At 39.4% G+C, this 72,089-nt stretch overlaps 2 protein-coding genes across 2 annotated transcripts; one reads left to right on the top strand and one right to left on the bottom strand.

Annotated features, from left to right (window-relative positions):
• Nucleotides 1-7,504: 7,504 nt before the first annotated feature.
• Nucleotides 7,505-9,725, bottom strand: LOC128496932 (cAMP-responsive element modulator-like). Its single transcript, XM_053466766.1, has 3 exons — nucleotides 9,572-9,725; nucleotides 8,288-8,456; nucleotides 7,505-7,993 (listed from the first exon to the last, which is right to left on the bottom strand). The coding sequence occupies exons 1-3, from the start codon at nucleotides 9,723-9,725 to the stop codon at nucleotides 7,846-7,848; spliced, it is 471 nt and encodes a 156-aa protein (XP_053322741.1). The 3' UTR covers nucleotides 7,505-7,845.
• Nucleotides 9,726-16,306: 6,581 nt separating this feature from the next.
• CCNY (cyclin Y) lies at nucleotides 16,307-69,109 on the top strand. Its single transcript, XM_053466367.1, has 10 exons — nucleotides 16,307-16,765; nucleotides 61,762-61,836; nucleotides 62,187-62,221; nucleotides 62,752-62,852; nucleotides 63,771-63,806; nucleotides 64,123-64,180; nucleotides 64,686-64,805; nucleotides 67,077-67,243; nucleotides 68,041-68,203; nucleotides 68,403-69,109. Exons 1-10 carry the CDS (start codon nucleotides 16,612-16,614, stop codon nucleotides 68,517-68,519), a joined length of 1,026 nt encoding a protein of 341 aa, XP_053322342.1. The 5' UTR covers nucleotides 16,307-16,611; the 3' UTR covers nucleotides 68,520-69,109.
• The last annotated feature ends 2,980 nt before the right edge of the window (nucleotides 69,110-72,089 follow it).

Below are 72,089 nucleotides of genomic sequence, written 5' to 3'. Positions count from 1 at the left end.
TAATGGTCCCCGAACAAGTTCAGTTGACCAAAATACCACAAAAAAATATTAATGCAACTGTCTTGAATTTGGAAAACCCAACATGCGTTCTACTTAAAAAAATATATATATATTTTTTTGGAGGCACAAAATCTAACGTGCTCGTTCCTTTTTCCAAACTTAAGTCATATGCACATAGCTTTTATAATAAACTTGTACTGCCGTATCAGTCAATATATCACATGTGATATAAAAGTTGCTGAGCAAGTAGGCGCATGACAAAGTTATTCCTAGGTGTAATATTTATACAGCATGTACATGCATTGGAAATCTTTTCTTTAGCATTAGAAGATGATTCATGGTGTACACCACAGTATTATTTTAGCAGGAGCCCTAACTACAGTTTTATCATGTATTCTCCATATTACTTTGATAGTTTGGATTTATAGTGTATTTATTTAACTTATGATGAAAGTACCTAGTATTTTATCAAGGATGATAAAATGATAGCGGCAGCAGCTCTCCCTACAACTGCTCTGAAGTGGAAAGGTGTTCTGAACACGTAACTTAAAATAAATCCTTCGTTCTCATTTATGAAACCAAAAAAAAGTGTGGGGAGACGGAACTTTACATTAAAAGTTAGGATTAGATTGGCTTTAGGTTATAATGAAATGATTACCTTTCTGTCCGGATAAGCCTTCTCGCAATTGTGAAAAAGGATATTGAAGAGCAGTCCAAGGCTGGATGAGTAACTGGTGCACTGATTTAAACAGCCCGTAGTCGGCTTTATAGAAGTTACACAGTCTTGCATTGTCATAATTTTAAATTGATCCGCACTGCTGCCATGCTGCCATGGAATGATAATATAATATGGAGTTAGCTGAACATTCACACTGTGTACAGCTACACAGAATTTTAGCAACCTGTGTCTGGAAAGTTTAATAATCTAACATGAGAACTGCGAAAGACTAACAAAACACTGAGATGTGGTGAGAGTGTTATATAAAGTCAGCCTGTTAGGGAACAGACGTAATACTTATAGGATATTTGACTTATACACCTGGAAACTCTCCTGGTGAAGCACTGCTTACCTGGGTCACTCCTATTGTTCCCCTTGTTACACCCTCTCCACGCCCAATTCTCCACCCACTCCCAACTCATTAACGCTATCTGCGGCTGGGTCCACCCTTGCCCATCAGCTAGTCGTACTCCTCCTTTGGCAAGGTGTACGTACGCTCATATGTGGCCCCAAACGAAGGAGAGCTTTACAAGTAAGCTAGTTTATTTTACAGACATGACTCTGAATAGGCTGAAGGCACTTACAATGGAAACATCATAGTGTGTGTGTGCGCAGGCTGATGGGCCTTATATATGAGCTGGACCCTGAAAAACCTGCTTCATTTGGTATGAGTAACTCTGTATACCCCCCACTGACTTCATCATTCATTCATGTAACATCCATTTCAGTGCACTGCTGGGATCATGACTGATGACATCAGACGGCACGAATAGAACAACTTCTCGGGAACATTTTTCCAACTATTTTGGGAAGCTGAAGTCATCACTGCAGAGGTGGCAAGGTTTTTGTCACCAGTTAATTCTTAATGACTATGGCAGTGAGACTGCTAAACACTACGCATTGTAAAATAGATTGTGCTTTTTGTTAAATATGTATTGGTTGGTATGGTTATAAAACATTTAATCAGCAACATAATCAAGCCTAGGGTTACAGGTACAGGGGGCTGCGTTATATTATTTATGTATCCATCTAACCACATAGGGCGTAACTAGAAACCCTCAGCTTCACCAACTAATGTGTGCCACACTTGCCAGGGGTAAATTGGAGTGGCCAGATTCAAAGATGTCCAAAATAGAGCATAAGCATAGACTGACCCAAAATGAAAGAAAAGCACACTTCCCAAATATGGACTTTTAGCCCCCAAACAACCAGACAAACCCATGCATGGATAGTATCACTGTACTCGGGAGATGTTGCGAAACATATATTGGGGTGTTTGGCAGTGATATATACCAAGGGCTGTAAATACGTACCTAAAGTACGGTGTGTATGTTAAAAAAGAACACACAAACAGACTGGTGGTAGAATGAGTGCATGTAAAGAGTTAAAATGCCACTATTTTAAATACCATGAAGATGTCTAGTTTTCAAAATATACGGTGTGATGCGGTCAATGTTTTTGGTTGGCTTCAAAGATGTCGCAAACAGCCCATGGAGGCAGAATGACTAGATTTGGGGGAAAAAGCCCTTCGTATCCTGAAAAAACAATATATAACTTGTGTGGGTACACAAAATGGAAGAGAAGAAAACAGCCTTGGCCACGAACGGTACAAAAAATACAAAAACAGCCTGGTCCTTAAGGGGTTAAAGAGATACAGCACCCGTTTTTGGCACAGTGCTCCATAGCATAAATGGGCTAGTTGAGGAGATCAGAGCTGGCCAGAATGTTCCATTTTCTACTATGTTTTACAGTACAGAAACGTGTCCATATAAGTGGTAAGCTATACAACGTATACTGTCTTTCACAAAACACTCAGCACGGCTACTGTACATGTTTAAGGAGAATGTACACAAATTAGGAAATGCAGTTCAACCAGTAAGAAGAATGCGGTTATTCAGAGATAGTTACGTCAGAGCAAATCCCCAGTGCCATTAATGGTCTGGAAAATATGTTTTTTTTTATTAAAATAACACAATTATGCAAACACATAAATATCCGACGGGATCCCTTACTAAAAAAATACTGTATATATATATATATATATATATATATATATATATATATATATATATATGTGTGTATTATCTTACTAACTGCACAAGAATAGCTTTTAATAAGTATAACCCTTAGGTTTAGAGGGGGACATATAAAAATAACATAAAATGCAATGTGTAGGCAAATGCATGGGTCTTCCGTGCATATGGTTAACAGGGGAGGGCACACACACTCACTCTACAACACACACACGTTAACACACACTATAATACATACACAAACTTGCACACACACTCTAACACACACTTTAACACACACACGCTCTCTAAGACAACACTTTTATACATATATAAAACTTGCACACACACTCACTCAGTAACACACACATTCCCATACATACGCACTTAAAAACATACACATTCCCATACATACGCACTTAAAAACATACACATTCCCATACATACGCACATACACAAATTCACACATTCACTGTAATAAAAGCACCTCACTTGCTTACCTTGAGCTCTTCCTTATAGCTGCTCACACAAAGTGCAAATGGCCAAACTATCACTGCAACATTACACGAGCCACTTGTATTCCCACCTCCATGAGTGTTTCAAGACGTTTGGACAGGCCATGGGGACAATTGCCCGTCCGTGAGTGTTTGAAGTACCATATTTGCTCGAATATAAGAAGGAAGTGCCGGGCAGAAGCTGAGGTTCCCCACACTAGACACCACGGAGTCTGAAGCATGAGGGACACGTCTGGTGATGCACTGGTAAGTCTAGGGGGTATAAGGCATATCAGGGAGGCAGAGTGGCATATAAGGGGGTATAAGGCATATCTAGGGTGCAAAGTGGCATATAAGGGGGTATAAGGCATATCATGGAGGCAGAGTGGCATATAAGGGGTTTAAGGCATATCTAGGGTGCAAAGTGGCATATAAGGGGGTATAAAGCATTACATGGAGGCAGACTGGCATATAAGGTGTATAAGGCATATCTGGGGGCAGAGTGGCATACAGGCATGTATAAGGCATATCGGTGGCAGAGTGGCATATACAGGGGTATAAGGCATGTTTGGGAGGCACAGTGGCATATAGGGGGCATAAAGCATATCTGGGGGGCAGAGTTACAAGTCTGGGGCAGATATTCTTGCCGTAAAGAATCAGCTCTGCGTGGTGTTTGAGCAGGAAAGTCACCCTGTATTACTTGTGTACAGCGCGGGTGATTATTACTGTTATTACTCTGAAGGGGCAAAAATAATGCCCCAGAAACTCATCTCGTCAACTCCAAGCCTATGGCGGCAACATCACTGCTCTCTGGGACTCCACGCCACGATTGAGCGCTGTAACGGACTAGCTCCATATTTAAAGAAAATATATGTAAATTATAACTCTCGTCCACTGGTATAAGGCTGGTTTATTGTGATGAGAGTAGTAATCCTCAGAAGTTGTAGTGATGGGGTTACTGGTACTGGAAGTAAGGAGTGACACAAAAGCAGCCGCACTTAGTATTAGGACACAGCGGGCCGAGCATTACAGCGCTTTTTACTTTGTATCAAGGCTCAGCAGAGCATTGCAACACAACTGGTGTTTCATCTGTCCAAATCCTAGAAATGACTTTTACCCTTCGCCTTTTAATTCTACTGGAAAGCTGCCAGAGAGTATCGACGCCGCAAGAATGAGTATGTGAGAGGCCTGGAACATCACGTGGCCAGACTGGAAAGGGAGAACAAGATGCTGCTGGATAAGCTGGAGGAGCGCATTATGCCATATCTTCCAGCCGTTTAGACGATGAGTCCATGGACCAACTCTGACCGTCCAGCTGTCCAGCTGTCAGTCTCATGTTCCTTTATACACCGAACACCCTTCCCAACCTTACATTCCCTACACACAACATTACGTCCTGGCATTTATTGTTCGGAAATAAATTGATTATATATATATATATATATATATATATATGAGAAAAAAGTGTCAGATGTATGAATATATGAGGCTTTTATATGGTGTTTAATGTTGATCGTTGCAGCTCCATAGTCGGAGTATCACAATGTCACAATGTCGACAGCAGCGGGCGGTCAGGCACTGTACCTGCGGGTCCCGGTAATCCCGCACAGTCCCGCAAGCCTGCCTCCTCGCAGCTCCCTTACAGTGTCTCATGTCTTGCTCCGCCCAGGAACAAAACGGAGTCACGTGATGTGATGTCACTTCCTGTGACTCTGCCTTGTTGCTGGGCGGAGCAAGAGAAGAGACGCTGTGAGGGAGCAACTCGAGGGCAGCCTTGCGGGACTGCGCGGGAAATTCAGGTAAGGAGGCGGGCGTGATTGGCAACAAATGTGGTGGGAGTGAGCGGGATTGGCCACAAATGTGGCGGGAACGGGCAGGAGTGGAACACCCACATTGCGGGAGCGTGCGGGATTGGGCAAAAAAACAGCGGGAGAGGGATTGAAAAAGCAGTCCCGCGCATGGCTCTACTCCACTCCTTTTCACGCAGTTGAATCCTTTATTACTTATAGCGCTCAGATTATAGGTTGAACGTTCACTCCGTTAGCCTTACTCTGCACAATATTTTCCCCCCAATATGAAGGGGTTTTAAGCTGCTCTCCATGTTTCATGATCCAGTGAGATAGGATCTCATATAAAGCATTGAAATCAAATGCAGAATAATCGCATCTGAAGTTCTCTGCTGGGACAATTTGCTCAATCACAGCCGCTGTCCGGCCCCGTGGTGCTGAAACGCGGTACACTTTGAGAAAATCACCAAACGTCTCGCTGTCTTTCAGTCACTTATTTTGTTTTCTACAATCATACGATAAACAAGTGGTATCAAAAAAGAAAAAAAAAAAAAACTTAATTGGGAATAAAGTATATATTTTTAACCCCTTCACAACAAACTCCCTACAAGGACGGACTGCTTTGAAATTGCTGCAATTGCAACTTTCCTGGAAGTCTCACGCTAGTCAAAGACCAGTCCATATCAGAAAAAGACCTTGGAGACGTCAGGTGTCTTGAAGCCTTCCGGGGCGTTGATTTGGTAGCCCTTCCTGGCGGACCGCTGATCTTTCCCTGATCTGCTTTACTGAGCGGTCAATCAGGTCAATAACAATGGCATCACCCGTCTGACACCAAATCCCAAATCTCTTATAGGCAAGAAGGGACAGGAGACAACCATAGGGGACCAAGCAATGAGTGTAGTGCTTGGTTCCTTTTTATAGTGTGATTCATTTGCGCCAAATCGCTAACGGATTACGTTTTGCGCGTTCTGGTGTAATTTCTCCTACTCCCTGTAGAGGGAGTGGGTGTACATGTTTTGTTCCGTGCGCGCGTCTTACCACTAGTAGGCGGTACGGTACGCACGCGTGTCAGGCCTACGAGGACTGGACTCTGAAGCCTCGCGGGGAGCAGCGTGTGTGTCCCCGGCATCCGACAGGTAAGATGTGACGGTGGTCGCGACACTATTACGGAATTTTATACCTGCAAATACAGGATTTGTGTGTCTGATTCTGATTCAGTGTGGCAAATATTTTCTTTTTGTGATTGCACGTGAGGGAACGTGGAGCAGGCCCCAATTTTTTCAATATAAAATGAATTGGCAACAGGGTCTAACATTTATATATATTGGCAGCAGGGGCTAATAATTATATATATATATAGATATATAGTGTATACACCTGTGTCTGTAATCTCATGCGCTTCATAGTGTGTTCCTGAATGGCAGAAATAAAATGGGGTCACCCTAGTCCTCACCGCTATTACTTATATTATGGTTAATAGCTTTGTTTTTTCCATTAAAATGAGGAGTGTAAGGAATAGATTTAGAATATAGTGGACTCCATCCCAGCCAGCCAATATCTATATACCTTTTTCCGGCCTCGTCCCATTACTTTAGCAGGGAATGGTCCCACGGCCCATGATTTTGGCCTGGGGGAAAACAGCTGTAGGGCTGCAGGTGTTGTAACTCCGAGCTGTGGGAAGAATTTTACAATTGCCTCTGTCCTCCACAGATGGGAAGCAAGGTCCAGAACTCTTCCAGACCATGAGAACCCAAATGGCAACCACCAGTGATTGGGTTTGGGGGCTTTAAATACCCAATCAAGGTAAGACGACCTAGCTCCTATGTTTATGTAGATAAACCTCTGGCTCCATCAACTGGCCTCCTGGCCCGAGTTCCCGGAAGTATCGCAGTGACAGGAGATTGTGGAGGAACTGTGCACAGTACATGCAGATAATCCAACTGAGAATGAACGCTCTCTCCACGGACATAATCTGGTGGGAAATTACAACAAAAAGTGTTCAAAAATATTGGTGTTTTTCAAACCATTCTATCTGCGTATTACCCGTGCGTTATATGTGTTGTCGCTCTGTTATCTTAGTTCTGACTTATAGACAAACACCCTGCGGTAAAGATTTCTATTTCTAAGGGCCGGTCGCATCATTTTAATTACTTCATTGATTTTCCATTAATTTATTTATCATGCCCGCAAACCCAGGAACCGGCTGGGGTAACAAAAACATTCATTTAAAAGGGGCACGCAGTTGCTGGAGGGTCCCTTTACTTCTCTTTTAGGTTATTTCTATTCCCCAGCTCTGATATTACATGATCTGTCTCTAAAGGCACAACCAGGAACTTTCATGTAAATTTCACATTCATTCCCATGATCCCCCAGTGAGGAGGACATTGGACTCCTTCTGTCAACCCAGTTACAAAACTGTAACATTCTCATAAAAAATAAAATTTAAGAAATTGTGTACAAAAGAAGCCACACGCTACTTTTAGGGCATTAGTCTTATGATATTTAATATTTTACATTAAGTCCTGAGTTATGGTCGGGCGCAAAACATTTTTTATTACAAGATTCCTATAAATCCAATTTAAATATCTTACAAAAATATATTTGTTGCGTATAAAACAGTCCATGTTACATGATGTAGGAAACACTATAAAAAAAGGTGCAAAGTTACCAATTAAATAACAAAATATAAAAACTCCATATACTCATATGTAAATGTTTTTTCTCGTAAATGAACTATTTATTTATGAACAATTAAGGCCAATATCTATAGCGTAATCGCTAACAGCGTGACAGCTTGGATGGTGAAAGTCTGTCGTCTCAATGGTTGGCGGCCATCAGATTGAACGACGGGCACATATGCCGTTCTCGACTCTTTCTAGCCCCTCGAAAAGCTCCTTGTTCTCAATTTCCAGTAAGGCCACGAGACATTCCAGGTTCCTCACATACTCGTTCTTCCTGCGTCGATACTCCTTGGCGGCTTTTCTGCAGGAATTGAAATGCGAACGGCGAATAAGTACTTGTGGAAATCTTACAAACCAAGTCATCTTATAGAGAAATCAGATGATATAAATCACTCCCGGGAGCAAAGTCATGACTATTCCAGGGCTCATTGTCTACTTGGTCCCTCTTGGTACCAGACTTCATGGATAAAAGTTACTGAGTTACTGCATTTTATGACCATAGAGTAGAGAATAAAGAGTCACATAAAGAAAATATGGACAAAATGTGAGATTCTATGTGGCCCCTTCACCATTATATACCTTCATTTATTCTTACCGTTTTTTAATCAGCCGCATTTCCTTCTTTCGTGTGGCTTCTTCAGCCAGGTCTTTAGGGCCACGCATGCTGGCCGGTGATGTAGCCACTGGCTTATAATGGGCCAACTCCGATGGGATGCGGATCTTGTACGTTGGAATGTCTCCGCTGGCAGCTGCAATATTAGAATATGTATTGATTTACTAATGTACTGATCACGGCATATAATACCTGCTTAAAGGGACCGATTAAACAACACGTTGGGTGATTGCAGTGCAGGACACACACAAAACCCCCCCAGCACTACAGAGGGGCAGCGACTGCAGACATGTGACCCCAGGAAGGGGCAGACTCTGTACCAACCGTAATGGGCTTCTGATTAAGTCCGAAGGTGCGATCTGAGAGGTAACTCAGAGATGCTCAGGTCTGCTGTGTCGAAACACAAAATGAAGTGTTGATGTGTCTTTCAAAACAACAAGGTCTGCTGCTATGATCCTCTATGACATCATCAGCCGTGAGATAGGCTGCAATACTCTGCTCAGCACCAAAAGCCAGTAGTGTTGCAATGCTCTGCTGAGCCTTAATGCTCAGTAAAAACCGCTGCAATGCTCAGCCTGCTGTGTCCTAATACTAAGTGTCACTCCTTACTTCCAGTACCAGTAACCCCCGTCACTACAACTACTCTCATCACAATAAACCAGCCTACTACCAGCGGATGAGAGTTATAATTCACAGTTATTATCTTTAAAGAAGAAGCCAGCAAGTTGCAGCGCTCGCGTCAAACCCTCACTCACATCCGACATCACAGCCAAAATAAACAATAAATACATGAAAATCCAGTTCCAGCGAGCGGATCTGAAGCTTCTCCTGAAGCCTACAGGTCGTCGCCGAATAAACCCGGTTACTGAGTTTGCATATTAAGCGATAGGTGAAGCAATAGGTGCTTTTAGTTAAACCTACGCAGAATATATATATATATATACAATAGATTGCAAAAGAGCCGCTGCGCTGATTAACAGCAGAAACTGAATATCTGGCTCATTCAGGATAATGCAGGGAGGTCTTGTCTTCTTGAAGTGGTAGAGGCTAAAACAGTGAGGGAATGTAAACATACATGGGACGGCCATATGGCTCCTGAATGTAAGACGAGACCAAAGGCTGATTGATGTCTAAATGTTTACAGGAGGAAAATATTCCCCCAAACAAATAACCGTATACACCCCCGACCTCCGCTATCATCTCCTGTCCTATTAACAGCCCCAGCAGCACCCCTATTACCCCCAGCTGCCTCCTTTACCCACTTACCTCCAACATTCTCCCGGTTGCTGATGTGCTGCCGGTTGTGGCCCGTATCCTCCCTGCTGATGTCGTGCTCTGGTCGGTAGGACTCCAGCCTTGAGTGGGCATTTCTCCGCAGATTGAGGCTGGAGGACACGCAGCAGGATGCGGTGTTGCCCATCGTCACAATTCATCCTGAAATAGGATCCGGATAGCAGGTACTCAAGGCCGGCCCAAGACATAATGCCGCCTGGGGCGAAGTTTAAAATGCCGCCAAGGGTCATTATCTACCCTTCCTCTCCCTCCCTATAATATACCCTATCCCCCCTTTGCACTTACCTTTCAGCAGTCCAGCGGCGAGTCGCCCTGCTCTGCCACGGTGCGCACTGCTTTACTGCTGAGCGCCGGAAATGACGTAATTTACTGGCACTCAGCATTACAAGCCGGCACCGAGACCGAGCTAGAGGGCTCGCAGAGGAGAGAGAGGGGCGCCGAGCGGGTAAGCGAAAACCACTCGGCGCCCTCTCTCTCCTCCGCTTAAAAAAAAAATGTACAAAGTTAAAAAAAAGGCACTTGGGGCAGCAACGTGCTCCACTCTGCTTCATTGTAGGGCTGGCCAGTCCCTTTAACTTCATGAATGCCGGCCTCTACTCGCTGCCCTCACCGGACACTAGGGAGTCAGTGGTAAGTCGGGGGTGTTAAATGGGGGGCATAAGGCTTATCTGGAGGCAGAGTGCCCCATGATATGCCTTTTAACCCCCTATATGCCATTCTGCCTCGAGGAAATGCCTTATACTCCCTTATATGCTACTCTGTCCCATGATATGCCTTTTAACCCCCTATATGCCACTATGTCCCATGATATGTCCCTGGCATATAGGGGTATAAGGTATTTCTGGAGGCAGAGTGGCATATAGGGGTTAAAAGCATATCATGGGGCAGAGTGGCATATAGAGGGTTAAAAGGCATACCATGGGGCAGAGTGGCATATAAGAGGGTATAAGGCATATCAGGGAGGCAGAGTGGCATTTAGGGGGTTAAAAAGCATATCATAGGGCAGAGTGGCATATATGAGGGTATAAGGCATTTCTGGGGGCAGAGTGGCATATTGGGGGAGATGTTCATAACTGGGGGGCAGGTTGGCAAATAAAAGGAAATAAAAACAAAAAAATAGATTTTTCTCAATCATAGCTTTTATTAAATATGAAAAAATTGTTTACATGAATTAATAAAGCAATAAAAGTTTCTTACAAGAATATCGTGAAGAATAATGTGATCAGTGTTTTGTTCCACTGAATAAAACTGAACTTTTTTATCTAAAAATGTTTGCAGTAGCAAGTGTTTTGATTCCATTATGTGTAATGTATTTCATTTATTAGGGCCTTTTAACACTTTAGCTTTCTGGCATTTTAATATAAATAATGTGATAAAAAGAATGTTTTATAGTTAGTTGTATGGCAAATAGTGTGACTCGGGTATGTATAAGGGGTGCGTGTGGGTATAAGTGCTTGATGTGGTGCAGCAGGGGAGAGGGCAGCCAGTCTTTTTGGAGTAAGTTATGAACCATAACTTTCTGTATTAAAGCCAGTTTCTATAGAACATGTGGACATTTTTATAGAACACACATGCATTTCACTTGCAAGTGGGGTGCTGCCTTAGACAGTGACGTGCCTAGGGTGGCAGGTACAGGGGCAGCAGTCGCTCTGCCACAAACACGGGGGCCAGATTGCCCTCTTGGTCCCCAGTTTGCTGTTGCTCAGTTGGCTGGTTACAGGATAAATCTCCCCAACCAGTCCAATTACACCATGGAGGCCTGTGGCAAGCCAGTGGTCTTCTATGTGCTTCCTCTCCCTCAGATCTGGCGATCTAGGACAGCCAAGCTAAAATACGTCATTCCTACAAATGCTCTACAAAAACAACATTCACAGCAAGGCAATTCGAAAAAGTTCTAAAAACAGAATTTTGTGTTGCATCACTGGTTATAAGGTAGACCTATGATCTCCCCAATAAGTAATGTGGCATGCCTCCCTCAGCCTATAACTAATTGGCCTAAGCAGCTGGTTGCTGATCAGAATTGATACCCTGTAGTTTGGAGGATGCACATCGCACAATACATGTGAAATTAATACGCGTCTTAGAAGAAATGGCCAAATGAGACAGGATCCGCATTCTCCTACAATGTAGGAGACACAGAGACATATAATACAGGTAGCACGGACCCGTCTTGTGTCGTCGAACAGGTGACTTTTTCGCCTTAGAGTAGGACTAAAAACAGTATGAAACGTATTGTTTTCAGTTTGTATTACTAATTATTAGAGCTGACCCACTGTGCCATGTACTCTATTTTCATACTAATATTTTATTGTTGGCCTTATTTGCATGAGCCTACCCAGAATCCCTTGTGGTTGCTGCAGCACCATGAGATTTCTGAGGGGAAAACAAGCCTTCTGGCTTGTCTGATGTCTGTAGATGAGTGTTTAATAATGCTTCTACTACCTAGGGTTTTCCATCACCTTTACCCACCATAACTTATATAATGGTATTTCTTGGCTATCCCGAGCCTCAAGTATTAAGCCAGTATCACAACCTCATGCTGAGTCCCATTAAGGATGAAACAGCTGTCCGGCTACTGCATCTCTAACCCGAGTTTTTGTCTAAAGGTTGTCTTGTACAGCAGGCAATAACTCTCAAGGGATCCGTGTATAAAGTGGATATAGAGGCAAAGGGTGATCGTTGTTGACCTTATTTGCATGCGCCTACCCAGAATCCCTTGTGGTTGTGGCAGCACCATGAAATTTCTGAGGGGAAAAGCAAGCCGTCTGGTGTAGATGAGTGTTTAATAATACTTCTACTACCTCCTTAATCTTAAGTGGAAGGATTTTCCATCACCTTTACCCACCATAACGTATGTAATGGTATTACTTATATTTTACTAATGCAGTGGCTGTGCATTACTGCAAATAAACACTAGAGGGAGGCAAATAGATGGCGGTGAACAAAAAAAAAACAAGGCTCTGTGTCCTTTAGTGTTACAATTGTTAAACAGTTAAATGTCCCAGACAGCCTCGCCAAAGAATGAATATATTAAAGTAATTTGTTGTTCTTTAATATTTATATATAAAAAAATCAGTTATTTCAGGGTGTCTTTCAAGCCTTCTCAATAGTTCAATGAAACTGGCTGCATGAGTGGCGAGTTTCATGAAGCGATTAATAATTTCACTCATTTGTATGCGTTCTAGCTCTGTTATCTTAGCCTTATCATACTGCCGTGGTAAACACAAACCTGAGAACGTCCCAGGCTAGGATATCCAAGCTCTTCCTCATCTGCGGCAGAAGCTTTGTGACGTGGATAAGCATTTTATAATCTTCACTCAGTTGTTTAGCGAACCCAGCATGGTTGCCTTCTTTGGAAGAAATAAGTTCCTGGTTTTCTAAGGTTTGAGTTTAATTAAAACTTCAATCTCCTGTTCACAATTATAAGCATCAATGTACACACATAATCCAAAAATGTGTCATTAAAGTGCATATTTAACCATATTTTAAACCTACTATATCCCATGAATAGCAAAATATGGCCAATTAGTAATGATATATGAGATTTCTCTTTATTGTTATTGCTAGTTTGTCTTTGAGCATAAAATCCAGTCCTGTGTACAGGCTCAGCAACGTAGGTCGACTTTGACAAGAACCTGGTTTTATCTCTTTGTGTTCCAATAAATTGGAGGCTTCCATTGTTAACAGTTATGCTATATTTTGGGTCAGGGATATAGCTAGAAACCAAAATATCAAGGGACTGCTTGAGACAAATGTGGCACAGTGTTGCTTGGTACCACCTTTGCCCCCAAACAGCTTTTAAGTTCCACCTGTGCCTCAAACAGCTTATCTGTGCCACCTTTGACCCCAGACATGCACTCTGGCACACATACACATGCTAGCACACATACACATGCCAACACATACACTTACTCATCCTAACACACACACATATGCACATACGCATCCTTTCTAAAACACTCCATCTCATGCCATTTACAATACACATACTTATACATGTTCATACACGTATACATACACATTCATGCTTGCACACACTTATACATACACATACATGCACACACACATACAAACATACTTACACCCTCAGGATTCATCACAAGTTTGGAAAATTGTAGCTGAATGGGGATGTCATGTTAGTGGAGTGTATTGTTAAAATTACATTTTGTACAGAATAGTATGCAGTATATTTAAATATGTTATTTTCCAGATATTTGTCAACGAGCTATATTGGGAGATCTTACACATGGTTACTGTGTAAATACATAATAAATACTTTGCCTTCTTGCTAATACTAGTACAATACGGCATTCGACATTAGAACTGGAAAGGCACAATAACAGTAAGAATGATAAATGGGAAAGAGAACAGAAAAGGACAAATCATGTCTGGGAAAAATTGACAGAATTTATCAGCATGAAACATTGTGCAATATAATTCTAGCAAAGATGGATGATTTATACACGTGTATTAAAGCCTCCTCACATAAACTCTATACAGGCCTATTTATCAAAGTGTTATGAGTGGCATGGGGAAAGGTCACGCTGCTCTAGCAGCTGTATATCTTCTTTGTGACACCTGTAATAAAGATTTCTTTACATTTTGTTATATTTAATACTCAGGCTGTACCACTATGGGACAAAGAGCACCGCAATGTTTGCTAGTTCCACTGTCCCTTGTATGTTCAGCATTCCTGCATACAGAAGGAAAATGCTTGTCAATGTCGCTGCTTCCTCACTTAAGTCTGACATCAGCGGCAGGCATCTGCGCACGCAGGAGTGAAGTCATTAGGTACGGGCATTCAGATAATCCAAACACATGCTAGAAAATGGGTTCAGGATTGCACCCGTATAACTGGGGTCTTGTGAAAAAAAATATATAACACAGGTGAAATAGTCAACGCACAATAATAATCCAACGGAAGAATAACATGGATGGTATTTATTTCTGAAAAGGTGACCCTAAATGACGCAGTAAAAAATGATCTCTATCCTGTTCACACTAGAGCAACGCGTCTTTCTCCTAATGTGTCAGACGCCTGAAAAAGCTCTGATTGCGCTTCGCATTGTATGATCTAACCATGTCCATGATACCGTTTCTTTATGATTTTAGTTCTAGTTTCTATGTATATTTTCTGTTTGTTATTTATTTTCTCTTATGGTTTATGAACGCTATGCTTAGGAAAGCTACTATATAGCTGTAGTACGTACCGTATTTCTTTCTCCTTTTAAAATTTAGCGATGAGTTGCAACAATGCAGAACTAAATACCGTAACATATTATGTCTATATGGAACTTGTCTCTGATGCCGACATCAATAAAATAAAAATACAAACGGAGCCTGACTTTCATAGCTTTGACATACAGATCTGGACTTACAGAAAACATTTCTGATGTGTGCAAAAAAAAAAAATCTACAGAATTTACGGAACAAACTGGTACTTTGACAGCAGCAGCAATTCGCCAACCCAAGGCAAGTTCTCTCTGGTGCTGTTAAGAATAAGCGAGGTTTAGGTGTGTGATCTTGTGGTAGTAGCGCAGCAACTTGTCCCGCAAGCTGTGTTAAGGGCAGGCTGAGGCTTCACAATGGTATGCTAGTTTGGTGACATGTGTGTGGTTATGTTAGTTTGTGTTTTTTAGTGTGTCTGTGTGGTTTGGTTATAGTAGTGTGTGCCTGGATGTGTGAGTTTCTCGTTGTTTGTTAGCGTGTGTCTGGGAATCTTAGTTTGCGTGTTTGTTAGTGTGTGTCTGGGTATGTTATCTTGCCTGTTTGTTAGTGTGTGTCTGGGTATGTTATCTTGCGTGTTTGTTAGTGTGTGTCTGGGTATGTTATTGTGCGTGTTTGTTAGCGTGTCTGGGTATGTTAGTTTGCATGTTAGCGTGTGTCTGGGTATGTTAGTTTGCGTGTTTGTTAGCGTGAGTGTTGTGGCAGGTTGTGTTGGATGAGTGGGTTAGCGTGAGTTTCTGTGCGCATTAATGTGGGCGTCACATAATAGCTGTGGGCGTGTTTTGAGGGCGTGGTTATGTGCGAGGGAGGGGCAGCATTGTATTCTTGGGAACATGCAGTAGAAATAATATATAAATGGTTGAGTTTCATCATATTCTGTCTGACGGCAGCGACACCAGTATGAGCCTCATGGATTTTGCCTCTGAATAGATGGTTATTATTGATTGATATATATAGCACCACCATATTCCATAACGCTGTACAACTTGTGGACAGGACATAACAAGTCGGGCATGCAGGATAATTCCGATTTACAGAAGCTGACGAGGACCCGGCTCACATGAGTTTACAATCTCTGAGAGGTTTTCCTGGGGAGACGGAACCTTTTACTGGGTACACCGCAGACCCCCCGTCGTGTATTTGTGGCCCCTGGCTTTAGACACGTTGGGAATGTCTGTGTCCCTCCATATATACTGGGACCCCCGGGCTGTATGTGGACCCTCTCAATGGGCAAAAATAATGACCCGGAAACTCCTTCTGTTAAATCCAAGTCTATGGCGGCACCATCACTGCTCTCCGGAGCTCTGACAAAACCACCCAGCCGCCAACACAGGAAGGAGCGGAACTTCAAAGAACCTGAGCAGATACCTCCGACCGTCACAGTATTACTAACCGGTTCCCCGTCCAATCCAGGCAGTTGGGTGTCCCTCTTACATCCTTCCGCCTCTCTGTTTCCGCCCCCTTTGAACCGGAACCTTTTGCAGGGAGCAGCCCCGGGCTGTGTGCGGATGGTGCTGAGGAGGAGGCGGCTCTGCTGTGTGAGAGCGCAGAGAGGCTTCATTAATAAAGGGTCGGGAGACAAGATGCCCGAGTGCTATCCCCGGGGGAGAGGCTGCCATTCCCGGACAGCAGGATATAAAGGGGCTCCATCCCTCTAATACCTCACCTCTCCGTGTACCGCCCCATGGATCTGCCCCGTTAGCATTCCACTCAGCTCTTCCATCGCCCTTGCACCCTGACCGCTTGGAGCAGCACAGGCAGGTGGGTCTGGGGCACGGGGCAGCAGGATGGGCAACACCGCATCATGCTGCGTGTCCTCCAGCCCCAAGCTGCGGAGAAATGCCCACTCAAGGCTGGAGTCCTACCGACCCGAGCACGACATCAGCAGGGAGGATACGGGCCACAACCTGCAGCACATCAGCGACCGGGAGAACGTTGACGGTAAGTGGGTAAAGGAGGCAGCTGGGGGTAATAGATTGTAGTGGGCGGCAGGAGATGCTGCTGGGACTGTGCTCGGGCTCGTAGAGGGGGGTGTAGGGGTTTGTTGATGGGGGCAGGAGATGCCCAGCCCCCCCCCCCATTGCTTTGAAAGGTTGTAATTAGGAAGCGCTGCTTTACAGGGTGGATGCTGTGGCAGCCCGACTGCCTCCTTTTATTATTTAATAAATCCCCATTGATCGGTTCCCTGACTATATAGAAAGGGTTAAATCAGCACTGGGACCTAGAAGCTGATAGCTTTGATTGACTCTTCCAGGCTCTGTGGCAGTTAAAGGGTTATCCAGCTGTGTGCGGTTTCTTTTGTTACCCAGAGGCTGCTGGCTTAAAGATCTTCCATAAGAAGCCTCTCCATCCCTGTTTGCCTGCTGCTGGGATTAGGGTTAGCTGTATATAATAATATAATGCATTAATATACTGCTGGGCATTGTTCAGGGGACTGTTAGAAACCCTAGATTGCAAGCCTGCGAGCCGAGCCCTCTGTTAGAAGAGCTGTGGAAATTGAGGCTATATAGCATAGCATGTAATGGCAGGTTTTGCGGTATCTTTCTTCGTGTTTGCTTTCATGGATTGAGTTTTTGATCCCCTTATTGTTTATGGTTCTCGTTCCTGGCATCATGTATTCAGTTTCGCTGCCTGTAATGTGCATACAGTAATACAGGCACTAAGGCACCATTAACCCATATAATAATTGAGATGACCTGTAATCGATTTGAGTTTCTCGCCCTTTTTGTAACTTAGATCCTTGTTTTACAGCAGAGCATTGTTACCTTTTCTTTTTTTTTTTTTTTTACACGAAATCCAGAATTTGCAGAGACCAGGCGCTCTCTTGTGTGGCCAAATATTGCTGTGCTTTAGTGACCTAGAAAAATTGCCTTTCAGATTTATTAGAGCTTGGCAGGGATCCACTGTTTCTATAAAACTATAAATCCATAGTCCGCAGAATCCTACAGAGTCAGTGCAATAAAACAGATCTGTATATTACATCATACCTACTGATAATGCTGCAATATATATGCATTTACCGGTTAACCTGGGGACGCCGAATCAGAGCGGCTCGGTGGACTGTTCTCAAATAGATTCTTGAAACTTTGTTCAAAAAAAATAAACAATAAAACACAACCATTGACAAATTTTCCAACAAACTCTAAATATTTTAAAAATATTTATGTTGCGTGTCAATTTAGGTTTTCTTATTACTATTACTAGTGCTGCTTTAGGGTATTTTTTTAAAGGGTCAGTTTGCTGTCCCCCGACAGCTCCACTCTGGGGAAAGGGGCAAATCGTTTATGGGGGGATTTTGCAGACCCTTCTATACATTTTTGTAAAGGGATACCCCAAACATTTGAGGGGACCACACAGCTATCAAATGCATTCAAGTGCATACGTTGGCCAATGTGTGCCTTTTTTTTAATTCACAAAATGGCATCTAATTGGTTAAAAACAGGCTTGATTTTTACAACATAAGCTATGTTGTAAAGATGCCCATCATGTAGATTCGTTTCATTATTTTCTCCTGTTCATGTTCAGCGCATTCAATATAGGACATGTGCAGATGTGTGCCCCTCCAGTTGTTGGTAACCTATACACCTGTGGCTAAGCGCAATGGGAGTTGTTTTTTAAGCAACTTATGGATATCCAGTCCGACTATAGAAAATGTTACTGACATTATTGGATATACAATCAGCTTACTTATTTATCTTTTTTGTTATCATTTTCTGTGTTCTTATCATATGTGATTATATCTTTCTAATAAATCCTGCATCTTGTAGAACTGGATCTTGATAGTCAGAGCTGTATTTCAGCCGTGAACAGTAGAGATAAACTACAGAGGTACGCTTATTTAAGTCCAGTGGCCCATACAATCCGACAAGTACAAAGGTAAACCTGTAGGGAAAAACCCCAAACCAAAGGTACCTGCCTTAAGGAGAAGCTGCAGCTTCATCGCTACAGTGCATTGCCCCCCCCCAGCTTTTACACCAGCCTTGCATCTTTGGAGCAGCTGATCACTGGCAAGAAAGTTCTATTAAAGCCCGTTGGGACGCTTTCTCCATATGTGTTTGGGGGGAGTCTTGTTGGAACTCTTGTGGTAGTGCCTTAGCTGGCTGAAAGTGAGCAAGAAGGGGGTTTTCTGGAGCTGAGGTTGGGGAAAGCGACAAATGTTGGGGGGGGGGAAATGGCAAATGCATGATAGAGGAGGTGGGGGGCTATTCTCAAACAGTCCATGTATTTGCATGAGGACATACTCCGCTACCATATTTGTGATTGTTGGGCTGTCCCTTTAATGAGACGTGTCACGTTCTGTTTATGGCGTGTTCTGCCTGTAACCTGTTCTGTTCATCACAGAGAGAGCTCCATCTGTCCAGGAAGGAGGAAGTAAAATCACAGATGATGAGCGCAGATTTAGCTGCAGGAGCTATCAGAATTTAATTCCGAGTAATTTAAGATAAAATAATAGATATTTTTCCTCTTCTGCACATCATGGGTGATCCCTTCTCCAGATCTTCTGATTATGTTATAATATTCCGAGTTAAGTAGCCAACACTCCCCATCTTTTATACTGTTACGTGGGGACCAAGATATTAACACACATTTTTACAAGCCTTTGGTATGGGCTTCGGTCACTTTAATCTGAAAGGTCCCTCCAACTCTGATCTTCATCGCTGAGCCAACCCAGTTTATGTTCTTCATCTTGTTGACAGGGGGTAGGACAGGCGTGATCAAGATATACGCGGCTCTTTATCTTCTGAAAGGCGGTATATTCACCCCGGTTGTTCTGTTTGTGCCCAGGCAGCGTTGTTCTAAATTGCCTTCAATGTCTCCAAAATAACAAGGTTTTGTTTGCTTTCGAACAGGCCTATTCATGGTCTCCGAAGTACTGAGCCTAAATACTCTACGTTATTCTTGACAATGTTCCCGAGACACCATGGTACGACGGTTATATTAGAAGTTTTATTCTTTTAGTGCTTTTGTATTGTGTGTTTTCTTTTTTGTATTTGTTAAACGGAAAACTACATGTGTATACAGGAAACAAAATAAGTCTAGAAATCAAATCTGTGATTTCTGTCCTTGTTGTGTCAACCAGTAACCGAGCAACATTGTGACAAATGTTTACCGTGATTTGTTGAGGATGTTTGCCAACATCCATTACTTAAAGCCATATAAATAAGATGGAGCTTTAGGCCTTATTGAAAGAACCTCGTATTTTATAACGTTAATGAAGGTGTCTCCTGCTTGGCTTTTGGACTCTCGTGACCTTCTTATTGAGAACATTGTTTCTCGCCCTAGCTGGTCCTGGTCGTGTGGTGGAAGCTGATTATTGGGAATGGTCCGTCGGGAAGTTGCGATTTCCATTCTTGATATAGCACTTTTGCGTTGGCTGAGGGGGGAGGCATGGCTTTTATCAGATATCATTATTTTTTATTCTGGGAACTTCCACTTCTCGCAGCTGTACGGTTGTATCTGAAAGCTTTTAGCGCTGCACAGCTGCAGTTAGCATTGTTAAAAATTTCAATACGTGGAAATTTGAATAATAGCGTTGATTGCGATACCGTACATTCCACTAATAGCCGTCCCAACGAAAGCAACGTAGAGAATATCAACACACGTGATTAATCATTAGTTACGGTTGACCACGGTGTGTGCATTTAATACAAGTATTTTTTTTCTTTCCGCCAGCGTTGGATTTATATGCTGTTATTTTTGTGATTAATGAAATTTAGCATTTCATGTCCTTTTTAATTGTGGGCCATGATTTATGTGCTTGTGAGATATAATATTTTAGAATGTCTTCCTTCTTGATTGTTCCACCTAAGAAGATGAGAACAATGTTTTTTTCTCTCTTTTAGTACAATAACAGAACTGGGTTTTGCTCAGCATGTGACATCATTTTTTGCCCATGGTATGGCATGATGTCACACCTTCTCCACCTATTTCTGCATTTTCCATACTGCCCTGTGTGGGCACCGTATGTAATACAACGCCGTCTTTCAATGAATGTTACAGCTGAAGAATACATTTCTGTACTGGCTTTAAATTGCAAAGCGAAAAAAAAAAAATGAATTATTTTTTCCGGATAATGCTAAAGGGGATTCTATAAACCATTTCCTTTGTGAGACTTCATTGAACAAGCGATGAATCAGATGACATGGGACACAAATGAAGATGAAACTATTCTTTTCATGCTTGTCCGTTTGAACGTTTTTAATGTGTTCTGAATTCTGAGGACCAGCGTTACTCGTTCACAAATGGGTTGTCTTCTTGAAAAATAGAATCTTTTATCTGGTGAGATTGGCTGAATGACTGGTATATGTATGCTATATGCTCATAGAGTGATCAATCATGGAACCGAAGGTGTCTGTATTATGTTGCTGAGACACCAAGGGTTGAATACTAAACCAATCGGTAGGGTGTCGCAGAAAATTTTTGAGTTAAAGTAGTAATGTAACTTAGGTTACCATGCTTTTTGTAATATCCCAATATAGTACCGTTTAAAATACATCTACAGAATGTATGAATGTCAATCGAGCAGCACAGAAAGAATCCAGGCGTTGTGTAAAATGCTACCTAAACGGTTAGTTTTCCTGGACCCCCTTGTGGCTGTAAGTGGAATTGCAAGTAACGCATATGAAGAAGAGATCCATTTTTCTGAAAGCTTATGGGGGAAAAAAGAACAATCGTTTTTCCCACGTTGGCCCAACTTCAACCAAATGCTCCATTTTCTTTTGGGATAATATGGGAGTATTCATTTTTCTTTTTGAGTAAATGGAATGGCATACTATTTTTATTCTTACTGGTATGTATTTGTTCTCAAACCTTATTGGGTTCTTCATCCTGACTTATAGTCAGGATAGCCTTTTGCCTATATCGTTTTAACACCCATGGGATAGGCAGGAGAAATTAGTGCTTTATGATCAACCGGGCCTTTTCTGATTCAACAAGACCGCGGAATGCGAGTGGGATTTCATGCAGAGTCCGGTAAGAGTATAGCGCAGGCGCTACTGAAGGCTTTATCGATCCATGTACGTGATTGGAGACAAGACCCCACCGGGGATGAGAAGAATACCTTCTCTGATTCAGCGGATAAAACCTCTGAACGCCATACATTGAACGCTTGTGTCTTTGGATGTACCAGCAGCGTAGAAAATTACATAATGAATCAAAACAATATATGAACCCAAATCCTTGTATTAGAAGGATTATTGGAAGTCTAGTTTGTTTCATTCCCTGTGAGTCTTAATAAGGCCTTTTCTTCTAGCAATAAGGGCAACCTGTGAACTCAGACATTTTATTTTAATTAAAAAAGGCTGAAATATGATCCACGGAGAGAGGGATCCTGCTGTTCCGCAAGCTGTAGGGGGGCTTTAAGGCTTATGTTCAGGAACCTTTTCCCCCAAACCCTCATGTAGCTGGTTCTCTGTTGCTGAACCGTTTCATACGATCCCCATGGTGAACATTTGGCTACTAGAATAACCAAGGAAGGCATTAATTTGTGTGCAGTGAAATGTATTGTAGTCCGTTCATAATGGGCTCCAAACATTCTACAGAAATATGTACGACGTTCTCCGTTACACATGTTACAGGCGATCAAAATGGTTTCCAATTAGTCCGTAGTTGGAATTTTTTTCCAGATCATAAACGGCCCTGGGGCAATTATAAAGAAAGGGCCCTTTCTCTGGATTTCTTGCCTTCTTGAAAGCTTTTTTTACCCTCTCTATTTTTTTTTAATCTGCTTTCTGCCTCCTGTCATTTTTCATTCTATTCTTTCCTCCCTCTTTAGCAGTTTCCTTTTTCAGTATCATTTGCTGACATCTTTTTCTCACTTTTCTTGTTCTTTACCTTTTTTTTCTTGCTTGTCTGCCTTTTACATATTTTCATCTTCTTTTTTTAGGCATACGAGATCTCAGCAAAAATATAGGTGTAAATATTGCTGTGAAATTGCCATGTGGTGTACTAAAAATACTAACACAACATATATGCTCGGTTGATTTATGGCAAGGTTTTTTTCCTTAGGTGGTGGGTGCCTTCACCAATCTGTCTGTGGGTTAAAGGTAAAGCAGGTAGTCCTTTGCATATACACACATTTGTCTTTTTGTTGCCCCCCCCAGGTTACAGAATGTTTCTCTTGTGAAATGTATGCAGGATTGTTCTTCCAGTACAGCTGGCATGTTTAATTTCCTTCTTGAAATTGTACGTTGCTTAAAATTTAATTTCCTGTGCTAGAAAGTGACGATGAGGTGGCCAAGTAACGCTTTCCCTAATCTGCTTTAGAAATTAGATTCTTAAGTAGGATTTTTAATCATCCGTTGTGATGCAGAGGATTCCAGTATGGTTCATTACTGTATATTAATACCAGCAAGGAATACGCTATAAAATAGAATACTCTAGAAATAGAATTCTTTTTTTATTAATAATAAGAGAATCCAATATATAAACTTAAACTTGGTATGGAAAAAGCTTCCGGGGGATATTACATCTCCTAGCCTGCCATGGGCTGGTCACAGATATTAATCTCGCCTTTGCTCACCTTGGGCCTAAATTAACTTTAAAGAACACCAACCATTCCCCCCCCCCCAGTATGTGGCATATTTATATTTTCGGATGGGTACGTGGTAATGGGTGCCAAGCAGGTTATTGTTTTTAGAAGCTGAAGAGCATGAGAACTTTACACTGTTTCCCGGTGTGACTTAAGACACTTAGTCCAGAGTCTGCTACCGTTGGGTGTCTTTCCAGATTTTGGCCAGGCTTGTACTACCCTGAGCTCTGTACGTAAGGCCAGAATATTGTCCCGGATAAAGACTTGTTTGATATTTTTCTGACCCAATTAGTGCCGCGTTCTAAATTCCGAGAGGGTTCCAGGTTGTGAGAACTTGCAAACAGTGGAGAACCAGGAGTAGGTTGAACATAGAAATAAATTATAAAGGTTTGTGAAGATCTATAGAACATTGTCCACCGCAGACCCCAGTAACTGTCCACCATGAGCAATGTTGGTGCCAACCCCTTGTAACGGATGTCTTACCTGGAATGGCTTACTATTCATGTCTTGGCTCTTGTGTGGATTTTCTGGTGGTGTCCTCATAGCTAGTTTTTCATTTTATATTGCGTGTCTACGTTAATTTACGTTTTGGCTGCTTTCAAATTCTCCGGTGACTCTTCAAATTGTGGTTGATATGTAGGATTCAGTTGGTAACCGAAGATCTTCTAAGCTGCTCAAGCAAATTAAAGGAAAAAAGACGTTTTCTTGGTTAGTTTGCTCGTTCTAAACTTTGACATGCATAGAAAAAGATGTAACGTTACATATGCTTTTGGGACCTCAAAGGTCTCTTCTTCATATGGGTTGCATGATTTTTACATCTGTATCTTTTATTTCACTGAACACAAGGCATCTGGCACAGCAATTTCTCTTCGTTATCCTCAGTCTGGGTTATCTTGTTATAGTAATCTTGTTACACTAATGCTAGAAGCAGATGCCATTAATATTACCGAGATAAACACAATTTTCTTTTACTTCTGCTAGTAATCCGGTTAACATGAATGACCCTGTGGTGTTGCTTGTGGGGATGTTTCACTGTGTTTTAGCAAAAGAGGTATTTTCTTTAATTATTCCAGGTTGTTGTCTGTTTAGTTAAATCTTTCTTTTTTTCCCTAATCGTCGCTTGCGGAAAGGCTCCAGTTTTGCGTCTGTTCAATGCATGACGTTGACTTGGGGCCACTGTTCTAGCCCGAGGCTGACTAAAGCAACTTTCTCAGTTTTGGGTCAGGACAAGGGCCATCTATGCCATCTGTCATGCAGAATGCCTGTTCATCTTGGATGAGGAAGAAAAGAATTAGTTTTTCTTGGGTCACATCTTGCCATAACTGTTATCTGGAATCCTGGACAGACCCTCCATGAAGTTGGTTCCATGGTTGGGCATCTTCAGAGGATGCTGGATGTCCTGTCCCGGGTGCCTTAAAATCCTGTTGGGGACCAGGCACCGGGGTCACACGGGGGGTGCAGCACCGAGCATCTTCAGTTACGATTTGAGAAATATGTTAGTTTCCATAGTAGAATCATAACATGAAGATGTTCTGTGTGCCGACGGCGTGACCTCCAGGACGATAGGAAACATGGCAGGCAATAGCAATGGGTGACTAGCTGACAGGTAGGGGGTGTTTGGGGCCTGTACGCTTGTAATAACATGGGGGACATGATCACCCCAGAGTTATTAACGTACACGGTACCATAACAACGAAATATCAAGAAGTTTTTTTTTTTTGTTTACTACCAGCTCATTAGGAGTGACTTAAAGTGCCTGTCTACACGCTCCGCTCCTCACGTGACAGCGAATGGCCGTCTCGCAGAGACAAAGAATTTCTACAAAAGTGGGAACATATGAGAAAACTAATGAATTTCCTTTTTATTTTTGAGCCAGAGGTCTATAACATTGATAGGATTCTGTTCTGTATTTGTTTAAATGTCTTATCATTGTTTTTGTATAAGCACTGTGATTCTGTTCAGATTTAATATAAAATGAATAGGTTCTGGGTTTGTGCCTATTTTTGAACTCCTTTGTTGCCATTTTTACTAATTGGAAAGTTTTTTTTACTTTTTTTTTGTTTTTTTTTTACCGAATTTCGTTTTATTTTTTTTATTTCTTTAATAGTTTTGGGGATTACCAAGGCCTCCTTAAGTATTTATTTATGTTTAAAATCTTCAAAAAAGAACTTTGTGCTGGCAGCGAATAACCGTTTTGGGGTCACGGCATGAAGGGGTTTGCAGTTAGTGTAGTGGCTCTCGGCCCTGCAGGGAGAGCAGAAAGTGAGCCTTTGGGCTGGTTTTAACCCTTAACCCCTTCATGCCCAGGCCACCTTCTTACGTCCCAGTCGGCAAGTGGATGGCGTAAAGCTACGTGTTAAGAGATACATGTAGATGACTATGCTAACTCTTTGCTTTGGGGGCCCCAGTCGTCTCCACCTGTGCTGAGCCTCCATGGTGTAATTATGCTGGTTGGGGAGAGCAGAGATCTCCACTGTAGCCGGCCCATTATGCCTATGTTTGGGGATTGGGGTTAACACGTTCTTGTTGATGGTCATAACCAGCTTCTCCACTGACTAGGTACAGTGTATATATATAGAGAGAGAGACACGGAAGGGGTGGAGCCTATCCTCCTGGAGGCCAGGCCAGTAGCAGGTAGGCGGGTTTATTATAATTAAGTGGGAAGATGGGATGGGTATAAATAACAGAGTGGAGCAAACACTACCCCTAAATCATGCCAGTAGTATATGTTTTTGCACACGCAAATGATGAATACAGTTGAATGGGTAGGGAATATACATTTCACTGTGGATTTTTTTTTTTTAATTATTAGATGCTGATTTTTTTTTTCTTTTTTCGCTTATGCAAATACAATTCCCCCCCCCTTACTGACTTGGATGTGCTAATTGAAAGCAATGTATCTGGATAGCAATGAGTGTTACTAACAGGTTAATGTCACTTCAAGGATATTCATGCTGAGTCTGATGTTATGTTTTAGAAATACATTTTCTTTGTAAAGATCTCATTAAAACCTTTAAAGTCTCATTATTGGTGATAATTGCTACACTACAGAAATATGCCGTCTTACAATTTTAATAAGTTACGTGGGTTTCTGAATATTCCTGCTATATCTGTACAGCGAGTATTAAAGTGCTATTGGGCTTCTTACATTCTTTCATTTTCATACACATTGAGCAGAAGACAAATTACCAGTCGGGAAGACACTTCCAGCAATCTGCATTTCAATATTTTAATAACGTATTCTTTCATGTAAATTAAAAAAAAAAAAAAAAAGTTAAACACTTATTAGCTAATTTTGTGTCAATTCTGTATTCACAGTAAAAATATTAGTATACTTTACTTTACTGGCTTTATAATTAAATTGTAGTATATTTATTTTGCCTTGTTGATCAAGTACCAAAGTAAAAAGCTGCGCCAATAATTTTCATCTGAGTTATTTTTGCCCCATGGTGGTTTAAAAAAAAAAAAAACATCCGTTTCCCGTCCCTGGTTTATGTGTTGATTGTCATCTTTCGGCCCACATAAGCACCTGTTTTTTTTTTATATAATAAAATACTTATTACCTGAAAATCAAAAGAAATCTCGCAATATGTAATGAAGAAAATGTTTTAGATATTTTTTATGTTAAAGATATAAGGTATTTAATGCGCTTGGGTTTTATTATTTTTTAAATGTAAGCCTTGCTTTTTCCCTAATTTTTCTTCTAATCCGAATACTTTGAAGCATGTTAAAGTATCAAATGAAAGGGCAGTGTATCCAGTATATGGCAGAATATGATATCTTTTGGCTGTGGACCACATCCTCATCCCTTTTATCTCAAATTCCTATTCTGGCATTTTCTGTCATTACCCCGTACAATCCAAATCTAGATGAAGTGAGAACTTGATGAACGCAACAGGCATCCACCATACCTGGCTAAACCAAATGTAAGGGGTTCATTCACTAAGCCTCAAGTATGTATTGCAGTGTTTCTCATGCATGGCCTTATGGAGGACAGATCCCATCTTCTGTGAGAAGGGCTCATCTGGCCCTGCCTAATGTGCACCTAAATCAGGGAGATGACTTCTCTATATAAACATCTCTCCTCATATCAACCATGCATTATACGGGGCACCTCGCCTTCTTTTAGAGATATCCGCTGTTTTAGACCCTTCATAATGTTGAGTTAAAAAGTTTAACTTTTTAACTGAATTGGAGGTTTAATGATCCCTTTTTTTCCCCCTTATAGCACTTTGTGTCTCTTTTGAGAGTGTGGTAGAGACCTCTGAGGTCCCAAAAACTTATGAAACTTTAGTATTTCTTTTTTAAATGTTATATTCACAAGAAAACTATTTTTACTATATATTCTAAGCTTTATATTCTGTTAAATCCACCTTATGTTTGATGCTGAGATTAAGTAGCAGCCATGCATACCATATAAGAATTTCTCTTCTGTAGTTTTTCAATTTCATGTAATAAATTTAAAAGGCATGTATCCTGATTAACCCCTGACCGACGTAACTGCGTTTCCTTTATTGTAAATCAATTCAAAAATTAGATTTTCTAGTTAATTAAACACAATACATTGAGTAGAATGAGAAAAAATACTAAATATACAACATAGCGCACATTTTTTATTTTAAACCATGAAAAGTACAGGCTTCTGGCTTTGATATTTGCTGTGATCATCAGAACGGATTTCAATTGTAGTTTTGTTGTCTGAACATCCACTTGAGGTCTGTGCTGTGCACTTACACTTAATAAATAATTGATTTTGATGGCTGAAGAAGACACTTTTAAGTTGAAAGGAGTTATATCTACAAACATAGAGTGAAGCAATATAAATCATTTCAACTTTATGACCCGAGCTGGTTGTGTTCAGCCCTTCCATCTGTTCTTAGAGGTACAGAAAAAATGTTATGTTATTTTTGTTTCTTTTACACACATTGAAAGGTCCCATAGTGCAAAGATAAGAATTGTAAGCAGCATTTTATGGATATAAACACAGCAAGTCATGGTGACTGCTCTAGTGGTAAAGACGTAAGGTGGGTTTCTAATAAGAGGAACCAGGGATCTTCAATGGGATCCTTGGATGTCATGGCCGATGTCCTTTTGGGAATGATCCTATTAATCATCGTAGAAGTCTTCAGTAGTATAAAGAGCCACACAGGGGCGTAACTAGAAACCACAGGGCCCTGGTGCAAACATTGCCTCACCAAGCAACATGTGCCACCTTTGTCCTAAACAGCTTGTGACGGCTGCCTTTACCCCAAACATCTTATCCGTGCCATCCTAACCCCCAAACTGCTTGTATGGGCCATTGTTGCCCCCAAACAATTTCTGTGCCGCTTCTGCCCCTTCCAACACACTCTGACACACGTGTAAACACACTTACACACGCATACTAACACACGCGTACACATACTTCATCTCACCCCACTTATACATACATACTTACACATATACTGCACATGTACGCAGGGTCACATGATGTAACGTGACCCCGATAAGTTCCTGTCTCCCCGTGCCGGTTCGATATAGGGCCCTTTTCTAAGCAATTTTGAACCAGTACAAGGTTAGTTGTGCCACTAGAGTCATATTCTGTGAAGTGCCATCCATTTTTCCCACACAATAAAGCAAACTGCTACTTGTATTAATGTAGCGGAAAAAATATGATTTAAATTAAGCATCAGAACCAACCCACAAACTAATTGCACAAACACATAATGCCTCCTCTATTCTGCCTCCATTCCATGATAACCAAGAAACGAATACATTTGTTTTACTAAGTAACATTGAGTGTTCCTTGTGAACCCATAACCCTTATGTGTAGATTGGATCTTGGCACAATATATAATCACTCTGGGCATGTCATCTATCTGGTAACCGGATCACTGTATATATTTTCTGTTTTCCTTCTATCGTCGTCGCATTGTACATTGTTTGTTTTATTAGGGATGGAAGGCCGTTCGCCGTGGCGGATGATGAATTGCCCTCGGGGGAGAGTGGATGCTATTTCTGGCAGCTATGATCTGGATTCGCTTGCATGTGACACTTGTGTCTTATCTCTTACCCCTTTTACATGATTGCTGCTCAATCTGTTTTTGCATTTTCTATGGATCTGCTTCCATTATCTTGAATAATGAATGCGGAGTGCTTGTTCTTCCGACGGTTACCTCTCTTTAGCACGGCAGTGATTAGTATTCCTAATCCCGGTTTTGTGTTCCGTGCAGGTGAATACGTTCGTGTTGTGCAATGAGGCGACCGTTCTTCCCGTACCGTCCCCTCGTATCATTTGTTCCTCTCTCCATGTCGCCTGGAACATGCAGCTGACACTATTTTAATCTTTGCTCAAACTGATAACTTGATTCATTTGCATCTGCAGGCAGTGAAATCTGTCACTACCTCGGCACCTCATCTGCTATCTTCATGGAACAAAACAAACGAAGACATATGTGCCATCTGGCAGTTGGTATTTTTACTTGATTTTAAAGAAAAATGCCAGAAATGCTGTCTTGATCCTCCTTCAGGCGAAAGAAATCTTTGCTTGGCAAGACAGCTTTGGGTAGGAGAACATTGTGTTAATGTAAATAGAAACAGCGACGCTTGACAACAGAATGAATATTTAGTAAACTTAAAAGGGGTAGGATAAAAGCGCTAAAAGCAACAACAACAAAAAACGAGAGAAAAAAAAAAAAGTCCTTTTTAAAACAAAGTTATTATAGATGATGATGTAGCAGCAGAACCACTTGCCAAGGTTTCCTCTTCTTGGCTTAGACAGGTAGAGTAGTTCACAAGGGGGTTAGTGGCTGCGCTCTCACGGATGTGTATGAAGTATATAAAAGAAAGAAAAACACAATAGTGCAATATGTCTCAAAGCTTATTTTTGTTTGAAATGAAGGCCACAAAGGGCTACTCACATTTGGTAGGGGCTTCTTCAGTTAGCCCCAAAGTATACGCTTGGGCGATATAATCCTCGCCTTAAAGATTTCTTTGGCAGCACTATGTAATATGGGCTTCTTCAGTTAGCCCCAAGATGTGCATTTAGGTGGTATAATCCTTGCCTTGGAATTTCTTTAGCCTCAGCCTTTGGAGCAGTCTGGAGTGTCCACAGTTCCTTTTTGGTGAGCAATGATAGAGTTGCTCACTCCTCAGCGCATAGGTGGTAAAATCCCCACCAAGGATATAGTTGTGGCTGACAAGATATTTTGTCTTATAAATTAAAAAAGGTCCAGGAGCAAGATAAAAAAGTTTTTAAAAAAACTTATTTATTTTAAACTTTTGGTAATAAAAAGCAATAAAAACCAACAAAGGGTTAATATAAAATAATACACAAACGCGTTTCGCCTAGCACAGGCTTCCTCAGAGTGTATAGAAAAGCTCCTGATACATTGAATGTTTTTATGCAGTTTGAAATGTCTAAAATGGCGCCAAATGACGTCATCAACAAGGGGTGTGGCTTATCACAATTTTTTTTTTTTTTTTTTTTTTTTTTTTTTTTTTTTTTTTTAAATAAAACAAGCATAATTGGAACATTACAGAAAGAGGTGCATGTCAAAATCTATATTTAACCCTTCAGGGGTTAGGGTTTTTAAACAATATATCCAATACAATTCAGTCTTTCCTAAAATCTTCACAATATCCCCTCCTCTCCAGGGTATGGATATTTTTTTTATAGCAGTAAATTTTAATAACTTTGGATCTTTATTATGATTTAAAAAATGTTTAGAGACGCTATGGGTGACAATTCCATTTCTAATATTGCGACAATGTTCTGATATTCTAACTTTTAGACATCTTGTCGTCATACCTACATACTGTAAGCCACAAGGGCATTCTAGTAGATAGATTACATTTTTAGAATTACAGGTAATGCATTCTTGTATTTTATATTCTTTATTTGTGATATTTGATTTAAACATTATTTGTTTTCTTTGCGTGTCAATAGTTAATCTACATGCTAAACATGAATTGCATTTATAAAAACCTTTGTCATTATTAAAAAACATTCCTTTCGTATCCGTATGTTTGCGTGTAAAATTCTTTGTTAATAACATTTTTAAATTAGGTGCACCTCTAAAAACAATTTTTGGGTTATCTGGGAGTATTTTTCTTAAGATGTCATCCTCTTTTAGAATATTCCAATTTTTTTTAATAATTCTTTTAAAAATGTTATTCTTATTATTAAAATCGGTTACTATAGGTAGGATAAAGTTTGTATTTGTTTTATCTGGCTTTTCTTTATACTTTATTAAATCTTTTCTTTCCAGGTTTTCTATGCTAGCTATTGTGTGTTGAATTTTCTGTGCATTGTAGTTTTTTTCTAAAAATTTGTTTTTTAAAAAATCCGCTTGTGCTTTAAAAACAGGGGTCTCTGTGCAATTCCTTCTAATTCGTAGCATTTGGCTCTTGGGTATTCCTTCCAACCAAGGACCATAGTGGCAGCTAGATTGTTCAATATAAGTATTTGTGCATACTTTTTTAAAATGAGTTTTTGTTTTAATTTTATTATCCTCTATATAAATATCTAAATCTAAAAAATTAACACTGTCTTGACTAAAATTAGAGGTTAAGATTATTCCCCTATTATTGTTATTTAAAAATTTTAAGAAATCATTAAGATCTGGTACAGAGCCTCCCCAAATAAAAAACACATCGTCGATGTATCTGCTATAGGTGACCAAGTTTGCACTCCACTTGTTATTGGTCCAGATTACGTCATTTTCCCAGTCCGCCATGAACAAATTGGCGTAACTGGGCGCAAACTTGGTTCCCATAGCAGTACCTGTTAATTGAAGATAAAAAGAGTCATCGAACCAGAAATAATTATTTTCCAAAATTAACCTAATGGCTTCTATTAGAAAATCTATAAAAATAGGAGGAAAATTTCCATCTGATTCTAAAAGATTTTTTACTGCTTGACAGCCCAAATTATGATTAATTATCGTGTACAAAGACTGAACGTCACATGTCACCATCATATAATTGGGATTCCACTTAAAATCCTCTAAAATTTGCAATAAATTAATTGTATCTTTTAGATAAGCTTTTGTTTTTTTTACTACTGGTTGGAGGATAATATCAATATACTCAGATAAGTTGGACAGGATAGAGTTAACGCCTGACACAATAGGGCGTCCTGGAGGATTCTTTTCATTCTTATGGATTTTTGGTAAAAAATAGATCACTGGTGTTATTGGATTGGTGTTGTTTATGTAATTCAATTCTTCTTTTGAGATAAGTTGATTTAATAGTCCCTTTTCCAGCAAAACCTTAAGTTTGTCTTTTATTTGTTCAATAGGGTTATGGCTCAGTTTTCTATATACATTGTTATCGTTTAACTGCTTATATGCTTCGTCCTCATATTGTTTTTTACTTAAAATAACCAGACCTCCGCCTTTATCGGCAGGCTTTATAACGATTTCTTTGTCCTCATATAATTCTTTAAGTATTTTTCTTTCTTTATTAGTAAAATTATTAAAATCATATTTATTCTTTTTAATTTTTTCTAAATCTTTAAGGACCAGCCTCTCAAAGGTTTGTATTGCACTAGATTTATATTGGTATGGATAAAATTTTGATTTAACTTTTAAGTTTGTTTTTGAGATATTTTCACCGGTACTTCTATTTTTTGTCGTGCCTAAAGCTTCATCCTCTTTAATTTTATAAAATCTTTTTAATGTGACATTTCTCGTAAATTTATTAAGGTCAATAAAAGCTTTAAAATGATTAAAATTACGAGTGGGCGCATATTTGAGACCTTTACTTAAAACGGATATTTGTGTGGGGTTAAAAGATTTATCTGTCAAATTAAAAATACCTTGTTCTTTTTCTGTTTTGTTTTTTGTAATTATTTCTGTGGTGATGGGCCTATTCTTCCTTTTTTGTACTCTTCTTCCACCTCTATTTCCTCTAGCGTAGTATTGCACTTTTTCCTTTTTGTGTCTGTGCGTATCTCTAAAAAATGTTCCTCATAGTCTGATTCACAGTCAGAGGACAATGGATAAAATCTGTTATTTTTTAAAACTTCACTATAGGGGATTGTCAGTTTCTTCCTTAGTGGTGACCTACTCCTTAGTTTGTGGGTGATTGTATTCCGAGCTTTTGGTGATTGTTGAGGTGTGTCATAAATTGAAGGTGCTCTAGTGGGATATTTGTTTAGGAGCTGATGAGTTCTGTATTCTTTGTTGTGATGAGTTTTCCATAAAGGTGATTTATTTCTGTGTATTTGTGTTTTTGGTGATTCAGGTGAACGTGGGATTTTCATTCTGTATTGTGTCTGGTTTCTTGTGTTATATTGTTGTCTGTTGCTATAGTGTTTTGTGAAATCTTGTTGATCTTGGTTTTTCCTTGGTGTCCTCCGTGTGAGGGGTGGTGCATTTTTTCTATATCTTTGTGGTGAGGATGTGTCTCTGAAGTAGGGTTTTTTTACATAATTTGTTTGATATCTTATTGGTGTTCTTCCCCTAGGTTGATAGGATTTGGATTTTTGATTAAAAGTCCTAACTTCATTTTTAGCATAATCCTGTTTGTCTCTTATGTATTTTTTAATTTTAATGTGTTTTGTTTCCATCTCTACCTTCTCTACCTTACTTTGAATTAATACAGAGTTCTGCTTGAATTCCTGAGTGTCCTCAAATTCAATTAATTTATCTTTTAACTCATTGATTTTTTTATCAAGTAGTACTAGATGGTGTTTCTTTTTTTGAATTAACAGGTTCATGAGGCCAAAGGTACAACTTTCTAATTGGTTGTGCCAATCATTCATGAAGTCCCCATCTTCTCTGTAGGTAGTAGGTAATTTAAACAATCTTAGACCACGTGGGGTTATTTTTTCATCAGTGTATTTTTTCAAAGTGGCTATTTCCCATTTGATTTTAATTTCCTTACTGATGCATTTTTCTAATTGGAAAAATAGTTCTCTCTGGGATTCCCTCGTTTGTATGGGAGTTGGGAACCTGGTGTTTTCATTTGGTTCATTAAAAATTTCCATATCTATCTTATGTTTTGTTCTATTACAGTACCTTACAGGTACTGCTATGGGAACCAAGTTTGCGCCCAGTTACGCCAATTTGTTCATGGCGGACTGGGAAAATGACGTAATCTGGACCAATAACAAGTGGAGTGCAAACTTGGTCACCTATAGCAGATACATCGACGATGTGTTTTTTATTTGGGGAGGCTCTGTACCAGATCTTAATGATTTCTTAAAATTTTTAAATAACAATAATAGGGGAATAATCTTAACCTCTAATTTTAGTCAAGACAGTGTTAATTTTTTAGATTTAGATATTTATATAGAGGATAATAAAATTAAAACAAAAACTCATTTTAAAAAAGTATGCACAAATACTTATATTGAACAATCTAGCTGCCACTATGGTCCTTGGTTGGAAGGAATACCCAAGAGCCAAATGCTACGAATTAGAAGGAATTGCACAGAGACCCCTGTTTTTAAAGCACAAGCGGATTTTTTAAAAAACAAATTTTTAGAAAAAAACTACAATGCACAGAAAATTCAACACACAATAGCTAGCATAGAAAACCTGGAAAGAAAAGATTTAATAAAGTATAAAGAAAAGCCAGATAAAACAAATACAAACTTTATCCTACCTATAGTAACCGATTTTAATAATAAGAATAACATTTTTAAAAGAATTATTAAAAAAAATTGGAATATTCTAAAAGAGGATGACATCTTAAGAAAAATACTCCCAGATAACCCAAAAATTGTTTTTAGAGGTGCACCTAATTTAAAAATGTTATTAACAAAGAATTTTACACGCAAACATACGGATACGAAAGGAATGTTTTTTAATAATGACAAAGGTTTTTATAAATGCAATTCATGTTTAGCATGTAGATTAACTATTGACACGCAAAGAAAACAAATAATGTTTAAATCAAATATCACAAATAAAGAATATAAAATACAAGAATGCATTACCTGTAATTCTAAAAATGTAATCTATCTACTAGAATGCCCTTGTGGCTTACAGTATGTAGGTATGACGACAAGATGTCTAAAAGTTAGAATATCAGAACATTGTCGCAATATTAGAAATGGAATTGTCACCCATAGCGTCTCTAAACATTTTTTAAATCATAATAAAGATCCAAAGTTATTAAAATTTACTGCTATAAAAAAAATATCCATACCCTGGAGAGGAGGGGATATTGTGAAGATTTTAGGAAAGACTGAATTGTATTGGATATATTGTTTAAAAACCCTAACCCCTGAAGGGTTAAATATAGATTTTGACATGCACCTCTTTCTGTAATGTTCCAATTATGCTTGTTTTATTTAAAAAAAAAAAAAAAAAAAAAAAAAAAAAAAAAAAAAAAAAAAAAAAAATTGTGATAAGCCACACCCCTTGTTGATGACGTCATTTGGCGCCATTTTAGACATTTCAAACTGCATAAAAACATTCAATGTATCAGGAGCTTTTCTATACACTCTGAGGAAGCCTGTGCTAGGCGAAACGCGTTTGTGTATTATTTTATATTAACCCTTTGTTGGTTTTTATTGCTTTTTATTACCAAAAGTTTAAAATAAATAAGTTTTTTTAAAAACTTTTTTATCTTGCTCCTGGACCTTTTTTAATTTATAAGACAAAATATCTTGTCAGCCACAACTATATCCTTGGTGGGGATTTTACCACCTATGCGCTGAGGAGTGAGCAACTCTATCATTGCTCACCAAAAAGGAACTGTGGACACTCCAGACTGCTCCAAAGGCTGAGGCTAAAGAAATTCCAAGGCAAGGATTATACCACCTAAATGCACATCTTGGGGCTAACTGAAGAAGCCCATATTACATAGTGCTGCCAAAGAAATCTTTAAGGCGAGGATTATATCGCCCAAGCGTATACTTTGGGGCTAACTGAAGAAGCCCCTACCAAATGTGAGTAGCCCTTTGTGGCCTTCATTTCAAACAAAAATAAGCTTTGAGACATATTGCACTATTGTGTTTTTCTTTCTTTTATATACTTCATACACATCCGTGAGAGCGCAGCCACTAACCCCCTTGTGAACTACTCTACCTGTCTAAGCCAAGAAGAGGAAACCTTGGCAAGTGGTTCTGCTGCTACATCATCATCTATAATAACTTTGTTTTAAAAAGGACTTTTTTTTTTTTTTTTTTTTTTTTTTTTTCTCTCGTTTTTTGTTGTTGTTGCTTTTAGCGCTTTTATCCTACCCCTTTTAAGTTTACTCTTATCTCCGGTTTCCTCTGGTTAAAAGCTGCTCAAATTTTTTATATATAATGTCTATATTTGAATATAGAACAAAACATAAGATAGATATGGAAATTTTTAATGAACCAAATGAAAACACCAGGTTCCCAACTCCCATACAAACGAGGGAATCCCAGAGAGAACTATTTTTCCAATTAGAAAAATGCATCAGTAAGGAAATTAAAATCAAATGGGAAATAGCCACTTTGAAAAAATACACTGATGAAAAAATAACCCCACGTGGTCTAAGATTGTTTAAATTACCTACTACCTACAGAGAAGATGGGGACTTCATGAATGATTGGCACAACCAATTAGAAAGTTGTACCTTTGGCCTCATGAACCTGTTAATTCAAAAAAAGAAACACCATCTAGTACTACTTGATAAAAAAATCAATGAGTTAAAAGATAAATTAATTGAATTTGAGGACACTCAGGAATTCAAGCAGAACTCTGTATTAATTCAAAGTAAGGTAGAGAAGGTAGAGATGGAAACAAAACACACTAAAATTAAAAAATACATAAGAGACAAACAGGATTATGCTAAAAATGAAGTTAGGACTTTTAATCAAAAATCCAAATCCTATCAACCTAGGGGAAGAACACCAATAAGATATCAAACAAATTATGTAAAAAAACCCTACTTCAGAGACACATCCTCACCACAAAGATATAGAAAAAATGCACCACCCCTCACACGGAGGACACCAAGGAAAAACCAAGATCAACAAGATTTCACAAAACACTATAGCAACAGACAACAATATAACACAAGAAACCAGACACAATACAGAATGAAAATCCCACGTTCACCTGAATCACCAAAAACACAAATACACAGAAATAAATCACCTTTATGGAAAACTCATCACAACAAAGAATACAGAACTCATCAGCTCCTAAACAAATATCCCACTAGAGCACCTTCAATTTATGACACACCTCAACAATCACCAAAAGCTCGGAATACAATCACCCACAAACTAAGGAGTAGGTCACCACTAAGGAAGAAACTGACAATCCCCTATAGTGAAGTTTTAAAAAATAACAGATTTTATCCATTGTCCTCTGACTGTGAATCAGACTATGAGGAACATTTTTTAGAGATACGCACAGACACAAAAAGGAAAAAGTGCAATACTACGCTAGAGGAAATAGAGGTGGAAGAAGAGTACAAAAAAGGAAGAATAGGCCCATCACCACAGAAATAATTACAAAAAACAAAACAGAAAAAGAACAAGGTATTTTTAATTTGACAGATAAATCTTTTAACCCCACACAAATATCCGTTTTAAGTAAAGGTCTCAAATATGCGCCCACTCGTAATTTTAATCATTTTAAAGCTTTTATTGACCTTAATAAATTTACGAGAAATGTCACATTAAAAAGATTTTATAAAATTAAAGAGGATGAAGCTTTAGGCACGACAAAAAATAGAAGTACCGGTGAAAATATCTCAAAAACAAACTTAAAAGTTAAATCAAAATTTTATCCATACCAATATAAATCTAGTGCAATACAAACCTTTGAGAGGCTGGTCCTTAAAGATTTAGAAAAAATTAAAAAGAATAAATATGATTTTAATAATTTTACTAATAAAGAAAGAAAAATACTTAAAGAATTATATGAGGACAAAGAAATCGTTATAAAGCCTGCCGATAAAGGCGGAGGTCTGGTTATTTTAAGTAAAAAACAATATGAGGACGAAGCATATAAGCAGTTAAACGATAACAATGTATATAGAAAACTGAGCCATAACCCTATTGAACAAATAAAAGACAAACTTAAGGTTTTGCTGGAAAAGGGACTATTAAATCAACTTATCTCAAAAGAAGAATTGAATTACATAAACAACACCAATCCAATAACACCAGTGATCTATTTTTTACCAAAAATCCATAAGAATGAAAAGAATCCTCCAGGACGCCCTATTGTGTCAGGCGTTAACTCTATCCTGTCCAACTTATCTGAGTATATTGATATTATCCTCCAACCAGTAGTAAAAAAAACAAAAGCTTATCTAAAAGATACAATTAATTTATTGCAAATTTTAGAGGATTTTAAGTGGAATCCCAATTATATGATGGTGACATGTGACGTTCAGTCTTTGTACACGATAATTAATCATAATTTGGGCTGTCAAGCAGTAAAAAATCTTTTAGAATCAGATGGAAATTTTCCTCCTATTTTTATAGATTTTCTAATAGAAGCCATTAGGTTAATTTTGGAAAATAATTATTTCTGGTTCGATGACTCTTTTTATCTTCAATTAACAGGTACTGCTATGGGAACCAAGTTTGCGCCCAGTTACGCCAATTTGTTCATGGCGGACTGGGAAAATGACGTAATCTGGACCAATAACAAGTGGAGTGCAAACTTGGTCACCTATAGCAGATACATCGACGATGTGTTTTTTATTTGGGGAGGCTCTGTACCAGATCTTAATGATTTCTTAAAATTTTTAAATAACAATAATAGGGGAATAATCTTAACCTCTAATTTTAGTCAAGACAGTGTTAATTTTTTAGATTTAGATATTTATATAGAGGATAATAAAATTAAAACAAAAACTCATTTTAAAAAAGTATGCACAAATACTTATATTGAACAATCTAGCTGCCACTATGGTCCTTGGTTGGAAGGAATACCCAAGAGCCAAATGCTACGAATTAGAAGGAATTGCACAGAGACCCCTGTTTTTAAAGCACAAGCGGATTTTTTAAAAAACAAATTTTTAGAAAAAAACTACAATGCACAGAAAATTCAACACACAATAGCTAGCATAGAAAACCTGGAAAGAAAAGATTTAATAAAGTATAAAGAAAAGCCAGATAAAACAAATACAAACTTTATCCTACCTATAGTAACCGATTTTAATAATAAGAATAACATTTTTAAAAGAATTATTAAAAAAAATTGGAATATTCTAAAAGAGGATGACATCTTAAGAAAAATACTCCCAGATAACCCAAAAATTGTTTTTAGAGGTGCACCTAATTTAAAAATGTTATTAACAAAGAATTTTACACGCAAACATACGGATACGAAAGGAATGTTTTTTAATAATGACAAAGGTTTTTATAAATGCAATTCATGTTTAGCATGTAGATTAACTATTGACACGCAAAGAAAACAAATAATGTTTAAATCAAATATCACAAATAAAGAATATAAAATACAAGAATGCATTACCTGTAATTCTAAAAATGTAATCTATCTACTAGAATGCCCTTGTGGCTTACAGTATGTAGGTATGACGACAAGATGTCTAAAAGTTAGAATATCAGAACATTGTCGCAATATTAGAAATGGAATTGTCACCCATAGCGTCTCTAAACATTTTTTAAATCATAATAAAGATCCAAAGTTATTAAAATTTACTGCTATAAAAAAAATATCCATACCCTGGAGAGGAGGGGATATTGTGAAGATTTTAGGAAAGACTGAATTGTATTGGATATATTGTTTAAAAACCCTAACCCCTGAAGGGTTAAATATAGATTTTGACATGCACCTCTTTCTGTAATGTTCCAATTATGCTTGTTTTATTTAAAAAAAAAAAAAAAAAAAAAAAAAAAAATTGTGATAAGCCACACCCCTTGTTGATGACGTCATTTGGCGCCATTTTAGACATTTCAAACTGCATAAAAACATTCAATGTATCAGGAGCTTTTCTATACACTCTGAGGAAGCCTGTGCTAGGCGAAACGCGTTTGTGTATTATTTTATATTAACCCTTTGTTGGTTTTTATTGCTTTTTATTACCAAAAGTTTAAAATAAATAAGTTTTTTTAAAAACTTTTTTATCTTGCTCCTGGACCTTTTTTAATTTATAAGACAAAATATCTTGTCAGCCACAACTATATCCTTGGTGGGGATTTTACCACCTATGCGCTGAGGAGTGAGCAACTCTATCATTGCTCACCAAAAAGGAACTGTGGACACTCCAGACTGCTCCAAAGGCTGAGGCTAAAGAAATTCCAAGGCAAGGATTATACCACCTAAATGCACATCTTGGGGCTAACTGAAGAAGCCCATATTACATAGTGCTGCCAAAGAAATCTTTAAGGCGAGGATTATATCGCCCAAGCGTATACTTTGGGGCTAACTGAAGAAGCCCCTACCAAATGTGAGTAGCCCTTTGTGGCCTTCATTTCAAACAAAAATAAGCTTTGAGACATATTGCACTATTGTGTTTTTCTTTCTTTTATATACTTCATACACATCCGTGAGAGCGCAGCCACTAACCCCAGAATGAATATTTAACCCGCTGCTTACCAAGAGAGCAACATATGTGGTTTGGGGTAAGCCTTAATTTGGCTGAGGCTCACGGGGGCTCGTTTGGCAGCTCAGGGACACGTTCTAGACATGCTTTGCGGAGCTTCCAAGTCTGAAGTCTAGGTCTCATTCTGATTACCGATGGCCTGAACTTGAAATTTGCCCCAACCTGTCCGCCGGTGACAATTAGACTAAATCAGGGGTGTCCAACCTGCGGCCCTCCAGCTGCTGCAGGACTACATCTCCCATACTCCTCAGCCAGTCCCTTAGCTGAAAGAGCATTGTGGGAGATGTAGTCCTGCAGCAGCTGGAGGGCCGCAGGTTGGACGCCCCTGGACTGAATCATGAGCAGAAAATTCAGACTTTATACCTAACCTTGACTACAGTGTTTCACCTGCTTTGTCTGGGGTCTATTCAATAAAGTAGGAGTTGAACCATTCAACTACCCTGCGCTGTGCATTACCAAGGGGCAACACAGTGAGTCTCCCGCAAAAATGGCTACAATCCATATCTAAAAGGAATGAGGGACGTTTTGAGTTATGCATTGTACAGGACCTCTTCAGCTCTTCTTGCAGGAAAAGCTCACCGATGTTTGCTCTTGATTTGTTGCAAATTGAGCAACATTTTTGGATATCCCGGCTTGATCAGAGGCATCTCCAATAAAATTTGCACAAATGGTCTTTTGGCGTTCCTTGATGAGTTTTGCCCCTCCGCTCTTGATAATGATGTCAGGAAGTTGAAATGTCCTAGCTAGCTTCATCTTTAGTGTATAGAGACTCCTTTGTCTTCCTGATTTCTATACCACTTATAGCTTTAAAACCCTTATACGGGCTGATAAAGAACTGAGTCACAAGCACTAGAGACAGGCAATGTATATAGGAGTGTATTATTAAGTAATATTAATTGTGCTGGGTTGATACAATGTTTTGCCACCACATGGAGAGATTATATGATAGCGCTGATAACTTTCTGATCTTTTTTTCTGATTTCACTTCCATTATTCTGTATAAAGTGATTTTCTTGTATTTTTTTAATCTCAGAAAATAGCATTTTCATTTTTTCTTTTAATTAATCCCCAGAACTATGAAAATGATAATTCTGTGTAACTCGCAGTGACCCTTATTAACCTTGCCAAGAATGATCTGCTTGCACTCGTGGCCGGTATATTACTAGGTGCACTCGTGATTTGGGGTCTCTGAAGTCTAGCTCTTCTGATTTTTATGATTTATTTCTTTATTACATGTATTGACGTTGATTTTTGAACGGTTGGCATGCAGTTGGACGCACTCCAGTCCATGAAAAATCTGTTCTTTTTGCAAATATTGCAGGGGAGGGGAATAAACAATTTACTTTAGGAGTATGAACATTGACCCAGACTTCACAATGAATTCAGAAAAAAAAAATTAAATTCAGAAACCGGTTTAATTAATTCTGTAACCCTGATTAGTTACTACACATCTGTGTTAGCTTTCTAAATGGGAATTTCCTTTTTTTATTTATTTTTTTTTTATTTTTTTTTTAAGAATTAGGCTAAAACAAGTTTTCAATAATATTGGGCTATTTTAATTTTTTTTTTTTTAATTTCGTTTTTTTGCATAATGTTTTTAGACAGTTGCTTATTAACCATTTGTATGTGTTGCTGCTCTGTTATCTTAGTCCAATCTACTATTCAAACACTCTTACTCTTTATTGTACTGACTTGTTGCAAACAATAGAATGGCTCAGTCTAAATTACTCAGCGGGAAACTTTTAATAAAACTTTATGGTGGAACTCGTATTTTTGTTTTGATTGCTCATTGAATAAAGTAGCCAAATCTCAAATGGTTTTTTTTTTTTTTTTTTTTTTTTTTACTTTTTTTGCAAAGTCCAGGGATTCATTTTGAATTTGTGTGGTGTCTTGACAGATGGTGTAATATGTGGTAACTTCAGTAGTTTCCTGCAATTTGTTCTGATTAATTAAATGGTAACGCATAGGATGCCACATCTGCGAGTCGAGTCATTGTGAAAAAGGGACATTCTTTTAGCGGTTAGCTACAAAAAAATTCTATTTCTACTGGTCATTAATTACGGCGTAAATCGGGAAAAGCAAATCTTCAACGTGAAATATATTTTTACATTTTCTCTAACTGAACTTTGAAAGTGAAATGTTTTAGTTTATTTTTTTTAAGTTCATAGGCGTGATTCTATATGAACAATAATAAAATATGGGGGAAAAAATAGTTTTGCCGGCATACTGCTTAGAGGTGGAGTTTAGGGCCTGTTTAATCTCTAACCATGTGTATATACATTCGCTTCTATTAACACAACTTCAAGATGACCACTCTGGTGGATTTTTTGGTGAAATACCACATTCAATACTCTGCTTCATCCCTTGAAAGAGGTCAGCAAGACTCCCTGTCCCTGAAAGCTAAAAAATAATTGTCTTCAATAAGCTGCAATCCTTCTGCGGCCTGATGACGGTTGAAGGCGTTTAGGATATGTGTTGGGGGGGGGGGTCATCAGTGCCCTCCCGACTACAATATATACCCATTTCGATGAACGCTTTGACATTCAATGAAAGCAACATGCTCTACGTAGATTCATCTATAATTTTATGTCCTATGAGCAGTCCATGAGGGTGCTATAAAATAGAGTCCTCGATGGCCGGCTGTGTGATATGATAGGTAGATCAATGAACGGCGGAAATCCCGGGTTCTGGTTCTGTCCATTTTTTCCCCCCTTCTTAGTGTCTTGAAAATATATCTATTTTGGTTTGTGCCAGTAACCCTAGATCTGTCCAAACCAGTCCCTGTATCTCTAGATCTGTCCAAACCAGTCCCTGTATCTCTTAATCTGTCCAAACCAGTCCCTGTTAGGTTGACTCTCTACTTGCTTTTTATCTCCATCTGTCCATAGAGAGGATTTTAGAATAAACAATTTAATCTGTCCCAGTGAGAAGCTGCCGGGAAAGGGCTATGTGTGATGTAGAACCTCCATATTTTAGAATCTTCGTAACAATGTTGCTTTGGATCCCATATTAAACAAAACATTTTCTTCAGTTCCGTAAATTTAGGAGTTTTCACTCCTGAGAATAGATCTATTTTATTTATAAAAAAAAAAATCTGAGATCCATTAATTCATTCTGTGTTCCACTATTGTAGAGAATTAAACGCAATTCGAGTGGTTGAGAAGTTCCATTGCTCTCTGCTGGGGGCTGGTGTTGTAAGGAGGACCTGATGGCATTAACCAGTCCCTTCAGTTGTATATATTTTTTTAGTATACATTAGTGTTGTTTCACACAGGCGCATGGTGTAAGAAATTATGACCCTCTTACAGGGATATTCTTTTAGGGAATGTGTGACGAATAAAGCACAAATACAAGCGCATAGAAAAATGTATATTGATATTGAATTAGGTTACTGTTACAGGTTATAAAACATATAACATACACAAAACATTTATAATGATAATTATACAAAACAAAAGGGATACTTAAATTCGCTTCGTTCTGAGTCTCCTGACCCAGGACACTTCTGTGTACTGCTCTCTCCTTTCTCTGACTCTCCTCTTTCTCTGACTCTCCTCTTTCTCTGACTCTCCTCTTTCTCTGACTCTCCTCTTTCTCTGACTCTCCTCTTTCTCTGACTCTCCTCTTTCTCTGACTCTCCTCTTTCTCTGACTCTCCCCTTTCTCTGACTCTCCTCTTTCTCTGACTCTCTCCTTTCTCTGACTCTCTCCTTTCTCTGACTCTCCTCTTTCTCTGACTCTCTCCTTTCTCTGACTCTCTCCTTTCTCTGACTCTCTCTCTTTCTCTGACGCTCTCCCTTCTCTGACGCTCTCCCTTCTCTGACGCTCTCCCTTCTCTGACGCTCTCCCTTCTCTGACGCTCTCCCTTCTCTGACGCTCTCCCTTCTCTGACGCTCTCCCTTCTCTGACGCTCTCCCTTCTCTGACGCTCTCCCTTCTCTGACGCTCTCCTTTCTCTGACGCTCTCCTTTCTCTGACGCTCTCCTTTCTCTGACGCTCTCCTTTCTCTGACGCTCTCCTTTCTCTGACGCTCTCCTTTCTCTGACGCTCTCCTTTCTCTGACTCTCTCTTTCTCTGACGCTCTCCCTTCTCTGACGCTCTCCCTTCTCTGACGCTCTCCCTTCTCTGACGCTCTCCCTTCTCTGACGCTCTCCCTTCTCTGACGCTCTCCCTTCTCTGACGCTCTCCCTTCTCTGACGCTCTCCCTTCTCTGACGCTCTCCCTTCTCTGACGCTCTCCCTTCTCTGACGCTCTCCCTTCTCTGACGCTCTCCCTTCTCTGACGCTCTCCTTTCTCTGACGCTCTCCTTTCTCTGACGCTCTCCTTTCTCTGACTCCCTCCTTTCTCTGACTCCCTCCTTTCTCTGACTCCCTCCTTTCTCTGACTCCCTCCTTTCTCTGACTCCCTCCTTTCTCTGACTCTCTCCTTTCTCTGACTCTCTCCTTTCTCTGACTCTCTCCTTTCTCTGACTCTCTCCTTTCTCTGACTCTTCTGACTATTGCAGCCCCTAACTAGTCATCCCAGAATCCCTTGTACCTCTCAGAAACTGGTTCACCCAACCCCTCTTTTGAGAGATTTCCTGTATGACCCAACTATGGAGGAGACAAGTAGTGTATGCAAAAATACACAGTTATGTTAATATATGTTAAACCCTGTGGGGTACCCCACCTCTGGAGCCTTTTGTTCCAAACCCTTTGTAATGCATTACTATGCAACTGTCCTTACATTGTAAAACCAGATATCTCGCCTTATAGAAACCCAAATCTTCCCTAAAACATTATGCAATAAATGTAGTATCACATTTTAAAGGCACCCTTCATTTCTTACAATGGTTGCTTTTTAAAGGGTGTACATCATTGCAGGTATTGATTTTTATACACATACATTGCTTATTATAATGTGCAGACACTATTACATTGGACTTGCTGCGTAGGACCGAAAAATGTAGTCTTTGGGAAAAGTGACAGATTTTCTTTAAATCCAGGTTCAGCATTTTGGTTTTTGGAGCATGTCATTTGCTTTGCTGCTATCTAGATAAGCCGAATCCACTGTTCCTCATATAAATTTTATTTGCTCTGCAATCAATATGACTTGTCTGACACTATCTTGCTCTTGTAAATACATGCTGGCTTGGTCCTTGTAAATGATTAAACTTTGGATATGCACCAGGTAGAAGAACAATATCGCTTAACCCTTTGCATATGATAACCATTTATATACTTTGAATTTATATAGCTTAGGAACAGTGTGCTCGTTCACATGTATCGTTTTATAAGCTAGGTATTTTTCTCTTGTATTTGTGCACACGTATGTATGTAGGTTGTAGTGATGACGTGTTTTCCGGTTCTTTCCCTGTAATTTTTGGGGTAATGATTCTCTCTCGGTTCTAGAATGTCCCCGGCTAACATTCTCTGTTTCCGAAATGTTTTCAGCAGTGTCCGGATAATCCTCTTCTGTATTTTATTAGCAGCGCAACGTGTTCAAGAAGTGTTTGTGTTGATAAAGAAAACTGGCATATAGGGTCCTTCTGCACAGTAACGGAAAATGTGAATGTCTGTTAAATCCTGTCCTGTTTATTAAGATATTGAGGTCCCTGTCGCTTCCTCTGTAGTAATAGATGGTGTTTCTACGAGAAACTCCATGCTTTGTGTCTCCGTTCTCTTCCAAGTCCTTTGCTTACACCCTGTGCTATGCCGAAAGCATGGAGAGGTTCTCGTTAATAACCTCGATGCCCCTTCCCGATGCGTTTTGGAGAATTTTGTTGTTTGAAAGTTACAAAGCATCAGCTGCTTGCGATTTCTCGTATCCGCATGATTTGCTCTATCTTTAGATTGTAAGATTTCCTACGGAAATTCCTTTCTTGTAACTACTTCTCTTTTAAATGCGATGTTATGTGTAGTTCTCATTGTGAAGAACTGTAGAATATCAAATTTATATAAATAAGATGCCGATATCTGGTTAAAATAGGGATTTATTTATAAAAAGCGATTGATTGGTTTATATGAAAATGAATTGATGAAAATATCTTGCCCTAGCTATATAGACGAACAGAAAAGCATACGTTTCCGTCAGCGGAGGTCGGTATCTGATGCTTCGCGAAGCCTCCAGACGCTTCCTGGTTCTCCGAAGAATGAATCTCAGGAAAGGGTGTTGTCGGGGTCCCCGTTTAACAAAACTGCATAGCGTGTAAACATGGTATCTATACGTCAACAGGATGACAGAAACACCAACATCTAACATACAATGATTTCTTAACACGGATTAATCATATGGAGCAGATACTCTTAAAATATCCCGGATACAGAGGCAAAAAGTGCCAACGAACGGGACATTGTATAAGAATTCTCCTTTTGAATGGGCGCTAATCTGGTATAGTCTATGCGGTCCGATGTGTTTAGCGATGTTGAAAAATATTATAACATTATAACCCCCCCCCTTTAGGGAATGAAAGGTTTCCTAACCATATTGCAACAGCTCGTAAGATTTCACCAACGTCATCTATTATTTGATATTTTATACTGATCTCTAGCGTAACAAAAAAATAAAGTAAAGTTTATGCTCTACATTGTTTAACATGGCTACAAAATATATGATTGCAAGCTGAATATATATATATAACACTTATATTGAGTTCTTTTTCTCTAGAGTTTTTTTATCTACTGATATTTATTTCCAGCTGAACGGGTTACCTGGTAATGTTGTTACATTGTAATTCTGAAAGTCCTTTGCGTTTCTGGATTTTATCTCGTTTGTGGTGACGCGTTGCGACTTTGAACGCGGCCCCCGCTCTGCTCACCTGGCTTTTACTGATGTAACAGACCCCCGCTGCTGATGCACTTTAGTCACTCTGCATTTTCACTTTCTTTGTCGCGTACCCCAGTCGATCCCCTGAGAGATTGTAAGATTGTATACATTTTCCTGCGATGAGTCACTTGTTTGTTACTGAAGACGCAAAGCTTTCTTATTCCTGTCTAGATCCTCCATCTTGCTTTTTAAAAAAAGTTATTTCTTAAAAAGTGCATTCGTTATGGTGTCACCATGCTAATGACCAGAAGGACGGTTGACTTCACCATTTATTATGAAATGCTAACCCTAGTGAGCTTCTGCTGTAGGAGAAGATTAGCCCTGTATAATGTATAGCTAAATCGGGAAGATGTCTCCAGAGCCTCCTTGCCAGGGCTTGACAAACTCGAGGTGCCAGGTCGCCATGTTGACTACACCCCTGGTGCAAAGGAGTTAAAAACTCAGGGCTGCCATCATAAATATATACACAAAATTGAGCAACCCACAACCTAAAAGGTATAAAATGAATATATACAGATTCCTGTGCTGCTTCTAGAATAATAATGAGCAATACGTTAACCTGTGGTACCCACCTCGGCACCCACTGGAGCCAAGCTTCTTCCCAGGCGCTAGGTCGCCATGGCGACAATTACTTCCTGGTGCTCAGGATGCTGCAGGGGGTCCTGCGTAGGATGCACGGCATCTAAGGCCCGTGTTATGTGACCCCGCTGCGGTAGAGCGGCAGCAGCAGGTAGCAGACAGGTGTATATATAACACCAGCTAATCTATAAGATGATAACATATTTATAAGCACTCACGTGTTATGTTGCCCTAATAAACATAATTTAATTGTGAACATAAAAACATGTAGAAAAAAAAAAAGCTGGCTCCTAATTGGTGCCAAAATTGATCGCTTTAAAGAATTAAGGGTACTCCCTGTCCACCTTTTGGGGTACATCAAAAGTAGACTTCGGGTCCGGATGCTAGCTTGGGGTAATCCATTATACTCAAATTTCTATATGGATTGACGTTGACTCTCGGGTGTTTCCTTTTGTAACCGTTTTTATGTAAGCCGTAATGTGTTTTGTTGTGATGTTTGAAGCTGAAAAGATCAATAAGTGTTCATTTATTAAACATAAGTGGTTTTAACCGTATCCCAGAAGGAATTGGTGGGATTTGAAATGCCCTCCTCAGCAGTTAAAGCAATTTGGAAAATTAAGAGAGTAATGGAAAAAAAAATTTCTTTTCTTAATAGCTCTCCATCCATGCCCCCCCACTCCAAAAGAAGGTGACGTACAGGGCAATAGAGGGCTTTTTTTTTATTTATTTTTTATTTTTTTTGTGGCATGTAACCTAATCTCCAGGTTTTAACTCTGTATAAGAAATAAATTAATTGAATTTCCTTATTTTCTGTATTGGAAAACGTTGGTAGAAAATGCATAAAACTTTTATGAAATTGTGTGCTTTTCTTTAATGTGAATACTACTGCAGCTTCTACTTCTACATCAAACCTTTATGACTTTACAAATCTTAGTATTTTGCCTTTTAAAATATTTCTGAAAACTTTTCTCAAGCATTCTTCTAGGTTTAAATGAGGGTTTGCAACACTGGGGTTTAAAGGATCAGTCAACAAAGGTTAAAAGAAATTTATAAAATACATTTTGGGGAGAACCGTTCCTTTAAAATGTAGGATTTTAGAAAGCGATTAGCATCTCGCAAAGGTCCAGGTTCTTTGTATTCAGTAAATAAGTACTCGGGACCACGGAATTCTGCATAAAGTGTCCTTTTAGTGCTTTAGAATTCTTTTATAATTCCTGAACGTACCCAATATCTGTAACGCAAGTAATTCTGGTTACAATGCGCAGAAACGCACTTTGTGGCTTACAGTATGGAGCTTGGGTCGCCTGTCCTTATTATTGTGCAATACAGGGGTAATTACTATGTCGTAACTTGTAGTTATACACATGGGTCTTGGCAGAGCTAGGAATATGGCAGTGCTGTTTATTTGCTTGGGACTACTTAAATGGTAGCTTTAGCTTGTATAAAACGTTGTTCCCAATGTATAAAACCTCCATGCTGAGAATCCTTTTAATGTTCTACAATAATTACTAAATAAAGGACTCTAACTGTAACGTTTCGTCGTATTGGCTGTATAAGTTCGACCGAATTGTCCACAAATTCTCTTTTTGGCTAATAAAAGAGATGTTGGTATGGGAATATTTTTTATGTGTTCTCAATGTATGATTCACAACACGGCTGTGACCTTTCACTAGAATGTTAGCACGAAGAACAAAAAACATGGATTGTTTCACGTATAAACATAGTAAAAACTTTATGCACAGTGAACTACTGGATATATAAAAAAAAATTGGTGCGTGCGCCATTAAAAGTAACGTACCCTTTGGAAAAGGAAAGGTAACTTAAAAGGGTGAAATAATCATCTTGCTCCTGAGAACACGCATACAAAAGAGTTTGAGAACGTCTCAACCAAAGCCTGCTCTACCGCTCAGGGGTTTTAGGTAACTTGGGCCATTACAAAGAGGAAAATGTCCAGTAACATATCAGTCTGATCCTGCGCACACAGGTAGTCCGGAGGCAAAATTTCTCTACACAATGGAACCAATAACCAAGCCTTCATCAGCCTTGTCAGTGAGGTCCTGTTGGTATCCTTCTAGGCATAAGTGAGCAAGGAGGTCCGCGTCTGGACCTTGTGAGATCCCTGTAGGGTGAGATTGCATTCTTGTGGCTCCAGAGTGTTTAATGTGTGGTAGTGGGGTATTTACAAATACCCGTTTCTTCATGGGTTCCTTTTGCTGCTCGCTCATGGCTAGCCATGCTCCGATATGGGCGGTGAGGGGCAGTCTGCTGAGCTCTGAATGTAGAGAGTAACAAAATGACAGGCCTATTTAACAAAGCAAAATAAACATTAAAAACGCTGAGTTTGTGTTAATTAAGGCTAGATCTACAATAAAGAGTTACAAAAACTGTGGTTATTGAAAAATGTTTCATGTCCTATTTTAGTTATCGCTGACCTACGCCATGGCCAACGACAAGCTTTCTTTGGCATATTTAAAAATACAGGGGGCAATGTAAAAGAACGAATGCAACTTGGTCCATACAAACTTCCACCAATTTTAACTGCTTAGGTTCAAGTGCTATATGCCTATTCTATCCATATTTAAATTCCATCACTGTATTGGCCTCTACCACTTTTTCCGGCAGGCTGTTCCACTTATCTACCACCCTCTCAGTAAAGTAAAACTTCCTTACATCGTATGTAAGCCTCTGTATTATGGGTGTATTTTTACCCCATTGTAGACCCGGGATAAATACAGACTCTGCTACGACATTATATGTCAGAGGTGGAGAAGTAAACATATGGCATGTTAAGGAGATGTGACGTCCTGCCAAATTCTCTGGAGAGCCTCTAGAATCCGACGTACAGGGCCAGTATTTGGGTATCGTAAACAAAGCCTGTAATCTCTCATCTGCAGGCAGCTCACACGAGTGCAAACAATAGGTTTGGACAAATATCAAATCTGAATTGTCAAACAATTTTCTCCTGTCAAACAAATATATGAAAGGAATGAGAAGTTGCGTACATGCTGAATTATTCATCCTCCTACCAAAGTTCTGCTGGAATATTTGACTTCATGTCAAGAGCTGTCAACCGTTACTCCTGTTCATCAGAGCGCTGTTGGTGGGCTGAAGGTTGACCAGTGAATCTGCTGAAGGGCGAAAGGGAAATGTTGAATATATGCCCTATGACTCAACGATTTTGGAGCGAGGCATTTGACCTCCATCTGCCTGATGTGAATGCTTCAGACTCTGTTATCCAGGGTGTAATATTCTACTGAAGTTCTACTGCATTAAAGAACATAGAAAGTGACGGCAGATAAGAACCAGTAGGTCCATCCAGTCTGCCCAACCTCTGAGTACTTTCCTTTAGTACCTGCCCTTATCCTATATCTAGCTTGGCCTTATTTCCTACCCCATGCTTGCTTAAATGTCTTTACTGTATTAACATCTACCACTTCTGCTGAAAGGCCATTCCATGCGTCCACTACCCTTTCCGTAAAGTAATATTTTCTGATGTTACCATTAAACCTTTGCCCCTCTAGTTTATGGTTATGCCCTCTTGTTGTGGTAGTATTTCTCCTTTTAAATAAACTCTCTTCCTTTATCTTGTTGATTCCCTTTAAGTATTTAAATGTTTCTATCATATCCCCCCCTGTCACGTCTTTCTTCCAGGCTATAGAGGTTAAGATCCTTTAACCTGTCCTGGTAAGGTTTATCCTGTAATTCATAAACCATTTTAGTCACCCTTCCCTGAACTTTTTCCAACATTTCTATATCCCTCTGGTGATCTGGTCTCTATTACTGTACACAATACTCCAAGTGAGGTCTCAGCGGTCCTCTGTACAACGGCGCAAGCTCTTCCCTCTAATACCTCTCGCTATACAACCAAGCATTCTGCTCGCATTACCTGCTGCTCTACTTTATTGTCTGCCTACCTTTAAATCCTCAGAAATAATTACCCTAAATCCCTTTCCTCGCTCGTTGAGGTTAGGACAGTATCACATATTCTATACTCTGCTCTCTGGTTTTTATGCCCCAGATGCATTACTTTGCATTTATCCGCATTAAATGCGAGTTACCGCAGCTCTGACCGTTTTTCCTGTTTACCCAAATCATTTGGCTTCTCCCTCCAGGAACGTCAACCCTGTTGCAAATTGGAGAATGGGTCGGGGTACAGATCCCTGCGGTACCCCACTGGTAACAACACCTCGCTCCGAATATCCGCCGTTCACTACAACTCTCTGTTTTCTGATCCATTCAACAACATCGGGATCTAAACTCAGAGATTGCAGCTTAGATCATGCAGAGCTTTTCTGATGATATACAGTATATATAATGATCATATAATTATATTATATAACATATACACAACAGAGTAAAATAACTTTTGAAGTTGCAAGTGCAACATATTTATTATTTAACGAACACAGACAGTAAGAACTGGAATATTCTTGGTCCGGATCTTTCCTAGGCTCGGGGCAGGCTGCCCTTTTCCTCAGGTTTGCGGTTTCTATAGCTGTAGATAAGGAATCCAACCATGCAGCAGCACAGGCAAAGTGATAGAACTACCGCTAATCCAATAATAAGGATCCATTTCATATCCAAGCCGTCCAGGCTGTTCTTCGGCAGCTCTTTTGGTCCAGTGACCATCGTTAGCAGCTTGCCGTCATCATCATCAATCCGATCAGCAGGCAGCGGAGCGGGGCAAACGCCCGGCAACAGCAGAAATAATACAACGATCAGCAACATCTTGCTTCGTCTATCGATCCAGCAAAGTGGTGATCTGAGCCTGTGTCCTGCACAGATACACGCAGCTTCGCCTTTATTGCATCACAGAGCTATGATGTCACAGCCGCTGCTGTTACTGCTGGAATCTGTGCACCTGAGCTGAAGTGCAAAAATACCGTTTTATTTTTAACTATATATTTGCTTTTGTAACCAATTATAGGATTTTGAATGCACTCATCAATATAATATTACTGCAAATACAAAAAGATAGTTGGGAATTAACTGTGATTTATATATATATGTAAGAACCAAAAAAATATTTATTTCCAGTTCTGAATTCACTCCCTTCTACTCACCCCCTGCCCGAACCATTCAACAGCAATCAGCAACTTAACAGGGCAGAGATAATGAGTAGGAATCATAGAAACTACGACAGAAAAGAACCGTTTGGCCCATCCGGTCTGCCCAACCTCTGAGTACTTTCCTTAGTCCCTGGCCTTATCTATCATATCTAGCTTAGCCTTATTGCCTACCCCATGCTTGCTTAAATGTCTTTACTGTATTAACATCTACCACTTCTGCTGGAAGGCCATTCCATGAGTCCACTACCCCTTCTGTACAGTAATATTTCTTGATGTTGCCTTTCAACCTGTGCTCCTCTAGTTTAAGACTATGCCCTCTTGTTGTGGTAGTATTTCTCCTTTTAAATAAACTCTCTTCCTTTATTGTGTTGACTCTGTTTAAGTATTTAAATGTTTCTATCATAGCCCCCATCTGTCACGTCTTTCTTCCAGGCTGTATATGTAAACATCCTTTAACCATTTTAGTCGCCCTTCGCTGAACTTTCTCCAACATTTCTATATCCTTCTGGCGATCCGATCTGTACAACAGCATGAGCTCTTCCCTCTATCTACTAATACCTCTCGCTATACAACCAAGCATTCTGCTCGCATTACCTGCTGCTCTACTGCATTGTCTGCCTACCTTTAAATCCTCAGAAATAATTACCCCTAAATCCCTTTCCTCGCTCATTGAGGAACTACGCATTTAACCCAGAAGTAGTTTCTTGGACCTGATATATAATCTGATCTATTCACTAAAGGGAGACGTGATAAGAAAGTATGCAGGAAAGTTTCAACTTCTTGGCTGCGCCATACGTTATGAAGGTCCAACTCCAATGAGCTTCTGTTTCAGAAAGGCAGCGCTTGACCCTGTGAAGTCATGACAGCAAGAATTATCATCGCTTGTTGAATTATACATTGTACAGGGCTAGCGCAGCCCTTAGGATTGGAAAAACTTGCCAGTGTTGGCCCTTCATCGAGATTAACGCTACAACTCTCCCACAATACTCTTCCCAACTCTCACTTTAGTGAATAAACTCCATTATTTGTTTTGAAGACACTTCTACAGAACAGGTAGCGAGTGCTAACTTCATTAAAGATCAATTTAAACGAGCAGTCTGGTCTTTGCTGTTCCCTCTAAACATCGATGGCAAGTAAAGCACCATAAATTATAAATTATATATGTTTCCTTTAAGGGAAAACTCTGTTTATGCTTCGGAAAAGATTTGAGAAACACTAGATCATCTGTGACATTGTTTTAAATCTTTACAAAGAAAGGTTTTGCTTTCCGCCAATCAGAGCTGTAAACAAAACTTTTACGAGATTACGCTTCATGCGTAACTCAAACATCCCCGAGACCTGTGATTGTCAGAGGAGGATTTAGCGAGCTATGAAGATAAAGGCAGTTGAGTCTGTAGTGATCCTTTTAATACCCAATGTTGACTAATTTTGACCTAAAAAATATGTTTTTCCCTACTACGTTTGTGTGATTAATGAAGCTGCACTACTAGGGTATTGGGGCATGGGGGGGGGGGGGGTGTAGGATTTAGTAGACATAGTAAAATATTCCTTAACCAACATGTGCCACTTAAACAATGACATATATTTTACAACCAGGTATGATGTCTTCAAAACTTTTTTTTTTTTTATATTTTATTCATAAAAATCAAGACTTGCATCAAATAATCCAAATATCTAAAAATCCAAAGAAGAATTGGTACATTGATGAGCAGGAACACTTTAGCATCTCCTTTTGTCTATTTGTGTTAAATTGTGGGGTGGATTCTCAGGGTATTGAATACGTGAATGTTGGTCTTTCTCACCTCAGGATCACAGGGTTTCCATAAATTGCTCAGCAGCAGATTTCTATTATTGTAAGGAACACATGGAACCTCAGCTTAACCTTTGGGAAACTGGTGAGATCATGAGACCCTGCTGCGTTTTTGTTTTTGAGGTGGGACTTGGACTCTTCCGACTTTATGGTGGATATAGACTGGTCATTGTTACCATCTTGGATCAACTTATCCCTTGGTAAACGCGACACGATGTCCTCATCCTTTCCTAGGCGTCATACATGATATCACCAACTGCCCAGAGCTCTCCCTTCTTTTTTAGTAGAGTAGCTTAATAAAGAAGTAGGGCTAGCCAAGAGCATGGGTGGGATTAGCCAAGCATAGGGCAAGGGGGGTAGTCAGACTTAGGGGTGGCCCAAACGCTCTCTAATTAGAAGGGAATAGGCCAGTGGAGTGGGTTAATTGCCTCTACCCCACACAGAAAAAAAGAAGCTGATCCAGGCATGTAGGTCTCTAAATACCTTTACTCTACAACCCTTATGTGCTCCCTGTCACAAGATGCCTACACCATATCTCAAGTTATAAAATGTTGCGTGACGTTTCTATTAGCCGTGACGTTCCTAGCCGTCTGTAATTCGTCCGTTCTGATATTACACATAATTACACATTGTGTATGTCAGCGACAGACGAACGGATGCAAGAGGGCCATGCAAGCGGACACTCTCATTTCTCTCTTCTGTGAATGTGCGTTTAGTAACATTAAATTGTTTCCACGCTTGTCCTTTAGAACCAGAAGTCTCCACTAAAATGTTCTATAGTGCCTTGTTAACCAGGGCCATGCAATAACTGTGCTTATCTCCAACATAGGTTTAGAGGAACTTGCTCCATGTTAATAACTTTCAGGTTTTCTCGGGCCGCCGTACAGTGTGGAGGAAAACTGTGTAAATAGTCAGGGGTTTTTGAAGCGTTTGCAGTTGTAATGCGTAACTCCCACCATACCTTTTTATATCCTTCTGGCCTTCCCTATAGTTGGGAGGAATGTGTAGGTGATAGTTCTCTCAAATAGCAAATCTATAATTTTATTTCTGATCTATCTATGATCCTCTGTTATTTTAGAGGCTAGTCCTTCTCTTGGAGATCGGAACTGGGCCTTGGCTACATCACAGAATGTAATCATGTAACTATTTATACCTCATTATCATGTAATGTTACCCGGGTATGGTCTCAGCTCACGCTAGTACTTCTATCAAGGAACAATGACACATAACCGTAGCGAACGTGAGATTTATTGCGGGGAAATCACACAGAGAAACAGGAACTGAGGGCCACCGACGCAAAAATTAACATAAGTGTTCCTGCTCTTCTGCTTCACATAGCGTATTAGATAATGGCAATATAAATGACGCCTAACTAAAAGAAAAATAGCGAGTCCCCTTTAAGAATAACATAATTGGCAAAACGTAGGTTTGTAATGCCTGTGATTTTTTTTTTTTTTTTTTTTCCTTTTTATTAGATTGGCTCACTAGTCAAACTGTGAAGATTGAAAGTCTCCCATTCACCTAAAAATACAAAAAAGATGAAAGAACCTACATAAAGGCTAATATATCATGAATTTTCAATACATTACATGCCCCGTTTGCAAGCACGCGTTGTCACTGCCTTCAGTGTTTCACAACAGAGCCGCTGATTTTAAATGAAATCATTATAAATTGGTTAGTTTGTTTTTTTTTTTTTTTTTTTTTTATCAGAATGCAAAAATAACATAACCTAAATAGTGAAAAAAGGGTTAGCATTCCCAGCTTTTAGCATAACTAAATTAATGTATTAAACTATACTAGTCTGCAGAATAGTATATAGTATAGATATTAGCTATTTAGTATAAACATTTAACCCCAAGGAAAATTATATTTCAAATTGCGGCATATCTCTCCATTCTGCTCACCCCGTCCATACAAAGCCTGGCTGAGCCAACCCACAACAATCAGCAATTTACCACGGGGGGATAATATTGCAGATCCTGAGAAGGGGATCTAATCGCACAAGGTTTGCATACGTTCGTTTAGTGTATAGAGCTGTAATACGACGGATCAGCTTTAAATAAGAACAAACAATCTATGTGTATGTGTCATACCGCTCAGAATTATTTGTGTGAGGAGCTGTAAGATAAACTGTTTCTATTTTCCCAACTTCGCAGACGGGTGTCTCATGCCGAGCGAACCCCGCATAATGCATTTCAAATCTTCTTGACAGTCATTTTTAACCTCTTTATTATGTTTGGTATAATATACGTGCCTAGCATGTAACTAAATATCAAGCTAAACCCTATGTACACGGCATATGATTTTGTTATAATATAGACCCGATTATGTAGTCTTTACGGGTCTGGCCAGCTCGGCCCTTGCATGAAAAGCTCACTTGGGTTGGGTTCTTCATGTGCAAAATGTTTCAGGTCACCTGCAAATTATTTTAATACTTTAAATTTAATTAAACCAAGAATAAGCTCGTTGTGCTGTTGATATTTACTTGCTCTTGTCTGAGGCTACCTCTTCCGCGGTCCCGAAGGAGTAGCAGCGATATTGTATTTTAATTGACAGAATGCGGTGTATCAAAACACGTGAGGCAGGGTTATGGCTGGGCGCGAGGCCCTTTGGAAGAAAATCCTTTGATAATACAATGAACCTGTCCCGGGGGAGATGTGATTATCACTGGCGATTGAATGGGTGGATGATATTGCACAAGGAGGGGTAATTAGCGTTTATTTGTTTGCCGTCTGAGGCGGCTCTCCATCAGAACAAACAATCTTCGGTATTCAACTGTGCCATTTAAATTATAATCATCGCTCTCCTCCAGACACTCAGCAATTTAATATATTCTTTTTATAAAGTAATTTGTTTTTTTAGAATAGGAGTGTTTTTTCTTTTTTATTCTTCTCCTGATTTGAAAATTTAATGGTACTTTTTTATTTTGTGATGAGTGAGTATAATTGATATTAAATCTGTCTATAAAATATGTGTCAAGATGGGCAAAGGCTAGAGTCAGGTTTGCAGTTATAACATCGGGAATATCTCTGAATGGTGCCCAGAATCAAACCTGTGTTGGAGGGATCACAAGAGGCAGAAAGGAGTGGGCCAGAAGTGGGCCGGCTGGTGCTGGAAGGTGGCTCAGTCGCAGGAGCGGACACCGATCCACCTGCTGTACACCCCCAGGATTAATATATTACCCCCTTCCCCCTGCATGGGGTGGGAGAAGAGAGGGGTTGATGCCCTCTTCTCTAGTTAACAGAGGGTCCCGCTACTGCCAACTTGCAGCAAACCCACCGCTCCCCGAATAGACCCCTTTGTGTTTTTATGACGGCATAATTAATTTTCACAGTATGCATAGATAAACTAAACAAAGACAGCATTAAAGACATTCTGAAGTCGGTCTAACGTCTAATGGCTGTTTTACAAGGTATCGTTCAGAGTAATAAACGATCTTCTATGTTATCCATGTTCATGTTTTGATTAAGAAAGTCTCTGCGGTTTTACCTTTTACTTTTCACGGGACGCAAATACCGGTAGTTATAAACCAAATGAGCCATTCGTATGATGCTGGAGTCCCAGAAGATATATCGCATTATCCTGCTCCAAGCATGCAGCCAAGTGTTATCTTCTGATTGTCTGTCTGCTCGTCCGCCAGCGGTTTTAAATAATATAAAATTGACAGAAAAATTGTGAGGAATTAGTCTGGTTAGATGAATACCGAAAATGTGTTTTACAGCAGGTATGCTAAAAAGCTGACAAACTGCTGTATAGGGAGCTATTAAATGTAAAACCCCACTAATTTCCAATTTTTGGGTCAAACTAAACCAGATTGAGTTAATAAGTTCAGTGCTCGAGAAACCCCAGACGCCAGGTGACCACGGCAAATAGAAGCCATCATGTAACGGGTGCCCAGCGGGATCACATAATGTGCCTCATGTGGTTCGCATCAATGTGCGCCCGCAGGAAAGCATAGCGTGTGCCGAATTTACAGTGGCAAGAGACAGGCAGTCACATGGCAAGTGAGAGGGGAGTAGTGTCTGAGTGTTTGTATATGTATAGTGCTGGAGTCAGTGTGTGTATACTGTAGTATCAGTGTGTATGTGTGAAGTATGTATAGTGCTGGAGTCAGCGTGTGTATACTGTAGTATCTGTGTGTATGTATAGTGCTAGAGTCAGTGTGTGTATACTGTAGTATCTGTGTGTATGTGTGATATATGTATAGTGCTGGAGTCAGTGTGTGTATACTGTAGTATCTGTGTGTATGTATAGTGCTGGAGTCAGTGTGTGTATACTGTAGTATCTGTGTGTATGTGTGATATATGTATAGTGCTGGAGTCAGTGTGTGTATACTGTAGTATCTGTGTGTATGTATAGTCCTGGAGTCAGTGTGTGTATACTGTAGTATCAGTGTGTATGTGTGATATATGTATAGTGCTGGAGTCAGTGTGTGTATACTGTAGTATCAGTGTGTATGTGTGATGTATGTATAGTGCTGGAGTCAGTGTGTGTATACTGTAGTATCAGTGTGTATGTGTGATATATGTATAGTGCTGGAGTCAGTGTGTGTATACTGTAGTATCTGTGTGTATGTATAGTCCTGGAGTCAGTGTGTGTATACTGTAGTATCAGTGTGTATGTGTGATATATGTATAGTGCTGGAGTCAGTGTGTGTATACTGTAGTATCAGTGTGTATGTGTGATATATGTATAGTGCTGGAGTCAGTGTGTGTATACTGTAGTATCTGTGTGTATGTATAGTGCTGGAGTCGGCGTGTTTTTGTAAATGTATAGTGCCAGAGTGGGTATGTCTACTGTATTGTAGTGCCAGATTCAGTGCCTGTGCCCATAGTGTTAGTGTATTTTTATATAATTTTAGGGATTTATATAGATCCAAACCAACTTTGACCCCTGCACTAATAGCCGTCACTGCATCTTCTTTCTACCGATTGGAACATTTTCAAATAGATAGGACCGTGGTTTAAAATATATATATATATATATAGCCTTGTTTGTTTTGAATCCATCGATCAAGGAGTTGCCTTCAGTTTTTAGGAGAAAGGGATGGTCATATCTAAGAAGCTCTTGATTCTGCCTATTATGCTGGAACAGATGTACAAGGAAAGTAACTTATTGCTCTTATTTAGTTTAAGACTGTAATGTCATTACAAACATACTTTAGCTTGAACTAAATGGCAATAACAAGCCATGGGATCATTTGTAGCGAGGAATGAGTATATCTGATTTTATTCAACATAAAGTGGTCTTGTTTGACATTGGTTTTGAGGGCAGCCAAGTGCATATTTAATTAAGACAGCAGAGAATCCATTTGGAAGCCAAGTGATGTTACTTTACTCGCTGTTCTATTCTGTACTCTGTATAATGTGTCCGTTTCACAAATGTTCACAGCCGTGGGATTCCTAGGATTCAGTTTGACCCCGACCACTAGGGGGGGCTACATTTGGAGCATAGATGGCTATACTACTAGTGCATGTGAGCGCATAGGCGCTGATGCCTGGTAAGCGGATCATCTGCCCCCGAGCTGCTGTTAGTTTAGGGCAACACTGGAAATTTTTTTGCATTTTACCTGCAATTCCACGGGCGTTGGTGTCACTATAGTAACAAGAATTTAGGCAGAATTTATAGATTTTCTGTGGCAAACGCTAGCCGGACACAGGTGGATATATGTATTGAGCATAACCTATGAAAAATCTGCTTTAGATACCCCCAGGTTAACCCCTTAAGGACAATAGGCGGTCCCTAAACCCATTGAAAACAATGCATTTTGAGCCCGTACATGTACAGGCTTTGTCATTAAGGGGTTAAATGTTGACAGCCTTCCCCTGATCTCTGGGGAGAAAATGCATGACGTTTGGGGTTTTTGCAACGTCATATCTCTGATTTTCATGACTCCGAGGATGTGTAAAATATTGCAATGAGAGATAATGCAAACAAGGAGAGAGAACGCTTTGTGGAAGTGAAGGATAGTAATCTAAATGTGAAATGCAATAGAATATTGCTGATGTCCAAGGAAAACTGAGCTTTTTATCTGTTGGAAAGATACCAAATTGGGATATAGTCTGTTTATTGAAGGTCAGAGGCTGGATATATATATAATTCCAATAAACAAAATGTGCCTCTGTCTGGCAAATCATCATTAGCCCTTTCCCCTTGCATTTACCTGGCAGTAGAGGTTCTCCTTTGTGGACCATCGGTGGTGCAGGTGTCTACAGCACTTCTGGCACAGATCCCCAGCACTCCCTCTGGTGGCCGTCCAGCGTTTTGCACCGACAGGAGATCTCAGGTCTCCATTTAGCGGCGTTAGAGACGGATGCAGCACCGAGCCGGGTTCCATGTAATCGAGTGTGTGTATATTATTACAGCTGGCAGCTCCCTAGTTTCCAGTTTGGGGACTCTGTGATAAAATAATTCACACACAACCGTTTTCCCTGCTTTCAGTTTCACAAAACAACATTAAAATAATTCATTTTGTTTTGAAAACATATTTTAGTTCCAGTTTGAAGACTTTGGAGCCTCTAGTTAGGAAATGGATTATAATTTAAATGTAGTTCTTTTCAGTAGATATTTTTGGTCCTTCAAATTTTAATGTTAAATATTGTGCTTAAACTAATAGCTGACCAAATTCTCCTTTTTCTTCTTTTCCAGATATGAATATGGAGTTTAACCCTTCTGATCATCCAAGGGCGAGCACAATATTTCTCAGTAAATCCCAAACAGATGGTAGGAAACAATTTTATGTATTTATTATAGTCCTTACTTTTCCTAGCGGGTTCTCTACTCAACCTGCATACCGAGCCCTGGGATATGATCGTTCCACGGGATGATCTGTCCCTGTTAATGTTGGACTTGGGCTGTCACCCCTTGCTGGCCTGAGCCTACTTGGCCTAGACCAGAATAGACTGCTGCGGAGAAGACTGAATATTCTATTGCCTCTAAGTTTAATGTTGCATTGGCGGTCTCGGTGCTTACTGTCTGGGCTTCGTCACGTCAAGGACTTTGGCCTGAATATCTTTTGGGGAACTTTAAATGGCAAAACCAAAAGATTAATTTTTCTTTCCTTTGTCCTGCAGTGAGAGAAAAGAGAAAGAGCCTCTATATCAATCACGTAAGTAACTTATATAAACCAAAACATTGGGAGTGGAATTGCAAGCAAAAAGACTGCGACTGCCCTGCTGGTTTAGATCACAAGCTAGGGCCGGAATGTGTTCCCAGATAAAGTGATAGTGATAGTAACGCTTACTGTATCTGCAAACTATTACACTGTTTGCGAAATAAAGTCTAGTAATTTTCGGTTGGCTCTTGCTTTACCGTGTGTTGTGTAAATAAGCCCTGGACCTCTGAGATGGCCGATCCACCTCTTAGTGGAGGCACACAGAGCTCAGTAGGGTGGGCCATGTTTTCAACCAGTTTGGTCTTATCTAGGGTTCTCGCCCCGGCCCTTGCAGTCCCAAGCCATTTTTTTTTCCATGACCCCTCGCTTTATTTTGCCATTGGCAACCGAGCAATTCGGACAGCCATGCCAGCATGCTGATCAGACACGCGTGAAACGCATCGGGTATATGTTGATTTAATGTTAACACTTTTGTTTATTTCTGGTGCAATAATTGTCTCTTCTGCCTGTGTTGTCCCCTTTAGCACCCTCCAGGACAGCTCAGAAGAAAGTATAGCTCTTGTTCCACGATATTCCTCGATGACAGCACGGTCAGCCAACCAAACCTCAAGTATACAATTAAATGGTGGGTGAGATCCCTTTAAACCATGACACGCTGTGGATAGTTAAGTGCTTATAAGTCTAGCACCCGGTGCTTTCATGTACACAAGTGGTTAATGCTGGCACATGGAAGACCTTCAATTAGGTCTTATTAGTAATATTAAAATATTTGTATCTCCTGATGAAGTGAAGTTAAGCGAGACACGGAGTCTTAAGACAAGCTCTTAGTCCATTTCACATACAAATCACAGCATTTCGGAATGTAGATGTCGGTAATGAACCCGTGACTCTGCTTTTATATTTAGGTAGCCTGTGAGATTTGTAATACAGCGAATGGCTTCCTTATTTTAATTCTAAAGATCTTCCGTATGATTAAAGAAATGAGCCTCTGTAAGCATGAACCCATCCTTTCCCTGATCGTTAAGCCTGAAAAAGCCTTGAGATGATTCTGAAAATTGATAGAATGCAGATTTCCCCCCTCCTGCCAGCAGAAACAGATTAGTTGTCGATGATCAAGGGTCGATGTAGCACTCGGTTACCGTGAGTTCTGAACGCAAATGTTCCATTAACCTCTTATTGCGGTGTGTTTTTCATACCAGCGATCCATGTTTTATTATTAGCATTGTTCACTCCTGCCAGAACAATTGTGTATTTGTGCCTTTGGTCTCTTCTTAGATTCAGGAGCCGGATCCTGTATCTACTACCCTCTCAGTAAAGTAAAACCTCCTTGCGTTATGCAGAATGAGGTCAGGTTTTCAGCCCCTGCTGTTAATCAGCACAGCGGCTCTTTTGCAATCTATTCCTTTTTTGTCCTTCGGTTCAGCGTTTAGTTGGTTGCTCCCTTCAAGACGTTCCCGTCCCATATATGTCACTGATATGTTGCTGGCGTGTGTTACATGTGAGGTATCCGTGTGTTTCATTCTCTTTCTATGTTTTCTTACAGCGTAGCACTCGCCGTATATTATCACATCAGAAACAGGTAAGAGCCGCCGCATCTTGATCAGTCTCGTCTGTAAACATATTTAATGTGACGTTACTGTATTTAACCAGACAAAACTGGAAAATAGATTGTTCCACGTAAAATCCCTGCTTTTATGTAGTCACATTCTTTTAAAATCAAAGTTCTATGTGAAGTTTGAAGAATGTAGAACTTGGCCAAAGCAACAGCAAAGTTAGTTTTTTTTTTTTTATATATATAAATCTGATGTCTTGATTTAATAACTAAAAACTCTTGCGTAAGCGATCTACCTGATATGTTTTGGAGAAACTTAATCCGAGATGTTCTGTTTTTCTAGAGACGGAGACGCGAGGTTGCTTTTAGATATTTTTGATGAGAAACTTCACCCTCTGTCTGTAAGTATTTCACAATCTACTTTTTAATTCATCTCCTTTTCAGGGAGCATCTCCTACGCCGTTAGATTGAACCGGAGGTTTTCTAGACCAGTGTTTTTAAGTGCAGCCACCATAATCTACGGTCTCATTTTGGATCTGTGCGGGGTCTTGTCATGTGTTATTTATTTTACATGTTGCACATGTATGTACCTACATCCCTGGGCTGTGACCTCATCGATGGTGGACAAAACACAACTATGGCCGTATAAGAAGTCCTCAATCCTAGACCAATAATTAATGTGTACAATCCTTCCTTTTTTGAAGGTGCTGGCAGAATTGTTTTTTTGGCTTCCTAAATTGATCCTTTTTGGAGCTGCATGCTAACTGTGATAAGACCATGTAATGCTTATTATCCCATTTTAGAGGATTCATGCCACTCCCCGTTCTGTAATAATTGGAGCAAATACTGATAATGCGAGCATTTATGTCTCTTGATGTGTGTTGTTTGGAATATTTTATGTTTCAGAAATCCGAAATACCATCTGATTATGAAAAGCATGACCCAGAACAGAAGCATATTTATCGTTTTGTCCGGACGCTCTTCAGCGCTGCTCAGCTGACTGCAGAATGTGCCATAGTGACCTTGGTGAGTAGATAACTGTGTTTATAAGGGACCCAGCTTGCTGTCAGGCCCAGGGCTGTGATCCTTCCTTCTAACTTTTTTTTTTCTTCTTCTAACTCAGAAAAGTATTTTTCTTCTAGTTTTTTTGGGCTTCAATCCAACAGAGTAGATTTAGTAGATTTTGTCAAAGTGGGAACCGCACCTTTAATTACTGTGTTCAGTTCAATTCAATTCCATGCGAGGAAGGGCTGTTTTAACTCCTTAATGTTGTAAATCTCTTTTCCAACCGCAATAGTTTAAAAAAGTGTAAAAATGTATTATATATATATATATATCTATAGATATTTATATATATATATATATATATATATATATGCGCATTCTGCCCCACCCGTAAAATACATTGCCATAGTCTTGTGTTTAATCCCATTATGATTTGAATTGGCTAAAAAGAGTGATTAATGTCTTGAACTCCAGCACCTGCGGGCCCTTTGATTCCAGATAATTTTGTTAGAGCCTGGAATAATTATTCAATATCGACTTGGTTAATGTAACACGATAGACCGTCTCTTAATGCATTTGCTATGGAGCCTGGGATAGTTTTCATGCTTCCCACACACTTGTCTGTTTTCTAGAATTTGTTTTAAAAGCCAGATTTTGTAAAGTCTTTTAGATGCCTGCTAGCGTACATTTAAAGATCTATCGCTAGCTTCTGGAAGTCATGCAGCCATCTGGTATTTCTAACCGAAATAAAATCACAGAAAAGAAGGATAACTGCTCAAAAAAGTGAACTTAAAAAGAAACTTAAATTCTAATCCCATCAAGAATTATACTGTGGTGGTGTAAACAATTTCAAAGGTGTAGTTTTTCATTTTATTTACCTTTTTAGGGAATCTTTAGGGATTTTCTTAATACAAAAGTGTCCATTTAACTGATAACACCCCCTTCTGCTCTACATTCCTTATGGGTGCGCCATCTTGAATTTGTGTTCTCCTGGATTAAAAACAATTGCTCAAAACAAAGCAAGAATTAAGCGCACATCTAGGGAATACCAGAAAAATCATAAGTAGTGGGGATTGTGTCCCAATGTATTGCTTCACCATATACAAATTCAGATTCCCGGGTTGCTGCCAGAATAATAATGACCAACACAAAGCAGAGCAAGAATTCAGCGCATGCCCAGTGAATACCATTCCAAAAACACCTATCTAAGGAGTAAATATTGGGAATATTGAGTAGTAGCCCCCCCCACAATGTTAAATTACCCCAATCATTTATGCCTGATTACTTGTGAATTTTACCTTTTTAGTAACCACTAATTTAGCTCTGTCAGGCCTCGTGGATGTGGGGGGCACAGAAGGGAGAGATTCACTGGCACGCTTGTTATGCCCTCACTTTTAAACCGAATACCTCCCAAACGATTACAACGATTGACAAAGAAAAAGCCCAAGCGACGGGCCGCTTCCATTAATGAAATGAGTTATCCTGCCAGCCGTGATGGCAACAGTTACCCTTTAACCCCTCTCTGCACTTCAATGTATTCTCCTCTCCTGGTTACATTACGTTCACTGCGGACGTCTCGGCATTAATTACGTTTTGTCAGTCGCATTGCTTCATGAGCTCCTCGGGGAAGAGGGGAGATGCCGTTTTCATTACTGGAATAGACAAGATCATTTAGGACAGACACTCAACGCGTGAGAGTCGCAACAAAGACGCTGACTAAATAGGAATGGAACGTCTTGGGACCGAAGACCTACAGATGGTTTTATCATTATACATATTTTTTTTTAATTTTTTTGGATATATAGAGCCAAGATTTTATTTGGAACAATAGAGGTACATAGAAGGTTTTAGTGAACGATAAAAGCGTCCAACAGAATTGGGGCAATGCAGCCCTAACAAAAGACATTTTAGTTAAAATATGTCTCCAGACTCCTGGGAATCACTCGCGCAAGCGGCTGCTGGCCAGGAGCTGATGAAGCGCTGTCACCGTGTATTAATCGTTATAGATTTATGGTTCGGTTTCTATTTAACCTTTGGAAATGTGCACAGGAGCTGGGATGTAATAGACCTCGAAATCCAGTTTGTTCTTCCAATTTTTACAGTAAAAGTTAGTTGCCAGCGCTTTATTGAGATATAAGAAGTCGATTAGGATCGTAGACAATATGGAATCTGACTATTCCACTTTAAACGGTTTGTAGCTCGGCTGCAAGCCTGGAAATCTTGGGCTAGTTGTGTATAAGCGTTCTACGGTGCATCCGTCTCATGACCAATTTGCTTATTTGATCTCTGTAGGTGTACCTTGAAAGATTGTTAACGTATGCCGAGATAGACATTTGTCCAGCCAACTGGAAGAGAATCGTTCTAGGTGCAATTCTTCTGGCATCCAAGGTCTGGGATGACCAAGCCGTGTGGAATGTGGACTATTGCCAGATTCTGAAGGACATCACAGTGGAGGACATGTGAGTGTCATTGTATCTGCTTCTGGGTGTCCTTTGCCCTTCATCATGTGTATGGAATCTAAAATAACTCGTATAGTCTCGATCCCGTTAATATGCCGTCCTATTTCTAGATAAATATTTTGTTTTTGGACAGTTATCAAATGTCTTGGAAGTTCTGCCACAGCTGGATATCTACCGTACCTTCTATGGGTCTTACATTTTTATGATTTGTCCCTGAAATAAAAAAAAGCCTAGGATTTTTCAATACTTCTATCTATCTGTGTATATGTGTAGGTATTCTAGATTACTTTCAGCTTGGATGTATACTAGGCTAATTGGCTGCTATGATTTTGATTTCTAAAATTTAGTAACAAAGATCATTTGAAGGTAGATTATTTGCATGTCTTCAGAAATCGTGTGGAAAGATGATTTTTATACATGCCATAAATTGTAAAGAACTGTCACGTTTGCATCATTTATCATAACTGTGTTAATTTATTGTAATTATCTACAGCTTGTACTTTTTTGCTTGCCGCTCAGTGTAACTGTTTCTTAGAAGTGTTACATTTGTTAAATTTGTAAGCTTCTTTTCACAACTTAATGGGAACGACAACTCATATGATGGCCATGCCACTTTTTGTCACAAATCTCGGCTTCCGAAAGACAAAATAGTCTTTGAATTCCGATATTATCAAACAAGTACACTGACTGCAAAATCACAAATTAAAATTTTTGTCATCAATACATTTGCCGTTTAAAGCGCGTTGGCGACACAATAGATTATACTCTTTAAAGAATTTGCTTCTTTCTTTTTCTAGGAATGAGCTGGAGCGCCAGTTTTTAGAGTTGTTGCAGTTCAACATCAACGTACCGTCCAGCGTCTACGCCAAGTATTATTTTGATCTGCGCTCTTTGGCAGAAGGAAATAATCTGAGCTTTCCACTGGAGCCACTTAGCAGAGACAGAGCTTGTAAACTTGAGGTAGGCCTTTTTTATGTGGGATTAAACTGATTTATCTAAATGCTGCTTTTCTTTTTGGTAAAAAGATTTGGATTGTAATTATTTTTCGTAATAAGAATTTTGCCCCGTTTTATGTAAAACATGAAAATTTAAGTATATATTTTTAATAATGTACTTACATCGAAAGAGCTGACTACTCTGAACATGTAACTTCTTACAGGCCATCTCTCGATTGTGTGAGGATAAATACAAGGACTTCCGAAAGTATGCCAAGAGACGGTGTGTGAGCCTTGATAACCTGACAGCAGTGCGATGGTCGCCGGCCATTTTATCTTAACGGCAGTTCTCCATGGCGGTCTTCACCAACTTGTACTGTTTTTGTGCAAACTATTGTTTTCTTTTGTGTCTTGGAGGAAGAAGACATGCTTCTTTTGTACTATTTCAGATTTGGTAAGCCTCCCTTACAGTGCCTCCCTGTCACAAGGATGGGATAACATCACTCACTTTTTTGGAACCATTTCTAAGCCATTTCCATATTCCCCATTGGTTCCCATCGTAATTCAGAAAGACATCTTAAAAGGATCAAGAAACGGGAGACCTATACGAAATGGCCCTTGCACATCTGAATCTATATTGTTTTCAACTTGGAAATTCTCATCTGGTTTAATACCAAGAAAATCAAACGGCAGTGTTAAGACTTTTGTTGTGTTTTATTATGACTTTTGTTTATGTTGTGAGCTACTTGCTCTGTCCGGACCCAGGTTTTCACCATGCGCAATGTAAATATTGGGATTTGTAGTCTTGTATGCCTCGGATTCTCGGAGGAGACCAAAACAAGTCAAACACGGAATGTTTTGTAGTCATTTAAAATTTGCCAAGGATGAGGAATGCAAGCTCAAAGATAATTAAGCAAACGCGGGATTCTTTTATTAACTCCTTAAGGACAATGGGCGGTCCCTAAACCCATTGAAAACAATGGATATTGAGCCCGTACATGCTTTGTCATTAAGGGGTTAATCTCTTCACCTGATAATATTATTTCACAAAATGTTTAACTACAAGAAATTTAACATTCCTTGATCTGGAAGTGCTCTGGGCTGCATTGCCAATCTAGTCATTACAATCTTAATACATCACTAATGTGAATCTCAGATTGGATTGTAAGCGCTGGACGGGGCCATCGCCCATCGCTTCCTTTATTTGTATGTTTAAAATGTGCCCGCCAGAGCAGCAACTCAATGGTATGCTTTGGAAGTCAATCTTGAACATTCTGTATCTTATTATTTAAACTGTAAATGTGTATGAATGAGAGAGTATACAAACTTTGATCATTCCTTTTGCCCACTCCTTGAAAATTTAGCGAACAAAAGAGATGGGGGTAAGGAATCCAACCTCTTGAAATTGCTATCAAAACTTTATGGAACCAAACACCAAGAGACCATGATGTAAATGACGGACCATGCGGTTTACTGAACATTACCCATTTTAATATGAAAAGTAACACATTTTGTGAAACTTAGATTTTATATCTCCCAATGAGTTAACTCCTTTGCAGCCTTGGCCCATTTTGCAAGCAATATACTTAGTCTTTCTATGTTTACCTTTGACACAGTATAAACTTGTTTGTATGTGTATATACAATATATATGTTAAAAAAACAAGGTAAACTTAAAAAAAAAATGTATATATCTATTTTTCCAGCTTAGCTCTTTCATAATTCCCATTGATGTCTAGAACTCCTGTCAATGCATTTGGTTAAAGTGGGAAACAAGCGCAGAATTATGTATAGATTTTAGTAATAAATGGGAATTCATTCTCTGGAACTTGCACACTTTGATGAATGTTGAAGCTCTGCTAAAATGTGATTTATTACAGTATTTAATTTTGGACATTTAAACCCCACTTAATGTATTTTTAGAAGCTCAATGAAGCGTAAGCGTAAGCGTTACCTTTGTACAAACGAGCCTATCATACATACATTATTATATTTCTAAAGCATGTATACTGGATATATGAAGTAAGGACAATAATGCTTGGGAGGTGGGCAATGCCTTTATGGCTTAAGATGTACATCTCCTGGTCGTTTGTCACAGTTGAGTGGTATTGTAGGGTCCAGAAGCTTTGTATCTTTTGTATTCGCTACACATCTGACGGTTAGAGGCACCTTTTTTTGTTTCAGGATATATTTGCACTTTAGCTTTTTTTCTTCTTTTTTTGTGTTTAGAGTTCAAGAGACTGACTCCATTTTTGTTTAAGGTAGAATGTTAAGGTCCATGGTCATCCAAATACAAAGTACGCAGTCAAAAAAACACTTGCGGAATTCTGTAGATCGTAACATGAACGTTATGTATTTGATGTATTGGTGGATCCGTCACAGCTCAGGAGCCGAGGAGGTTCCTTACGGTTGGGTTGCCCTATTTGATCCACATGCTGTTTATTGGTGACCCCGGCTTCTTCTGCTGGGCACTGCTGGAGTCTTCGCTGTGTTTAAAGAGACCTGAAATGTTATAACAAGTTTATTTCAAAATAACAGAAAATGGCTTTTTTTTAATGCATGGATTTCTTGCTTTTTTGCTGACATCTGCTCTTTTGATAAATAGATTATATTAACCATGTAGGAGATGCACGGTTTCCCTCAAGTTGCAGCTTCAAGGAGTGATGCTTTGCTGTAAGAGCGGTGGGTATCTGAAAAATATTGGCAGTGAATAAAGAAGCATATGCCAGTTACAGGGCTCTTGATACACATCCATTGCCAAATAACATCAACACCCCCCTCTACAGTTTTTTTTTGTGATTTACCCTGTGATTAGTATTATCTTTGGCAATATTTAATGATTTTATTTATTTCTAACCCCATTCTGACTCCATATAGCTAAGCGTTAGCCTATTGGAATATGGGGTAGTTAGATAAATTATTCCATCTAGTCTGTACACCTTTACTTATTTAGTAATGTGTGTATAATTATATATAATACACGCTCACACTCACTCTTCAGTGTGTAGAAGTCTTCCAGCTATGACATCATATTACAATACCCAGCAGTAAGGCTAGTGATGGGCAGCTGGTGGCTCTGCCCTGGGTTAGGCCTAGGCCAGCACCAATGGTGAATACAGCACTGCTTACAGAAAAAGCATTCGTAACAAATCCGGATTCCACCCAGTACGGCCTGACGCGTTGTACGGCTGATTTCAATTAATAAGAAGTTACTTTAAAAAGAAGGCTAGCCATATAGCCTAGAATAACCCACTCTTTAATGTTTAAAATGTATCACATAGTATATCTGGCAACATATTGCACGGTGTACTGGTTTAAACCAATTACTGTTATAGGGAGGTATGTATATTTTTGCTGTATTTCTGCAAATATTGTTTATGAACAAAAACCCCCTTTTTTTGTGGATTTTGAACATTTTTTTTTGATCTGTAAACCAGTAGACTTGTGAAAGTTTGTTTTTACCCATTTCTAAAATCAAATTACTTCTACAAATGCATTTATAGTGCGGGAAAGGTTAGCGCCATAAAATGTCTTATCTATATGAAGGTCTCGGTGCACTTGCTGCATTTTGTTAATGTTATAAACCTATTTACAGCTGTATAGCCTATATATTGTATATATGTACATATGGGCTGATATACAGTGGGATGAATCTTTTTAATTTTTTGGTTTAGTCCTCATCAGGCTTTACGCAGTGGACTCTACCGCTATCTAATTATTCTTCCCTTTTCTTTAATTAGAAATAATTATGTGACTTTGTGTATGTTCCTTGCACTAAACATTAAGATTTTAATCTGCAGTGTGGATTTTTTTTACTTGTTTTAATTTACACTTTTTGCATTTAGTAGCCTTGTGATTTTGACTTTATTTATCTGACAATAAAACCAGTGGTTCTCGCTGCCTTCTTTATTA

This window comes from Spea bombifrons, chromosome 5 (genome assembly GCF_027358695.1).
Source record: "Spea bombifrons isolate aSpeBom1 chromosome 5, aSpeBom1.2.pri, whole genome shotgun sequence".
Classification (NCBI taxonomy): Eukaryota; Metazoa; Chordata; class Amphibia; order Anura; family Pelobatidae; genus Spea; species Spea bombifrons.
The sequence above is the reverse complement of the archived record's forward strand: the minus strand, read 5'-3'. Positions and strand labels throughout refer to the sequence as shown.

Coding starts and splice junctions, on each gene's coding strand:
- LOC128496932 (XM_053466766.1), bottom strand. CDS start 9,725: ATGGGCAACACCGCATCCTGCTGCGTGTCCTCCAGCCTCAATCTGCGG. Junction 8,457..9,571: donor CAACCGGGAGAATGTTGGAG/GTAAGTGGGTAA, acceptor AAATCAATACAT/ATTCTAATATTGCAGCTGCC. Junction 7,994..8,287: donor ATGCGGCTGATTAAAAAACG/GTAAGAATAAAT, acceptor CAATTCCTGCAG/AAAAGCCGCCAAGGAGTATC.
- CCNY (XM_053466367.1), top strand. CDS start 16,612: ATGGGCAACACCGCATCATGCTGCGTGTCCTCCAGCCCCAAGCTGCGG. Junction 16,766..61,761: donor CGACCGGGAGAACGTTGACG/GTAAGTGGGTAA, acceptor CTTCTTTTCCAG/ATATGAATATGGAGTTTAAC. Junction 64,806..67,076: donor AATGTGCCATAGTGACCTTG/GTGAGTAGATAA, acceptor TGATCTCTGTAG/GTGTACCTTGAAAGATTGTT.